The following is a 72,089-nucleotide window of genomic DNA, read 5'->3' as shown; positions in this document are numbered from 1 at the left end:
TAACAATCACAACACTGATAAGTGATACGCTAAATCACTTCCTGGGGACTTAAACTAGAAACTAGAAGTTTCCTTATCGATAAAAAGCGTGGCAATACCCTAAACAACATAAAAAATGGGAAGAACTAGAGTTCCCAATTTTTCCCCAACCAGTAGACCGGTTCTACAACCGGAATTTTGGTTCTGGGAATTCCTGGAAGCCCCATCCGATAGACCGGATGCTGCAGGCTTCACTGAACCGGAATTTCGGTTCAGTGCAGGAGACACTCAAAAATTCATATCTCACTCAATTCGATCCCAAACCATGCAAAACTCTCCAGCCTATTCTAAATACCCCAATAAACATTTTTAAAGCAATAACACAACCCAGAAAACACAGAATCAAAAATAACCATGTGAGCTCCAAGCTTTGAGTTCAAAACTCAAACTTGGCTAAAGCTCACCTACATGCATCACAACCTGATTTAAAATACTTAATCAAGAATATTATAACCTCTGAAAACAGCAGCAAACATCTACAACAAGTACAGCAACAGATTTCATCATTTCACTTTAAAAATCATAGTTTTGAGTAAAAAATTTCAAGCTTGAACCAAAGCAAGTAACATGCATCACAACCAGCTCTTATCTACTCAAATAAACATGATTAAACTTCTGAAATTAACACACAAACACAACAGCAACCACACTCCAAAATTAAGCATGCAAATCATCATCTTTTTCCTTAAAAACTCAAGAAAATACCAAGAACAAGTTAAACAACTTTACCTTAGCTTAGGATCACTACCAACTAGTTGAATTAGCAAGAATAACAAAGCAAAAACCCCAGCCCTAGCGGCCCCAAGCAAACCGAAAGAGAGAGAGAGCTTTGAGAGGAAAAGGCAATTTGCTCTTTTCTTGATTTTTTTGATAAAATAAGGGTTATAAAAATTGATTTATCATAATACCAAGATTAATGAATAAAAACACATAATTAAGATTAATATAACCCACTAAAGGACAAACATCAATGGGGCAAAATGACTATTTTTCCCCTCCACACTTTAATAACATAAAGGGTACTAAAGGGGTATTTTGGGAAATTCTAAATTCCCGACCAATCCCGACATTCCCAATGTCTAATAAACCATCCCACAACACTAACATGCTAAGTTGTGATTCTACTGAGCAAAACACCGAGTTCCATGTTGCCGGGCACCGAAAATGCAAAATTATGAAATTTCACTATATGACATAAAATGCATTCTGAATTCTAAAATAACAGCATAAATAATTATTTAAATATCTATAAATAATTTTCATAATTAAATATAATTAACTGCTAATTTCCAAGTTAAACTAAGCAGTCTTTACAACTATCCCCCCATTAAAAGGATTTCGTCCCCGAAATCTAACCTAAACAACTCTGAATATTGAGCTCTCATATCTGACTCTAGCTCCCAGGTTGCTTCCTCCACCTTGCTGTTTCTCCAGAGTACCTTGACCAATGCTATGGTCTTATTCTGAAGGACTATATCCTTCCTGTCCAGGATCTGCACTGGTTGTTCTTCGTATGTCATGTTTGGCTGCAGCTCAAGGTTCTCATAACTAAGTATATGAGTAGGATCTGAAACGTATTTTCTCAACATAGAAACATGGAATACGTTGTGAACTACAGAAAGAGCTGGAGGCAATGCCAACCGGTATGCCACTTGACCAACCTTCTCGAGAATCTCGAAAGGTCCTGTAAACCTAGGGCATAACTTGCCTCTTTTCCCGAAATGTTTAATCCCCTTCATTGGAGACACCCATAAAAACACATGGTGCCCCACTTGGAACTCAACATCTCTGCGTTTCGGATCTGCATAACTTTTCTGTCTACTCTGAGAGGCAAGCATTCTAGCTTTAATTTTCTCAATTGCCTCATTGGTCCGTTGCACTAACTCTGGACCTAGGTACTTTCTCTCCCCTGTCTCATCCCAATGAATGGGAGATCTACACTTTCTACCGTATAACAGTTCATAGGGAGTCATCCCTATCGTACTCTGGTAACTGTTGCTGTAAGAAAATTCTATCAACGGTAGATATTTACTCCAAGAGCCTTCAAAGTCCATAACACAGGCTCGTAACATGTCCTCCAATGTCTGAATCGTCCTTTCGGACTGCCCATCTGTCTGAGGATGGAATGCTGTACTGAATTTTAGTTTTGTACCAATTGCTCGTTGCAAACTCTGCCAAAACTTGGAGGTGAACTTCGGATCGCTATCCGAAACTGTAGACTTCGGTACCCCGTGAAGTCTTACTATCTCTTTAACGTACAATTCTGCCAATTGGTTTACTTAATAGGTTTTTCTAACAGGCAGAAAATGAGCAGACTTCGTGAATCGATCCACCACAACCCAGATGGAATCGAACAAACCTGTGGTTCTAGGTAACCCAACCACGAAGTCCATTGTGATATCCTCCCACTTCCATTCAGGTAAGGTTAAAGGCTGCAACAACCCAGCTGGTCTCTGATGTTCAGCCTTAATCTGCTGACACGTTAGGCACCTCGATACGAATTCTACCAAATTCTTCTTAATACCGCTCCACCAGAAGTACGGTTTAAGATCCTGGTACATCTTGGTGGTGCCGGGATGCAGGGAATAAGGGGTAGAATGAGCCTCTTCAAAGATTTCATTCTTGAGTTCCACACTATCCGGAACACAAACCCTAGTTTTATACAACAGCATCCCATTGTCCGACAGTGAAAAATCCCTGGCTTGACCAGCCGAAACCTCATCTCTGATTTTTACTAACTCTGGATCAGTCATCTGAGCGACTTTAATTCTTTCTAACTGATCAGATTGCAGCGTCAAGTTGTGAAGCTGGCCTACCACAAACTCAATGCTGGATCTGACCATGTCCTCTGCTAACTGAGGTGAGCTCTAAATCATGCTAGCCACCTGCTTGGGACCCTTCCTGCTCAGGGCATCGGCCTTCCCGGGGTGATAGAGAATCTCACAGTCATAATCTTTCACTAACTTCAACCAACGCCTCTGTCTCATATTCAAATCTTTCTGAGTAAAGAAATATTTGAGACTTTTATTGTCAGTATAGATTTCACACCTTTCTCCGTAAAGGTAATGCCGCCAGATCTTCAAAGCAAAAACCACGGCGGCCAACTCTAGGTCATGAGTCGGGTATCGCTGTTCATAATCTTTTAACTGACGGGAAGCATAAGCGATAACCCTATCGGCTTGCATCAGTACACACCCCAGACCCTGTCTGGATACATCGCAATAAACCACAAACTTCTCTTTGTCTGAAGGCAAAGCTAGCACTGGAGCTGTAATCAACCTCTATTTAAGCTTCTGAAAACTAGCTTCGCATTTATCTGACCACACAAACCGCTGATTCTTCTTCGTAAGTTTGGTTAAGGGTGTTGAGATCTTAGAAAACCCTTCCACGAACCCACGATAATAACCGGCTAAACCCAAAAAGCTTCTAATTTCTGTCACAGTCTTCGGTCTTGGCCAATCCCTGACGGATTCTTGAATTTGGCATAAAGCTTGTGTTCCCGAAGCCGTTGTAGAACCATCTGAAGGTGAAACTTGTGCTCCTCTTCTGATTGAGAGTACACAAGGATGTCGTCGATAAACATAATTACACAGATATCAAGGAAATCCTTGAATACTCTATTCATCAAATCCATAAATGCTACAGGAGCATTGGTTAGTCCAAACAACATAACCAAGAATTCGTAATGTCCATACTTAGTACGGAAAGCCGTCTTTGGAATGTCCTCCTCTTAGATTTTCAACTGATGATAACCGGATCGGAGATTAATCTTGGAGAAGACCGTCTTCCCCTGAAGTTGATCAAAAAGATCATCGATCCTAGGTAGTGGATATTTATTCTTCACTATTAGCTTGTTTAGCTCTCGATAGTCGATACACATTCTCATAGATCCATCTTTCTTCTTGACGAATAATACCGGAGCTCCCCAGGGTGACACACTAGGCCGAATAAACCCTATGTCAAGTAACCCTTGAAGCTGAATCTTTAATTCTTTAAGCTCAGCTGGAGCCATTCTATACTGAGCCTTGGAGACCGGTTCCACTCCGGGTGCCAAATCAATAACAAAATCAATCTCCCGCTGAGATGGTAAACCCGGAAGTTCTTCGGGAAAAACATCTAGCAATTCCCGAACCACCTTGATGTCCTTTGGCCGAATGGTATCTGGCCGAGTGGTGTCCATCACCACGGCCAGAAACCCTAAACAGCCGCCACATAGTAGTTCCCTAGCTGACAGGGCCGAAATCACTGGGATCCGAGATCCCCGAACTGAACCGACAAAAACAAACGGTTCTTCACTTTCCGGTTGGAAGATTACCATCTTCCTCTTGCAATCAATATTTGCTGAGTATTTAGATAGAAAATCCATTCCTAGAATAATATCAAAATCTACTAAGCTCATTTCCATTAGGTTAGCAGTTAACTCTCTACCGTCAATTCTGATCGGCATAGACCTAATCCACCTTTTGGAGATAACTAACTCTCCGCCAGGTAATAGGGTTCCAAACCCTGATTCGTAACTATCATATGGTCTATCCAATTTACTAAAGATTATGGCTGCCACATAAGAATGTGTGGCCCCATAATCAAACAATACTGATTAAAATGAGTTGTTAACTGAGAGTTGACCTGTGACCACTAAAGGGTTGGCTTCTGCATCAGCCTGCGTAATGGCGAACACCCTAGCTGGAGTGGGTCTAGCCGGAGCCCTTGGTGCTTCTATTCTGAGCTGGGGACAATCCCTCTTGTAGTGTCCGGACATGCCACACTGAAAGCACCCCTGACCTCTGCACTCACCCAGATGGTACCTTTTAAAATTGGGGCACTCTGGGTATGAAAAACAGGTCTCAGCACTACCCTGACGACCGCCTCGACTCTGGTTCCCCCAGGAACCTCTTGTTCTGCCCCGAGCCACCAGTTCCAGTGGATGCTTTCCTCTTCTGATCCATGGCAGAGCCACTACCTCCCCTGCTAAAGCCTGATGCAGGAGGGGTAGGAGCCCCGCCACTCACTGGAGTCCTAACTGACTCCGACATACATCCAACTGCGCCCTCAGCTCGTAGTGCTTTTTCCACCATCGAAGCATAGGTGGTCTTGTCGTCTGTAGTAATCATCAGGTCATGCTTGATCTTCACATTTAATCCATCCAAATACTTTTCCTTTTTACTCAAGTCGGTTGGCACGATTCTCGAGGCCAACCTTGCCAACCGATCAAACCGCGTTGTGTATTCTGTCACACTCATGTTTTCCTTTTGGGTGACATGGGTGAACTCTTTCCTCTTAGCACTTCTGACGGCCTCATTGTAGTACTTTGCGTTAAAAAGTTCCTGAAACTTTTCCCAGGTCATCGTAGTGACATCATGTATCTGGGACACCATGTCCCACCAGACCAACGCATCCTCTTGAAATTGAAAGGTGGCACATACCACCCTGTCATTTCCGGTGACACCCATAAAATTCAATATCCTCGTAATCACTGTTAGCCACTGCTCGGCTTTCATGAAATCCAGACCTCCCAGAAAAACCGAAGGTGCCTGCTTGCAAAACCTTTCATACAGGGGTTCCATTCTATTCACCGTTACTACTGGTTCGGCCTGGACAACAGGGGCAGGTGCCCCTGGAACTTCTGGCCTAGACACTGCAGGAGCACCCTGCTGTCTCAATCTCTGAATCTCATTATCTTGCTCCTCTATTCTGGCTTGCATTTCAGCAAACCTAATTTCCCAATTCTGGGCTTCCTGATTGGCTTGGGCAGCCTGTGGCGGGTTAACATCATCCCGACCACGAGCCCTGCCCCTGGGACCTCTACCTCGGCCCCTAACATTTGGGGGAAAATGAGCTCCCTGACCTTGATTTGCCCCACCGAGTTGCCCTGACTACTGGTATTTTGCCTGGCGTCCATCTAGTCTGAACAGCCTGCGAAACCAAGAGTTGGCATATCAGGTCATGATCAACGAGAGCTTACTAATGTAGCTTAATTTGAAAATTAAAAACATGCGCCTATTCTACTATCAGGCTACTAACATGCTTCCTATTAGACTTTTCTTATTTCATAATAATTAAATAAACTACTAAAGCAATAAAAGCTTACTGTACCGTAGAACGAGCTAACTGCTGATGATGATTGTACATGTCGTGACGATCTTCGGAAGACAACCTGACGGCTCTGATACCAAATTGTAACACCCTAACTAGCATAGGCGTATTACGTGATTTTCAAACGTACTGTGCAGCTCGTTGCTAATCAACGAGGTTTATGGAAATCGTGATTAATTAAAAAATTTTGCTTTTAATTAAACTTATATAATAATTCATACAAAATACTTTGGGATCCCATTTATAAAATACTTTATAAAAAGTTTACTGTCTAATTTTAAAATACTTATCGCCCAGCGACTAACTACAAAAGCGCTGTTGTCCCGAGGATCGTACGCTCCAGGCCTAACTGCCCCGACATGTACAATCTTCATCGGCTCGTCCTCATGGTTGCTTAGCCTTGGCCTTGCCCTTACCTACACATAAACATAGCACTGTGAGTCGACAAAACTCAGTAAGAAAAGAATAAATCATAATCATACGTAAATCTCGGGTTATGATCAGACACCTATAACCCTGACCATAACCCTAATTGCTGTGTCCCACACGATACTGAGTCCCGAACGTTCGTACGACGGTACTTTTGACAAAGTAACAGCCTATTTTCGGTACACTGGTCATACTCCAGCTGCTAGTCATACTCTAGCCTTACCGATGTGTTACAATATCAGCCTATACTCGGTACACTGGTCATACTCTAGCCTTACCGATGTGATACGGTCAAACAGTACAGTACCACCAACCATAGTATCAGCCTATACTTGGTACACTGGTGATACTCCAGCTGCTAGTCATACTCTAGCCTTACCGATGTGATACAGTGTCAGCCTATACTCGGTACACTGGTCATACTCCAGCTGCTAGTCATACTCTAGCCTTACCGATGTGACACAGTCGGATGGTACGAAGCCAACATACATATCTAATGTAATCTAACAGGCTTCCTAACATGCACGCTAAACATGTAATACATATGCATACTGTTATACTAATCTTACCTCGATTCTAAATTCAGGTGTGCCAGTCAACCTGAGTGGAACGAACTAAACGGCGATTTGCAGGCTCCTAAACCATAACAATCACAACACTGATATGTGATACACTAAATCCCTTCCCGGGGACTTAATTAGAAACTAGAAGTTTCCCTATTGATAAAAAGCATGGCAATACCCTAAACAACATAAAAAATTGTAAGAACTAGAGTTCAAAATTTTTCCCCAACCGGTAGACCGGTTGTACAACCGGAATTCCGGTTCTGCGAATTCCTGGAAGCCCCATCCGGTAGACCGGATGCTGCAGTCTTCACTGAACCGGAATTCCAGTTTAGTGCAGGAGACACTCAAAAATTCATATCTCACTCAATTCGATCCCAACCCATGCAAAACTCTCCAGACCTATTCTAAATACCCCAATAAACATTTCTAAAGAAATAACACAGCCCAGAAAACATAGAATCAAAAATCACCATGTGAGCTCCATGCTTTGAGTTCAAAACTCAAACTTGGCTAAAGCTCACCTACATGCATCACAACCTGAATTAAACTCTGAAAACAACAGGAAACATCTACAACAAGTACATCAACAGATTTCATCATTTCACTTTAAAAATCACAGTTTTGAGTAAAAAATTTCAAGCTTGAACCAAAGCAAGTAACATGCATCATAACAAGCTCTAATCTACTCAAATAAACATGATTAAACTTCTAAAATTAACACACAAACACAGCAGCAACCACACTCCAAAATTAAGCATGCAAATCATCATCTTTTTCCTTAAAAACTCAAGAAAATACCAAGAACAAGTTCAAGAACCTTACCTTAGCTTAGGATCACTACCAACTAGTTGAATTAGCAAGAATTACAAAACAAAAACCTCAGCCCTAGCAGCCCCAAGCAAACCTAAAGAGAGAGAGAGAGAGAGAGAGAGAGAGAGAGAGAGAGAGAGAGAGAGAGAGAGAGAGAGAGAGAGAGCTTTGAGAGGAAAAAGCAATTTGCTCTATTCTTGATTTTTGATAAAATAAGGGTTATAAAAATTGATTTATCAAAATACCATCAGCCAAGATTAATGAATAAAAACACATAATTAAGATTAATATAACCCACTAAAGGACAAAACCACAATGGGACAAAATGACTATTTTGCCCCTCCACACTAAAATAACATAAAGGGTACTAAAGGGGTATTTTTGGAAATCCTAAATTCCTGACCGATCCCAACATTCTCAATGTCTAATAAACTGTCCCACAACACTAACATGCTAAGTTGTGATTCTACTGAGCCAAACACCGAGTTCCATATTGCCGGGCACCGAAAATGCAAAATTATGAAATTTCACTATATGACATGAAATGCATTCTGAATTCTAAAATAACAACATAAATAATTATTTAAATATCTATAAATAATTTTCATAATTAAGTCATAATTAACTGCTAATTTCCAAATTAAACCAAGCGGTCTTTACAGCTACCATAAATATAGAATCTATAACTTCTATAAGAATTTAGAAGTGAAACGATGATATCCTTCGAGTTTGGCTAAATAGAGAGAAATGGTGGAGATCTCATTTCACTTTGTTGAAATATCATTTATACGGAGCTAAGTGTTTTAAGGATAAAATACATTGAAGGTGTAACGGTAATTTAGTGCCTATTCAATGTAGATCATCTATTAGAGGGTCATTGATCACATTAGGATTATAACAATGGATAACTAATGACCTGTCTACATCATAGAACATATAGAGCGTTCTATATGACTGAGAGTGCAATTCTAAGTTCTTAGTGTGGATTCAATAAGGAATTAATAAGTTAGGGAATTTAGTTGGTAAATTCGGTTCAACTTATTGGAAGCTCGGTTATATAGACCCATGGTCCTCATACTAGTTGAGACCATACTGCTTGTAAGACTCAGTTAATTGATTTTAATTAATTAATTAAAATTCTAAAGTTAGACTATGTCTACTTTATGAATTTTCACTAAGCAAGGGCAAAATTGTAAAGGAAAGAGATTCTAGGTTTATTTATTAATTAAGAGACTTTACATGTCTAAATTAATAAATATATTAAAGGGAAAAAAACAAAAAAATACAAAAAAGGAAAAAAAATTACAAAAATACTTTGGGCCGGCCCATTAAACATTTATACAGTCCACATACAAATATTTACAAAAATACCACATGCACTAAGCCTTCAGCTGTTCAGAGCGAACCATGAAGATGAAAATACGCGCTCGTTTCAAAACCGCAAAGCAACCAAAATGAAACCAAAACGAGAAAAATACAACTATTAATTCTGGCAAAATCAACTGGAAAAGAATACCTGCAATGATCTAAACTGAAAATGACGAAAAAAAAATCAGAAAAACTGTGAAGAAACTGAAATTACACATTTGTTTTCTATTTTATTCGATCAAAATAACTCCCACTAATATCGAAATCTATATTCATGAAATGTAGATCTGTAACAAACAGATCTGGAGCTCCCACTAAATCCAAAACAATGTATGATGTGAAAATTTTTAAAAAAAACCTCATGAATAATACATCTACGTTATATACAGTTGCATTTTGATTCATTTTTTGTTTTGGTTGCCTTATAGTTGCATTATCGTTTTATGATAGTTTATATATTCTGCAAGAATTTAATTTGATGGGGACTAAGAAATAGTAGTTATACATAGTAAGTTTTGTGCAAATAGTTGCATATTAATTTTATAGTGAAATAACATATGCAAGTAGCAAAACTATAATAAAACTACAAAATAACTGTATGCAAGTGCAAATAGTTGCCTTATAGTTGCATTATCGTTTTATGATAGTTTATATATTATGCAAGAATTTAATTTGATGGGGACTAAGAAATAGTAGTTATACATAGTAAGTTTTGTGCAAATAGTTGCATATTAATTTTATAGTGAAATAACATATGCAAGTAACAAAACTATAATAAAACTACAAAACAACTGTATGCAAGTGCAAATAGTTGCCTTATAGTTGCATTATCGTTTTATGATAGTTTATATATTATGCAAGAATTTAATTTGATGGGGACTAAGAAATAGTAGTTATACATAGTAAGTTTTGTGCAAATAGTTGCATATGAATTTTATAGTGAAATAACATATGCAAGTAGCAAAACTATAATAAAACTACAAAACAACTGTATACAAACTAAAATACAGGAAAAACTCTTTGAACATCAACATCCATGATAAATCTCATTGTTACCCATTGATGATATAAACCCCAAATACATATGCAAAGCTCATCATGACCAGGTTATTCATAACACTTAACTAAGCAAAACTAAACCCCAAATACATACAAGTAACTATAGGATAGATAACTATGTTAGCTTTTCGTTGTAGTTATACAAATCTAAGTTAACTCTGTTTAGTTATATGTCAAATGTTGAATAGTCCAACACATCACAATAGAATCACCCTCTTGAGAATCATCTGACACTCTCACATGGTTACTACATTCCCATTCGTATTCCATATTCCTGAGCCACGTGGTATACTTCTCAAAGTTGATCCACATAGTTACATAATTGTATAAATATCTATACATGAAATACTTCTACTATAGCTACTCTAACAAATTAAATTAACTTAGAAAACATATAAACAAATAAACATGAGTTATTATTAGTACCATTAAAGTTTTATTGTTTCCTAAAGTAATAGAATTAACAAACGCTCGATCAATAGAGCTTGCCGCCACGGTCAAAATCCAAGGAGCAGTGTTCTGTACAGTCTGAGCTGAAGGCCCGTCGTTCCCAGCTCCACAAACGACAGTAATCCCTCTGGCCATAGCGTGAAACGACCCCGTTGCGATGCCATCTCGTTCATCCACATCGGAAAACATGGGAATCTTAAACCCAATCGACAGCGACAGCACATCCACTCCGTCGTGTATGGCCTCGTCGAAGGCTTTGAGTATATCCGCCGAAGAACACTGCCCGCCCAGGAAGTTCCAGCACACCTTGTATACGGCCACGCGCGCGTAAGGAACAGTGTCCAACAAAGTTCATACAAAATATGATTATTAAAAAACTGAAAATAAAATTAAAAATAAAAAATTAAAAACTGAAATAAAATTAAAAATAAAAAGAAAAGAAGAAAAAAAGAGAGTGAAATAATGGATTGATTGATAGAAAATGAAAAAAGAGAGGGAAGAGAGTAGGATTTGATTGATGATGGATGGAATGATGAGTAAGTGGTAAATGTGTAATAAAAATAAGTTTGTAAGTATAAATGTAGTAATAGGCGTGTGAAGGTAATTATGTAATAAAGTGTGTAAAAAGGATTTTTCATGTAAAAATTTCTATATTAAATGGCAATATTATTTAATAATTATTTTTAAGTTATTAAATAATTAGAATTGATACTTAAATGGTTAAATTGGAAAATTGACATTTTTGAGAAAATGAGTATGAAAAATAACAAAATGGTAAAATTACAAAGGGAGGCCCAATATCCCTTGTTTGGCCGCCCACTACGCATAGCAATTACCATTTATAGTTTTCATTATTTTAATTACATACAATTCTAACCTAAACCTAGAAGGCATTCTATAAATAGAAAGTATTGGCTTCAGGAAACTCATGACTTTGCACATAGTTTCCTTCACAGCAACCTTTCTACACGCCACTTTCTCTCTCTTTTCCTCTCTGAAATTTCGAAATCTTTGAGTGATAGAGTAGTGCCCGCACACATCATGTAACACCCTAACTAACATAGGCGTATTACGTGATTTTTAAACATGTAGTGCAGCTCGTTGCTAATCAACGAGGTTTATGGAAAACGTGATTAATTAAAATTTTTGCTTTTTAATTAAACTTATAAAATAATATTACAAAAGACTCGGGATCCCGATTACAAAATCATTTACAAAAATTTACTGTTCATGCAAAATAATTGTCGCCTAGCGACTAGTTACAAAATAGCCTTACTGTCCCGAGGATCGTACGCTCCAGGCCTAACCGCCCCGACATGTACAATCTTCATAAGCTCGTTCACGGTCCATCAGCTTTAGCCTTGCCTTTACCTACACATAAACGTAGAACTGTGAGTCGACAGACTCAGTAAGAAAAGCATAATAATATTCATACATAAAACCCGGTCATGATCAGACGCCCATACCCCTGATCATAACCCTAACTGTCGTGTCCAACACGATACTGAGTCCCCCTAACTGCCGTGTCCAACACGGTACTAAGTTCTGAACGTTCATAGGGACGGTACTATTGACAAGTAACAGCCTGATCGGTCGAACCGGTCATACTCCGGCTGCTGGTCATACTCCAGCCTGTACCGACGTGTTACAGTATCCGCCTGATCGGTCGAACCGGTCATACTCCGGCTCCTGGTCATACTCCAGCCTGTACCGACGGGATACGTCAATAGCACGGAACCACCAACCTAAGTGTCAGCCTGATTGGTCGAACCGGTCATACTCCGACTGCTGGTCATACTCCAGCCTGTACCGACGTGACAGGGTTGGATGGTTCGAAGCCAACATACATAACTAATGTAATCTAACAGGCTTCCTACATGCACGCTAAACATGTAATCTTCATATGCATACTGTTATACTAATCTTACCTGGATTCCGAATTGAGGTGTGCCGGTCAACCTGACTGGAACTTAACTGCGCGGCGGATTACAGGCTCCTAAACCATAAAAATCACAACACTATAAGTGACACGCTAAATCACTTCTCGGGGACTTAAACTAGGAACTAAAAGTTTCCCTATCGATAAAAAGCATGGCAATACCCCCAAAAACAAAAAAACGAGGAAAACTAGGGTTTCAGAATTTTCCCCAACCGGCAGACCGGTTGCCCAACCGGAATTCCGGTTCTGGGAAAATTAAGAACCCCATCCGGAATTCCGGATGCACAACCGGAATTCCGGTTCCTCGCAGGCAGCAACATTAAAAATTCATATGTTGCTCAAATCAACTCCAAATCATAGCAAAACTTCCAGACCTGTTCGATATAACCCCTAGAACATTTCTAAAGCAACAAAACCACCCAGAACTCACAGAATCAAAAATCACCATTAAAGCTCAAGCTTTGAGTTCTAAACTTAAACTTGAGTAAACCTAGCTAACATGCAATCAAACCAGCTTGAATCTACTTAATCATGCATAATATAGCCTCTGAAAACAACTAAAAACATCAACAACATCACAGCAACAGAACATAGACATTTCTTTCAAAAATCATATATTTTGCATAGAAAAACCATAGCTTGCTCAACCTAAGAATCATGCTTCAAAAACAACTCAAATAACCTTAATTTAACATGCTCAAATTCCAGAAAATAACAACAAATTCACAGCAGCAACTATATCCAACAACCATGCATGCATTACACCAAACTTTCTTAAAACTCAAGAAAACACAAAGAGGAGTTACAAGTGATCAAACCTTGACTTGGATTACACAAAGAGGTGCTGAAAATCACAAGAATTGAGCAAGAAAACCCAGCCCTAGCAGCTCCAAGCCTTGGCCGAAAAAAGAGAGAGAAGGAGAGCTTTTTTGAAAATTTTCTATTTTTCTTTAACTTAGATTTTTTAAATGAAATGAGAATAAAGTCATTACCCCCCCATATATTCAGCCAACAATAAAGGAAATAAACACATATAATCCATTAATAAACTCACTAGAAGACAAAATACTAATGGGGCAAAAAGACAATTTTGCCCCTCCACACTAAAACCACATAAATAACACTAAAGGGGTATTTTTGGGAAATTCTAAATTCTCGGCCATTCCCGACATTCCCAATGTCTAACAAACCGTCCCAAACTACTAACATACTAAGTTGTGATTTTTACTGAGCCAAACACCGAGTTTCAAAATACCGGGCACCGGAATGCAAAATTATGCAAACTACTACATGACATAAAAATGCATCTCTGAATTCAATAATAATAGTATAATAAATTATTTAAATAGCTATAAATAATTTCATAATTAAACTAGATTAACTGCTAAATTCCAAATTAAACTGAGCGTTTACAACTATCCCCCCTTCAAAGGATTTCGTCCCCAAAATCTAACCTGAATAACTCTGGATATTGAGCTCTCATATCTGACTCTAGCTCCCAGGTGGCTTCCTCCACCTTACTGTTTCTCCAGAGAACTTTGACCAATGTTATGGTCTTATTCCGAAGGACTTTATCCTTTGTATCCAGGATTTGCACTGGCTGTTCTTCATAAGTCATGTCTGGCTGCAGCTCAAGGCTCTCATAACTGAGTATATGAGAGGGATCTGAAACGTATTTTCTCAACATCGAGACATGGAATACATTGTGAACTGCTGATAAAGCTGGAGGCAATGCTAACCGATATGCCACTTGACCTAACTTCTCGAGAATCTCGAAAGGTCCTGTAAATCTAGGGCATAACTTGCCTCTTTTTTCGAAACGTTTGATCCCCTTCATCGGAGATACCCGTAAAAACACATGGTCCCTACTTGGAACTCAACATCTCTGCGTTTCGGATCTGCGTAACTCTTCTGTCTACTCTGTGAGGCAAGCATTCTAGCTTTTATCTTCTCTATTGCCTCAATGGTTCGCTGCACTCACTCTGGACCTAAGTATTTCCTCTCCCCTGTCTCATCCCAGTGGATGGGAGATCTACACTTTCTACCGTATAACAGTTCATAGGGAGCCATCCCTATCGTACTCTGATAACTGTTGTTGTAAGAAATTTCTATCAACGGTAGATACTTATTCCATGAGCCTTCAAAGTCCATAACACAGGCTCTCAACATGTCCTCCAATATCTGAATTGTCCTTTCGGACTGACCATCTGTCTGAGGATGGAATGTTGTACTGAATTTCAGCTTTGTACCCATTGCTCGCTGCAAACTCTGCAAAAATTTGGAGGTGAACTTCGGATCCCTATCCGAAACTATAGACTTCGGCACTCCGTGAAGTCTTACTATCTCTCTGACATACAACTCTGCCAACTAATCCACTGTAAATTTTGTTGTAACCGGCAGAAAATGAGCAGATTTCGTGAATCGATCCACCACTACCCAGATGGAATCAAACAAACCCGTGGTCCTAGGTAACCCGACCACAAAATCCATCGTGATATCTTCCCACTTCCATTCTGGTAGGGTTAGAGGCTGCAACAACCCTGCTGATCTCTGATGTTCAGCCTTAATCTGTTGACAAGTGAGGCATCACGATACGAATTCTACCAAATTCTTCTTCATACCGCTCCACCAGAAGTACGGTTTCAGATCTAGGTACATCTTAGTGGTGCCGGGATGCAGAGAATACGGGGTAGAATGAGCCTCCTCAAAGATCTCATTCCTAAGTTCCACACTATTCGGAACACAAACCCTAGCTTTATACAGAAGCATCCCGTTATCTGACACTGAAAAGTCCTTGGCTTGACCAGCCAACACCTCATCTCTGATCTTCACTAACTCTGGATCCGTCATCTGAGCGACTTTTATTCTTTCAAACAGATCAGATAGCAGCGTTAAGCTGTGAAGCTGACCTACCACAAACTCAATGCTGGATCTAACCATATCCTCTGCTAGCTGAGGTGAGATCTGAACCATACTAGCCACTTGCCCGGGACCCTTTCTGCTCAGGGCATCGGCCACTACATTGGCCTTCCCAGGGTGATAGAGGATCTCCCAGTCGTAATCTTTCACTAATTCCAACCAACATCTCTGTCTCATGTTCAAATCTTTCTGAGTAAAGAAATACTTGAGACTTTTATGGTCGGTATAGATTTCCCACCTTTCTCCGTAAAGGTAATGTCGCCAAATCTTCAATGCAAAAACCACTGCGGCCAACTCTAGATCATGAGTCGGGTATCGCTGTTCATAATCCTTTAACTGTCGGGAAGCATAAGCGATGACCCGATCAGCTTGCATCAACACACACCCCAAACCCTGTTTGGATGCGTCACAATAAACCACAAACTTCTCGCTGTCTGAAGGCAAAGTTAGCACTGGAGCGGTAATCAACCTCTGCTTCAGCTCCTGAAAACTAGCTTCGCACTTGTCTGACCAAACAAATCGCTGATTCTTCTTTGTAAGTTCGGTTAGGGGCATTGAAATTTTTGAAAACCCTTCCACGAACCTACGGTAGTACCCAGCTAAACCCAAGAAGCTTCTGATCTCTGTCACTGTCTTCGGTCTCAGCCAATCCCTGACGGATTCGATCTTCCCGGGATCTACCTTGATCCCATCTTTACTCACGATGTGCCCTAGGAAGGACACCTGAGATAGCCAGAATTCACATTTCTTGAACTTGGCATAAAGCTTGTGTTCCTGAAGCCGTTGCAGTACCATCTGAAGATGTAATTCATGCTCCTCTTCTGATTGAGAGTACACGAGGATGTCGTCGATAAACACAATCACACAAATATCGAGGAAATCCTTGAATACTCTATTCATCAAGTCCATGAATGTCGCAGGAGCATTGGTTAGTCCGAACGACATAACCAGGAATTCGTAATGTCCATACCTAGTGGGGAAAGCCGTCTTCGGAATGTCCTCCTCTCAGATTCTCAACTGATGATAACCCGAACGAAGATCAATCTTAGAAAAGACCGTCTTTCCCTGAAGCTGATCGAACAAATCATCGATCCTAGGTAATGGATATTTATTCTTCACCGTCAGCTTGTTCAATTCTCTGTAGTCGATGCACATCCTCATAGATCCATCTTTCTTCTTGACGAATAAAACCGGGGCTCCCCAAGGTGACACACTGGGCCGAATAAAACCTATGTCAAGCGACCCTTGGAGCTGAATCTTTAACTCCTTAAGTTCAGCTGGAGCCATTCTATATGGGGCTTTGAAAACCAGTTCCACCCCTGGTGCCAAGTCTATCACGAAGTCAATTTCCCGCTGAGGTGGTAACCCTGGAATTTCTTCGGGAAAAACATCCAAAAATTCCCGAACCACCTTGATGTCCTCTGGCTGAATGGTATCTGGCCGAGTGGTGTCCACCACCACGGCCAGAAACCCTAAGCATCCGCCGTGTAACAATTCTCTAGCTGACATGGCCGAAATCACCGGGATCCGAGATCCCTGAACTGAACCAACAAATACAAATGGTTCTTCACTTTCCAGTTGGAAGATCACCATCTTCCTTTTGCAATCAATGCTCGCCGAATATTTAGATAGGAAATCCATTCCTAAAATAATATCAAACTCTACTAAACTCATCTCTATCAAGTCAGCACTTAACTCTCTACCATCTATCCTGATCGGCATAGACCTAATCGTCCTGTTGGAGATAACCAACTCTCCGCCAGGTAATAGGGTTCCAAACCCTGATTCATATACTTCTCTTTCTTGCTGAAGTCGGTTGGCACAATTCTCGAGGCTAATCTCGCCAACCGGTCAAAGTGAGTGGTATACTCGGTCACGCTCATGTTCTCACACTGGGTCAGGTGAGCGAACTCTTTCCTCTTGGCGCTTCTGACCGCCTCATTATAGTACTTGGCGTTGAAGAGTTCCTGAAACCTTTCCCAGGTCATGGTGGTGACATCGTGAATCTGAGACACCATGTCCCACCAGACCAGAGCGTCCTCCTGGAACTGGAAAGTGGCACACACCACTCTATCATTACCGGTGACACCCATGAAGTTCAGGATCTTGGTAATCACCGTCAGCCACTGTTCGTCCTTCATCACGTCTGGACCTCCCAAGAAAACTGGGGGTGCTTGCTTCCGGAACCGTTCATACAAAGGTTCCAATCTATTGGCCGCCACCACTATCTGGGCCTGGGCAGCAGGGGCAGGTGCCACTGGAACTACTGGCACCGGAACTGCAGGAGCACCCTGCTGTCTCAACCTCTAAATCTCGAGGTCTTGCTCTTCTATCCGGGCTTGCATCTCAGCAAACCGAACCTCCCAATTCTGGGCTCCCTGATCGGCTGGGGGTGCCTGGGCAGCCTGTGGCGGGTTCTCATCACCCCGACCACGAGCCCTGCCTCGGGGACCTCTACCTCGGCCCCTAACTGGCGGGGGAAACTGAGCTCCCTGACCTTGATTCGACCCCACTGAGTTGCCCTGACTCCTGGTAGTCCGCCTGGCGTCCATCTAGTTAGAACCGCCTTCGAAACCAAGAGTTGGCATATCAGGTCGTATTCAAGGAGAGCTTACTAATGCCGCTTAATTTGGAAATTAAAAACGAAACATGTGCCTATTCTACTATCAGGCTACTAACATGCTTCCTAACAGGCTTTTCTTTTTCATAACTGAGTAAATAAACTACTAAAGCAATAAAGGCTTACTAAACCGTGAAACGAGCTAACTGCTGATGATGATTGTACATGTCGTGACGATCTTCGGAAGACAACCTGGCTCTGAGACCAAATTGTAACACCCTAACTAACATAGGCATATTACGTGATTTTTAAACATGCAGTGCAGCTCGTTGCTAATCAACGAGGTTTATGGGAAAACGTGATTAATTAAAATTTTTGCTTTTTAATTAAACTTATAAAATAATATTACAAAAGACTCGGGATCCCGATTACAAAATCATTTACAAAAATTTACTGTTCATACAAAATAATTGTCGCCTAGCGACTAGTTACAAAATAGCCTTGCTGTCCCAAGGATCGTACGCTCCAGGCCTAACCGCCCCAACATGTACAATCTTCATAAGCTTGTTCACGGTCCATCAGCTTTAGCCTTGCCTTTACCTACACATAAACGTAGAACTGTGAGTCGACAGACTCAGTAAGAAAAGCATAATAATATTCATACATAAAACCCGGCAATGATCAGAGGCCCATACCCTTGATCATAACCCTAACTGCCGTGTCTAACACGATACTGAGTCCCCCTAACTGCCGTGTCCAACACGGTACTCAGTTCTGAACGTTCATAGGGACGGTACTATTGACAAGTAACAGCCTGATCGGTCGAACCGGTCATACTCCGGCTGTTCGTCATGCCTCCTCGGCTGTCTTAGACGTGTTACGGTATCCGCCCGATCGGTCGAACCGGTCATACTCATTCTGCGGGTCATACTCCAGCCTGTACCGACGGGATACGTCAATAGTACGGAACCACCAACCTAAGTGTCAGCCTGATCGGTCGAACCGGTCATACTCCGGCTGCTGGTCATACTCCAGCCTGTACCGACGTGACAGGGTTGGATGGTTCGAAGCCAACATACATAACTAATGTAATCTAACAGGCTTCCTACATGCACGCTAAACATGTAATCTACATATGCATACTGTTATACTAATCTTACCTGGATTCCGAATTCAGGTGTGCTGGTCAACCTGACTGGAACTTAACTGCGCGGCGGATTACAGGCTCTTAAACCATAAAAATCACAACACTATAAGTGACACGCTAAATCACTTTCCGGGGACTTAAACTAGGAACTAAAAGTTTCCCTATCGATAAAAAGCATGGCAATACCCCCAAAAACATAAAATCGAGGAAATCTAGGGTTTCAGAATTTTCCCCAACCGGCAGACCGGTTGCCCAACCGGAATTCCGGTTCTGGGAAAATTCAGAACCCCATCCGGAATTCCGGATGCACAACCGGAATTCCGGTTCCTCGCAGGCAGCAACATCAAAAATTCATATCTTGCTCAAATCAACACCAAATCATAGCAAAACTTCCAGACCTGTTCTATATAACCCCTAGAACATTTCTAAAGCAACAAAACCACCCAGAACTCACAGAATCAAAAATCACCATTAAAGCTTAAGCTTTGAGTTCTAAACTCAAACTTGAGTAAACCTAGCTAACATGCAATCAAACCATCTTGAATCTACTTAATCATGCATAATATAGCCTCTGAAAACAACTAAAAACATCAACAACATCACAGCAACAGAACATAGACATTTCTTTCAAAAATCATATATTTTGCATAGAAAAACCATAGCTTGCTCAACCTAAGAATCATGCTTCAAAAACAACTCAAATAACCTTAATTTAACATGCTCAAATCCCAGAAAATAACAACAAATTCACAGCAGCAACAATATCCAACAACCATGCATGCATTACACCAAACTTTCTTAAAACTCAAGAAAACACAAAGAGGAGTTACAAGTGATCAAACCTTGACTTGGATTACACAAAGAGGTGCTGAAAATCACAAGAATTGAGCAAGAAAACCCAGCCCTAGCAACTCCAAGCCTTGGCCGAAAAGAGAGAGAGAAGGAGAGCTTTTTTGAAAATTTTCTATTTTTCTTTAACTTAGAATTTTTAAATGAAATGAGAATAAGAGTCATTACCCCCCATATATTCAGCCAACAATAAAGGAAATAAACACATATAATCCATTAATAAACTCACTAGAAGACAAAATACTAATGGGGCAAAAAGACTATTTTGCCCCTCCACACTAAAACCACATAAATAACACTAAAGGGGTACTTTTGGGAAATTATAAATTCCCGGCCATTCCCGACATTCCCAATGTCGAACAAACCGTCCCAAACTACTAACATACTAAGTTGTGATTTTTACTGAGCCAAACACCGAGTTCCAAAATACCGGGCACCGGAATGCAAAATTATGCAAACTACTACATGACATAAAAATGCTTCTCTAAATTCAATAATAATAGTATAATAAATTATTTAAATAGCTATAAATAATTTCATAATTAAACGCGATTAACTGGTAATTTCCAAATTAAACTGAGCGGTCTTTACACATCAAGTGGTACCTCAATCATAGTATGTAAAACTGTGGAAAATCAGCATCAAAGAAGGAGAGAAAGAGATCCAGATTCAGATCTTGATAATGCTCTGCTAAAAAAAGGAATCAAGGGCTAGAGATCTGAATGGAAGGAGTCATTATATTCTGCTGCACCCAATGTAAAGTTTTCTTAAACTCTTATGTGTTTATTTCATTATTTTAGAATTCATATTAGGATGTTAATCAAACATACTTTGTAGTAAATCTAGATCCTGGTAAAAATATTTCCAACAACTGGTACCATAGCCATGGTAATGATTTACTTTCATGTAATATGAATTAAAATGATGTTTTATATGTTTTGTGTTGATTTGGATGACTTCATGTGGTTTATGTGTTATTTGATGAATGTATGTGTTGTACAGATTTTTTTTCCATGAAAAATATTTTTTCTATTTTTTAAAATATTTTATTTGGATTCATTGTGAAAAATTAAGCAATTTTGTTTTTTACGGAACTCGATTCCGATAAATATTGAAAAAGTTATGAATTATGGAAAATCAGGATTCAAGGGTGTTGAGTGAGTGCATCAATTGCGAATTTTGTGGGATTTTTCCCCAAAATCCGAATTTTCATGAGATTGTTTCCCAAAATTCAATTTTTTCAGTTTGAAATATTTTCAATTTTAAATATTTCCCTTTTTTGAAATATTTCTAATTTTAAATATTTCCAATTATGGTAAGATTTAAAAAATTTGTTAATTTCTTTAATATTTATATATTATTTAATTATAAGATTAGATATTTTAATATTTATTATCCCAAAATTGGCACTTTGACGTGGCATCACAAGAATGGTGACACGTGGCATCAACTTAGAGCACCTGGTCGGATCAACATGCCGAGCAGGATGCCTCGCTGGCATGTCCATAAGGGAATACTCAACGAGCCGTGCAGAATGAGCAACACTTAGCCAATTCAGCCAAGCACTCCGTGAGTCACCAGCTTAATCCCTATAACTCAGGGATCAACTTGTGTGGATATGGCATGCACACGATTCCACTATCGGTGTATACGGCCTCAATCCCATGATCCTAGCATTCAGCAATGAACTCACGATCTTTGTGTTTATGCGCTTTGAAACGAGAGAGGAAACTCTTCCTCCTCAAGTTTCCTACCATATAAATAGTGAGAAATGTTCACTGGGCAAAAAAGGAGAAAATATACGCTGAAACGCTATAAGCTAAGGCTATCTAAGAATTATATATTCAGAGATACTATTGTGAGAGCTATAAGAAAAGGAATCTTCTTCCTTATTTTTAAGTCAATACAACTAATGAGGATTAGGCTATTACCGAACTGCTCGGGGTTGAACCTCTATAAAATTTCTGTGTCTTTTTATTATTATTATTTGCTTTATTACGTATTCTATTACGACATATCGTTTATTGCTTATTAAAAGACTCATTGTCGTTGGCTAAAAGCGAAGTCAACAATATTTAACATATTTTAAATTAAAAGATAACCTTGTCTTTTTATTTAAAATATTATATTAAAATTATCTTATATGACAAATTAAATAATTAATAAATTTGAAATTAACATAGATATTTTTATAGATACACTTACCATAATATTTTCAAATTCAAAATTTGTTATTTTGTTAAATATTTAATTATTTATAAATTACAATTTTAAAAATGATATTTTTATATATATATATCATTTTTTCCTTATTGGAAATTTATAAATCATATCTTGAATATTTAAATAACTTAGATATTTTGTAGAAATTTGAATATTGCTTAATTCGAGATATTTTGACATATAATTATGGTAATTATTATTTATTTATTATTTTATTCCTAAAATAATAATTATCTAACCAAATCTATTTAGAAATTGTTTTATTTTATTAAATTATAAGATTTTAAAGTGATATTGAAGATTCTTTCTTTCAAATCATTGATTTTATTTGATATTTAATTTGATTCAAATAAACCTAGATATTTTAAAAATTAGTTTCCTTTATTTTGAGATTTTAAGGTTTGTTTTAACAACCCTAAATTTTAAAAAATTTAGTTGGTTATTTTAAAAATAATAATTTAATTATATTAATATCTTGTTTCACATATGTTACATGGACAATGTTTGTTTATTTATTTATATTGTTTATTCAAAAAAAAAATTAACAAACCTATTATTTATTTGATCTAAATTGCTATGATTAACTTGTTGACAGATCCAATGATCTGATTTTAATCATAGTCCAATTCTCAATAGGTCTTATAAATAATTTGTAACAGGTAAATTTTGTACTTCTTTCATCTGTGTAAACCTAGAAACATGATAGGGCCCATCCAAATCATTTGACCTGTGTGAGCCTATATGTTTGCTATTGGGCTTAGATGCATATAGGAAGCTCATTTAAGTTTTACTAAGTAAATAGACTAGGTTGCTAAAATAAAATTTGACAAAAGTAATTTTATTTAGGTCCAATTAGATTTGGGCTTATTCAATGAATAACAATTGTTTATTTAAAGGTTAAATTCCTCTCTTTTGGACCTTGTGTGAGAGTTGGGGGCCAATAGAAGTGGGTACAACATACTGAACCCAGCTTCCCCTCATATGAACTACCCCAATTGTGAAGGCCTATTTGCCTTATTTAAATAATTGTATTAGGTTAATTATATTAGTCTAACCTAATTAAAATTGAATTAGCAACATAATTAACTTTTAAAATATATGAAATTTATTTTTCATTATAATATTTTAAAGTTAATTTTAGAAAAACACTTAGTTAATGATATATATTCTAGATAGTTATTTCTATACTAGTTATTATTTTTAATATTAAATAGGAAAATATCATTGATTGTGAAATTAATTGTTTAATAATTATTTTTGGTACAATCTAAGTTTAGTATATTTTCTTAGTATTAAACTAGAATGAATGATTAAGTTTCCTCTATATTTAATTATTTATTTCTTAAATTTAATACATTTAATTAAATTGAAAATTTCAATATCTAAGTTTATTTTCATCATGATACTTAAATATTGTTATTTTCATGTTATTTAATTAAAGTTAAATATTATTTTAAGTTTGGATTCTTATTTCAGAATAACTTAAATCTGAATAATTTTAAAAATATATTTTATTTTATTTTATTAATCTATTTCGAAATTGCATTTCTTTAATGCAGAAATTTCGAACTTTATTTGAAAAATAGATTAAAGTTGAAAATTATTTATTTTAATTTTCGACCAACTTAAATCAATGATTTTTTCATTTAATGATTACTCAAAATAAATAAACTAAAATATATTATAATTAGAAATTGAATTAATTAGTCAATGAAAGTCTAGATAGATATTATCTGTTTTGCTTGAAGTATTTTTCTAGTGTATTTAATTAAATAGAAAATTAATATTTAAGTTGATTTTCATCATGATACTTAAATATTGAAATTTTCCTTTAATATTTAATTAAATAGGAAACTTATATTTTTGTTGTAAATTAATTTTTAATTAATTTTGGGCCAACATAAAATTAGAATAATTTTTTCAGGATTTAATTTTATTTTATTTTAAAGCATTTTCGAAAATTGTATTCTTATATACTTCAATTATTTTCGAAATGCAATATATATTTATAGAAAATTAAATTTGAGTTGTAAATTAATTTAAATTAATTTTGAAACAACTTAAATTGCATATTTTTCTAAATATTTATGGAAATTATTACTAAGATGGAAATAATTCACGTTATTTTCGTATCCATCTAAGTATAATTTATAAATATTAAATTAAAATTTAAATTTAGAATTTTTCTTTCTAAATTGGAAATTTTAATTAAATAGATATATATTTAAAATAAAGTGATCAAAATAAATATTAGAAGAAAATACACTTTAAATAATGAGCTTTATTATTAAGACATTCGATCTCCATTGTTGGTTTTATTTAGTTTTTGTTTTAGTGAGTAATCCTCCCTAACGGAGGAACATTCATTAGCAACTTAGCACCGTTTAATCTCGAAAGATAAGTATATTTGTAAGTGTTTTATATGGTATTGATCACCCTAAAGGTGGCGACTGTATTTGACTTAGAAAATATGAATCAATGGTGGAAGCTCATAAGATAGAATATCCTTGACTCTCGCCTAAACGGGACAACGCTGGATTCCAATCTTGATCAAATAAAAGGTTGCTAGAATGTTTATCATTTTAGATGAGCTGACAACTCTATTCAATGGATGGTATCACTGACTCTCGCCTAAACGGGACACTGATATCAGTTTGTTGAAGACCTTGGAAATTATTTAGGATTGTATGTTTTAGTAATTTCACTTGTCATTCCTACTTGCTATATGTTTAATAATTTCTGAATTGTGTATGAATTTATATTGAACCATGTTAATTTCTGTTATTAAATTGTAGTTTAATTTCGAATCTTCATTGTTGGTCTAACTTGGTTTGTTTTTCTAATGAGATAAATCCCTAATGGATTTTCACCATTAGAAAAACATAATAGTGTTCGATCTCGAAAGATAAATATTGTATATGCACCATCTAGCTGTTCATCAATTGATGACACCTTAGACTAGTATTTTACAATATGAAACAAGAAGATTGTATAAATAAGATTACTTTGACTCTCGCTAATCGGAGCATCGTTGGACTCTTATTTAAAACGAAATTATCCTAATTCCTCTTAGCTTATTCATTTCGAATTAGCTCAATGACATATCATTGGATGAATGGTCTATAAATAATATAAAGTCATTCTATATTTTCTCTTAAGAAATTAAATGACGAATATGATTATATTCCCGAAATGATATAAATTCTCGATCTTAAAATCTCCTACTTGTATGGGAAAATAAACTTAGAGTTAAATTAGTAGTGGTGGTCCAAGAAAGAATTACTCATTATACAGTTACACTTTCACATGTGTCTCATAACCATTTTCTATCAATGGATTCAAACTGTATGAGTTTAGTATTCTGTGACCAAAATCCACTTGCACTATTCTAAGAACTTTTTGATGTAACTAAACTTAAGTCATCAAAAGATACAACCACATATTTTATAAATCTATGGCATTTGTATCTTGTTCATAGTTGTTTTGACAAGATCAATCTCTGCAAAGAGTTAATATGCCTACATCCATTGAAAGTATAATCATCTCATTCGTAGATGGATGTACATTCAGGGGTGGATATGAGATTTCATTGTATTCTTAAAACGATCCATCTAGATTTTACTTTATGCAAAAGAAATTTGAAATGTTTGAAAATTTTCATAAATTTCTAGCAATGGTGGAAAACCATTAAGGTAAGTGGTTAAAGATCTTGTGAACTGATAGGGGTGGAGAAAAAGTTAGTAGATATGCAGTTCAAAGATCATTAATTTGATTTTTGAATTATATCCAAACATACCTCCCCAGAAATTCAATTTGCATATTGATAGTTACTTACTAGTCGTTGCCTAAATCCTTCTATGGTAATATAATTTCAGAATGATGGAATGGTTGTATACTTAATGTAAATCATTACTAGATTCATGGATGACCTAATCAAAATCTTAAGAAAAGCTAGAACTGCTAACCCTAATTTGCATGTTTGTTAGCTATTCTAAGTGATTAGGGGTGGACCATCCCATAGTCATTAGATAAGAAAGTGTTTGTTTAAACAAATACTACTTTTCTAAGAAAATGACTAAGTCTGTAAATAAAGTAGCAAATAAAGGAGATAATTTTTTCTTGATTCCATAAGTGTTCTATCATCTTATTCTACATATGATGATCCCACTGCCCCAGTTGTCTTGACACAATCGAAGAGGTTAATACAATTTAGTTTTCTTAGACATAATTCACGGTACCTTGTCGTAGTGGGAAAGTTTCAAGGAACTCACCTTCTTATGACTTGGAAGACACTAGTGATTAAAATCCATTTTGAGTTTAAACAAGTAATGGATTGTCAAGATAAGAAACTAAGAAGAAAGCCAAGAGAACTATGGTTTAATCCATTCACATGGAGTAACCTAAAATTTTCTATTACAAGGACATAAAAGGAAATTTTCGTTTATAAGTCTATTCAATGGATTCAACAAAACTTCCTATTCCTAGTATTATAGGTTTGAGTTTATCTAAACCTATGGCTTGTGGTATACCTGGTAATTACTTACTCTAATGCAAACAACTTACTTTAGTAAGATGCTGAAGCATTTTCTTTCCAAAGGCAATCTATAGAAGCTTCACAACTTCTTAGACATAGATTTTATTTATCTAAGGAAAAGTCTCAACTATTCCAAAAAAGATAAAGCCATGAAAGAATTTCTTAAATCAACAGTGAGAGGTCTCAAATATGCTTAGTATGCCTTAGACCAGACACCTGCTGTTGAGTGGGAGTAATGAGTAGGTATCAGATTAATTCAGGAGAAGAACATTGGAGGATAATCAAGTAAATCTTAAGATTAAGGAGAGGAACTATGTGTTAGTCAATAAGGGTGTATTTAAAACTCTTAGACTACACCACATCAGATTTCGAGACTTGCCTTTGTGCTAAAAAGTCTGCTGATAAAATGGTGATTACTCTGGGGTGGAGTAGTGATTTTGGAGAAGTGTAAAAACCTATCTGAAAACTCTTAGTCTACCAGAGAGAGATTAAATGTTAAAGTTGCAGGAAAGGTACTTATTCAGTCTAAGGAAAGTTCTATACAATTGTGGCACCGTTCCAACTTGTCTTAACTACTAGTGTTATTTCTTGAATAACCAAAAGTAGTTGCCAAAGGTATAAAATCCAGTATTCTAAAAGAGTAGACATATAGAGAGGAATTTCACAATATCAAGGATTTTGTGATTAATGGGAAGTAACGGTGGAGAAAAGGTTGTTGTTAATTCAACCTGTCAGATCCTATTACGAGGAGTTTACTTCTACTACACTTGATTTGTATATCAAGGTGTTAATGATTATTTGATGCACATTTTGTTCTATGTTATTGCAAGTGGGAGTTTGTTGGGTTTTGTGCCCTAAATAAAACCCATTTCAATATAATCAGATTTACTTATTAATAAAGATCAGAAATAACATTTTATGTTGCATGGTTCACATGATTTATTTCATGATTGTATATATAATGTATGAATTCTATTTAAGTCCAGAACATATGAATTTGTTAAAGATTATATTGTTGTCAGCACAGTGGAATATAATCTTAATTATATGTACAAAAGTTTATTGCCTGATTTGTCAGAACACTGGATTTAGACTGACATGGTATAATCAGCGATAGGTATTCTTACACCTTGGAAAAGTGTTATGTCCTTTTTAGGACATTGGCAAAGTTTACCAGTATCGGATGTATGGAGTATACATCGGAAGGGACCGATATTGAACTTTGATTAGATATATTAAAATTTACCGTAATATATATTCAATTCAATATCACCTGTTGATCCTAGATCAAATGATCTTAATCCTGATATGGTTAGGTTCGATCTCAAGAGTACTATATGTTGGAAATATTTTACCAGGATCTAGATTTACTACCAAGTATGTTTGATTAACATCCTAATATGAATTCTAAAACAATGAAATAAACACATAAGAGTTTAAGAAAACCTTACATTGGGTGCAGCGGAATATTATGACTCCTTCCATTCAGATCTCTAGCCCTTGATTCCTTTCTGTAGCAGAGCATTATCAAGATCTGAATCTGCATCTCTTTCCCTCCTTCTTTGATGCTGATTTTCCATAGTCTTACATACTATGATTGAGGTACCACTTGATGTGTGTGGGCACTACTCATTCACTCAAGAGATTTCGAAATTTAGAGAAGAAAAGAGAGAGGAAAGTGGCGCTCAGGAATTCTCTCTGAAAAGAATGAGATGCAATTGTGTGTTGTTTCCTGAAGCCATTACTTTCTATTTGTAGAATGCCCTCTAGGGTTAGGTTAGAATTGTATGGCATTAAAATAATGGAAAAATAAAATGGTAAAGGGCTTTGCATAGTGGGCGGCCATTTAAGGAAACTTTGCAACTTTCCCATTTTGTTATTTCTCATTCCCATTTTCTCAAAAATGCCAATTTTCTAATTTAACCTTTTAAATGTCAATTCTAATTATTTAATAACTTAAACATAATTATTAAATAATATTGCCATTTAATATATTTATTAATTTAGACATATAAAGTATCTTAATTAATAAATAATCCTAGAATCTCTTTTCTTTACAATTTCGCCCTTGCTTAGTGAAAATTCATAAAGTAGACATAGTCTAACTTTTAGAATTATAATTGATTAATTAAAATCAATTAACTGAGTTTTACAAGCAGTATGGTCTCAACTAGTATGGGGACCATGGGTCTATATAACCGAGCTTCCAATAAGTCGAACCGAATTCACCAAGTGAATTCCCTGACTTATTAATTCCTTATTGAATCCACTCTTAGAACTTGGAATTGCATTCTCAGTCATATAGAACGCTTTATATGTTCCACGATATAGATACGCCATTAGTTATCCATTGCTATAATCCTAATTTGATCAATGATCCTCTATATAGATGATTTACACTGTAAAGGGATTAAATTACCGTTACACCCTACAATGTATTTTATCCTTAAAACACTTAACCCTGTATAAATGATATTTCAACTAAGTGAAATGAGTACTCCACCATTTATTTTCGTTTGGTTAAGCTCGAAGGAAATCATCCTTTACTTTCTATTAGCCAGATAGAAGCTATAGATTCCATATTTATGTTAGCGCTCCCACTCAATTGCACTACCGTGTTCCCAAAATGTATATATCACCCTGACCCAAAAGTAAGCTTAACTAACAAATCAAAGAACACGAATAACACTCTTGAGATTGAACCTAACATATCAGGATTAAGATCATTTGATCTATGATCAACAGGTGATATTGAATTGAATAGATATTACGGTAAATTTAATATATCTAATCAAAGTTCAATATCGGTCCCTTCTGATGTATACTCCATACATCCGATACTGGTAAATTTTGCCAATGTCCTGGAAAGGACATAACACTTTTCCAAGGTGTAAGAATACCTATCGCTGATTATACCATGTCAGTCTAAATCCATTGTTCTGACAAATGAGGGAATAAACTTTCGAATATATATTTAAGATTATATTCCACTGTGCTGACAACACTATAATCATTAACAAATTCATATGCTCTGGACTTAAATGAAATTCATACATTATATATATAATCATGAAATAAATCATGTGAACCATGCAACATAAAATATTATTTCTGATCTTTATTAATAAGTAAATCTGATTATATTGAAATGAGTTTTATTTAGGGCACAAAACCCAACAAACTCCCACTTGCACTAATATAAAACAAAATGTGTATTTTAAATAATCTCAACACCTTGATATACAAATCAAGTGTAATAGTAGTAAACTCCTCGTAATAGGATTTGACAGGTTGAATTAAACACAACCTCTTCTCTACTATTACTCTTCCTTAATCACAAAATCCTTGATAATGTGAAATTCCTCTCTATATGTCTACTCTTTTGGGATACTGGATTCTATACTTTTGGCAACTACTTTTTGGTTATTCAGGAAGTAATCCTAGTAGTTAAGGCAAGTTGGAACGGTGCCACAAATGTATAGAACTTTTCTTAGACTGAATAAGTACCTTTCCTGCAACTTTAACATTCAGTCTCTTTCTGGTAGACTAAGAGACTTCAGATAGGTTTTTACACTTCTCCAAAATCACTACTCCACCCCAGAGTAATCACCATTTTATCAGCAGACTTTCTAGCACAAAGGCAAGTCTTGAAATTTGATGTGGTGTAGTCTAAGAGTTTTAAACACACCCTTATTGACTAACATATAGTTCCTCTTCTTAATCTTAAGATTTACTTGATTGTCTTCCAATGTTCCTCTCCTGGATTAATCTGATACCTACTCATTACTCCCACTCAACAGCTGGTGTCTGGTCTAAGGCATACTAAAGCATATCTGAGACCTCTCACTGTTGATTTAAGAAATTCTTTCATGGCTTTATCTTTTCTGGAATAGTTGAGACTTTTCCTTAGATAAATAAAATCTATGCTTAGAAGTTGTGAAGCTTATAGATTGCCATTGGAAAGAAAATGCTTCACCATCTTACTCAAGTAAGTTGCTTGAATTAGAGTAAGTAATTACCAGGTATACCACAAGCCATAGGTTTAGATAAACTCAAACCTATAATACTAGAAACAGAAAGTTTTGTTAAGTCCATTGAATAGACTTATTAACGAAAATTTCCTTTTATGTCCTTGTAGTAGAAAACTTTAGGTTACTCCATGTGAATGGATTAAACCATAGTTCTCTTGGCTTTCTTCTTAGTTTCTTATCTTGACAATCCATTACTTGTTTAAACTCACAATGGATTTTAATCACTAGTGTCTTCCAAGTCATAAGAAGAGTGAGGTTCCTTGAAACTCTCCCACTACGACAAGGTAACGTGAATTATGTCTAAGAAAACTAAATGGTATTGACCTCTTCAGTTGTGTTAAGACAGCAGAGGCAATGGGATCATCTTGTAACGAATAAGATGATAGAACCCTTATGGAATCAAGAAAAAATTATCTCCTTTATTTGCTACTTTATTTTCAGACTTAGTCATTTTCTTATAAAAGTAGTGTTTGTTTAAACAAACACTTTCTTATCTAATGACTATGGGATGGTCCACCCCTAATCACTTAGAATAGCTAACAAACATGCAAACCAGGGTTAGCATTTCTAGCTTTTCTTAAGATTTCGATTAGGTCATCCATGAATCTAGTAATGATTTACATTAAGTATACAACCATTGCATCATTCTGAAATTATATTACTATAGAAAGATTTAGGCAACGACTAGTAACTAATTTTCAATATGCAAATTGAATTTCTGGGGAGGTAAGTTTGGATATAATTCAAAAATTAAATTAATGATCTTTGAACTGCACATCTACTAACTTTTTCTGCACCCCTATCAGTTTGCAAGATCTTTAACCACTTACCTTAATGGTTTATCACCATTGCTAGAAATTCATGAAATTTTTCAAACATTTCAAATTTCTTTTTGCATAAGGTAAAATCTAGAGTGATCGTTTTAAGAATACAACGAAAACTCATATCTACCCCTGAATGTACATCCATCTACGAATGAGATGAACTTAATTTCAGTGGATATAGGCATATTAACTCTTTGCAGAGAATGATCTTGTCAAAACCACTATGAACAAGATACAAATGCCATAGATTTATAAAATATGTGGTTGTATCTTTTGATGACTTAAGTTTAGTTACATCAAAGAGTTCTTAGAATAGTGCAAGTGGATTCTGGTCACAGAATACTAAATCATACAGTTTGAATCCATTGATAGAAAATGGTTATGAAACACTTGTGAAAGTATAACTGTAAAATGAGTAATTCTTTCTTGGACCACCACTACTAATTTAACTCTAAGTTGATTTGCCCGTACAAGTAGGAGATTTTAAGATTGAGAATTTATACCATTTCGGGATAGAATTTCGGGAATATAATCATATTCGTCATTTAATTTCTTAAGAGAAAATATAGAATAACTTTATATGATTTATAGACCATTCATCTAATGATATGTCATTGAGCTAATTCGAAATGAATAAGCTAAGAGGAATTAGGATAATTTCGTTTTAAATAAGAATCCAACGATGCTCCGATTAGCGAGAGTCAAAGTAATCTTATTTATACAATCTTCTTGTTTCATATTGTAAATACTAGTCTAAGGTGTCATCAATTGATGAACAGCTAGATGTTGCATTTACAATACTTATCTTTCGAGATCTAACACTATTATGTTAGTCTAATGGTGAAAATCCATCAGGGATTTATCTCATTAGAAAAACAAACCAAGTTAGACCAACAATGAAGATTCGAAATTAAACTACAATTTAATAACAGAAAATAACATGGTTCAATATAAATTCATACACAATTCAGAAATTATCAAGCATTTAGCAAATAACAAAGACATGTGAAAATACAAAACAGGCACATCTTAAATAATTTCTAAGGTTTCCAACAAACTGATACAGTGTCCCGGTAGGCGATTGTCAAAGTATCATTCATTGAATAGAGTTGTCAGCTCATCCAAAATGCAAACCATTCTAGCAACCTTTTATTCGATCAAAATAAGAATCCAACGTTGTCCCGGTAGGCGAGAGTCAAGGTTATTCTCATTTTATGAGCTTCCACCATTGTTTCATGTTTTATAAGTTTATCTCTAAGTAGTCACCATAGGGGAGAGTCTAATAGAGACGAAAACTTACAAAACACTTATCAAATGAGATCTTACGGTGTTAAATGCGTTCAACGAATAACCATCCATAAGGGGGACGAAGTCTAGCGTCTCGAGGTTATATTGAAAACATTTAACTATTGTAAGACCAACAATGAAGATCGAATATCCTTATAACTAAAAGCTCATTATTTTAAAGAGTTGTATTTTCTTCTAATATTTATTTTAATCAATTTAATTTAAATATATATTTATTTAATTAAAATTTCTAATTTAGAATGAAAAATTCTAAATACAAATTTTAATTTAATATTTATAAATTATACGTAGATGGATATGAAAATAACATGAATTATTTCCATCTTAGTAATAATGTCCAATAAATATTTAGAAAATTATTCAATTTAAGTTGTTTCAAAATTAATTTACAACTCAAATTTAATTTTCTATAAATATATATTGCATTTTGAAAAATTGAAGTATATAAGAATACTACTTTCGAAAAATGCTTTAAAAATAAAATAAAAATAAATCTTGGAAAAATTATTCTAATTTTATGTTGGCCCAAAATTAATAAAATTAATTTACAACAAAAAATATAATTTTCCTATTTAATTAAATATTAAAGAAAAATTTCAAATATTTAAGTATCATGATTAAGAATCAACTTAAATATTAATTTTCTATTTAATTAAATATCACTAGATAAATACTTCAAGCAAAACAGATAATAACTATCTAGACTTTCATTTACTAATTAATTCAATTTCTAATAATGATATATTTTAGTTCATTTATTTTAATTAATCATTAAATGAAAAAATAATTGATTTAAGTTGGTCCAAAATTAAAATAAATAATTTTCAACTTTAATCTATTTTTCAAATAAAATTCGAAATTTCTGCATCAAATTGGTGCAATTTCGAAATTGTGGGAAAGCAATTAATAAAATAAAATAAAATATATTTTGAAAATTATTCAAATTTAAGTTATTCTGAAATAAGATTCCAAATTTAAGATAATTTTCAACTTTAATTAAATAACATGAAAATACAATAAATAAGTATCATGATGAAAATCAACTTAGATATTGAAATTTTCAATTTAATTAAATGTAACTTAATTATTAATTCTAGTTTAATACTAGGAAAATATACTAAACTTAGATTGTACCAAAATTAATTATGAAACAATTAATTTCACAATCAATGATATGTTCCTATTTAATATTAGAAATAATAACTAGTATAGAAATAACTATCTAGAATATATATCATTAACTAAGTGTTTTTCTAAAATTAACTTTAAAATATTAAAATGAAAAATAAATTTCATATATTTTAAAAGTTAATTATGTTGCTAATTCAATTTTAATTAGGTTAGACTAATATAATTAACCTAATACAATTATTTAAATAAGGCAAATGGACCTTCACAATTGGTGTAGTTCATGTGAGGGGGAGCTGGGTTCAGTATGTCGTACCCACTTCTATTGGCCCCCAACTCTCACTCAAGGCCCAAAAGAGAGGAATTTTAACCTTTAAATAAACAATTGTTATTCATTGAATAAGCTCAAATCTAATTGGGCCTAAATAAAATTACTTATGTCAAATTTTATTTTAGCAACCTAATCCATTTACTTAGTAAAACTTAAAGGGCTATTTACAAAAATATTGGAAATAAAGATAAGTTTTGATATATATGGCATAAATACTTAATTACTCTAAATATGGCTTTTTTTTAAAAAAAAAAAAAAACTTAAAAATATGGGAAAAATTCATGAAGAATGCCATAAAAAACTTTAAATTTGTGTTTCTTTTTTTATTTTTTTTTCCTTTTTTAAAAAATAAAATACTAAAATAAATAAAAAATGATCTCAACTGTAGATGCTGTTTTTTTTAAAAAAAAAAAAATTAAACCTGTTTTTTTAATTTAAACTACTGTTTTTTTTTTGGTTGAAAACTAATTATTTTATTAAAAGCAGCAGAAAAAAAAACCAGTTTCATCAACATCATCCTGAAAAAAGAAATAATATAAAAATTATAATCTAAAAATAATACAAACTTTAAAAATCAATTTCAACAACATTACAAGAAACTAATGATTTCATTAAAAGAATAAAAAAAATAGTTTCATGAACAAAACAGTACTAACTTTAAAAACTAGTTTCTTGAACAAAGTCTCATAACTAAACTTTTACAAACGATACTAAATTTAAAAACCAGTTTCGAACATATAAATCTTATATCAATATGTAATATCCAAATTTCTAACTTCATTCTCTATTTTGGTATTTAATTTTTTATTTGCTTGCTCAAAAACCAAAATTGATTTAAGCATACAATATATGCAACAAATATAACAAAGAGAATCATACATTAAAATCAAAGATAAAAAAAAGAAACAAAAAAAATTAAAGAGACAAAAATACAATAAAAACTATAAAAGAATAACAAAAAAACAGTTAATGTGAGAAACTAGTTAGAAAAACAATCAAAATAAAAAACAAACAAATAAAAATCAGTTTCCTGAAATAATCAAATAAAAAAATTGAAACTTAAAACTCAAATTATGAACAACAATAAAAAAAATCAGTTATGAAAATTAGTTACTTAATAAAAACCAGTTATAAAAAATAATAAAATAATATGTGTGTCAGAAACTGATTATTTAAAATAAAACAAAAATTGATGTTCAAATATCATACAACAATAAAACTAATTTCATACAAACTAAAAAATATACAATAGCATAACATCATAAAAATAGAGCAACCCCATTACAGAACAGTTAAAACATGTGAAACCAGTATCGACCCTGTGAAACCAGTTTTTACGCTATAAAAAATCATAAAAATAATAAATGTTAAATAATAGAGTCAACTGAAACGAGTTTCATCAGATTATCAAATGAAAAATGAAAAAAGAAAAACACATATAAAAATACAAAAAAAAATATCAATCACACATATATTCAAAACAACACACAATGCATACCAATAATTTGAAAATAAAATATAAATGTAAGTTTCGGACCTAGAAATAAAATAATAAAAAAGTTACTTGAAATAAAAAAAATTGTATAACATTATAAAATAAAGCAACCTCATTATAGAACTCTCAAAATATGTAAACCAGTTTCGAACAATAATTTAGAAAAAAAAAAATACTAACAAAAATAATCAAAAACAACACATAACAATAATTTAAAAACATAACATAAATGTGAAAACCAGTTTCAAATTTTTTAAAAAAAATAATATAAAGAAACTTAAAATAAAAAAATCATAAAATGAAGCAATCCCATTACAAAACTTTCAAAATCTGTGAAACTAGTTTCGACCCTATAAGAAAATCATATAAAATTTACGAAACTAGTCTTGACCCTATAAAAAAAAAGAAATTTTATCTACACCCCAAAAACTTTTAAAGATTTAATAATTTTTATTGGAGCTAAATTCTGAAATCGGTTGCTATTGTATATGTAGAAAAAAAATATATATACTAAGTGAACACTTGTTAGAACATGCAAAATAAATAGAAACTAATTATTATTGTCGTCATAGTTGTCGTTGTCACCAGAGTTAGAGGTTGGATCCCACTCATACAAAGTGGTTACATTTATCAACTAGTTAAAAATTTCACACAGTGAAACCAATTTTCTAAAATAACAAAAGGAAAATGAAATTTAAACTTCAATTACGTAAAACAACAAACTAGTTTCAAACTTATGGACCCTGTGAAACCAGTTTGGAACCCATGAACCATCATAACTAAATCATGACAAAATATAAATAATAAACGATGATTGAAACAAGTTTCATCAGTCCACAAATATGATCAAAACAGTACACAATGCACAACAAGAATCTAAAAAATATATGTGTGAAAACCAGTTTCGAACCTAGTAAAAAAATAAAAAAAAAACTTAAAATAAAAAATGTACAATGACATCATAAAAAGGAGCAACCTCATTGTAGAATTCTCAAAACTTGTGAAACCAGTTCCGAACTTATGAACCTTGTGAAACTAATTTCGAACCTATGAACTGGTGAACTCTGTGAAACTAGTTTCAACCCTGTAAAAAATCATAACAAAACATAAATAATAAACAATGAAGATAGCTAAAAACAGTTTCATTAGTCAACCAAATAGAAAAAAAAAAGCACACACAAAAATGCAAAAAATAAAAAATGCGTCTCACAAGTATAATCAAAATAACGCACAATGTACAACAATAATCTAAAAATAAAATATAAGTGTGAAAACTAGTTTTGAACCTAGAAACAAAGTAATAAAAAAACTTAAAATAAATATACATTAACATCATAAAATTGAGCAACCTCATTACAAAACCTTCAAAACCCGTGAAACAAGTTTCAAACCTGTGAACCCTGTGAAACCAGTTTTGACCCTATAAAAAATCATAACAAAACTTGTAAAATCATTACAAAACTTGTGAAATCATAACGAAACTAGTTTATGCAATATGAACATAAAAGATTTAAACCACTTAGCATAATACCAAGGACCCTTAGAGCAGCAAAACTTAACCAAAGACAAGCGAACCAAACTAATAAATTTCACACAAGCAAACCAGCCCTCTGAAACACACAAACTAATAAATTTCACAACCAAAAACACAAACTCAATTTCTTTCTATATAACAACATGAACTAACTTGTTCTTGTTGTTCTACAACCACAACTAGGCTATATAGTAAATAACAGATTGATATAAAATTATGATTGATTATATAATTAACACAATCATAGTATACAAGAAAGTTAAAAGCTTGTTCTCTTAATTAGTTTTGCCCTACAAATAAGACCAAATTACAAATTAAAAATGTCATAATAATGACAACAAATTAAAACTAATGTATACACAATTAGTGTCAGGAAAATCTCAAATTTAAATCAATTTTATTCAATTCAACTGTGTTGTCTCCATTTTTGCAGAAAAACTCAAAATTGCAAACCCAATAAAACCCTTAAACATTTGTATTTTAACATTTTCGAGCAACCAAACTATAAATTAAATATAAATTGAAGAACAAGAAAGAAATGCATACTGTACCAATATATCATACCATAAGATCACTGCAATGTATCAGACCCATCCATCTTCGATGAGTCTTCTTTGCAAGAAACTAGTTTTAAAGGATAAAATGAAGAAATACGATACAATCCAAATATGACTTAAGTAGTTATAATAAATCACTATGGATAAAAATATACAGGTTTTTTAACTGTATTTTAGCTGTTAATTATTAAATTATAAAACACTTGAAAACATATGTATCTATAGTATACTTGAATCTTTTCAATATAATATCTAATTATCATGTAAAGACTAAATATTAATATACGAAGTAACACAAACTATTATAATTATATATAAGAATCTACCTAAATAATTTGTGTCTTATATCAACTCTTTTATTACTATACTCAAAGCAAACATCAGCCATGAACTATTTTAGACTGTGGAAACTGTTTAAAGAGAACCATTAAATTAAATCTATATAAACTTGTGGTAAAGCTAAGCTAATAATAAATGTGTAGATAAACACATGCAAATCTATATACTGTGCATAATAGAAGATCAAACCTTACTTTAAAAGGGAGGAGAGGCTCTTTCATTACAAGTACTTGCGAGCCCACCGATTCAATGGTCGTCTAACCTTACAGTTGATTTTTCTCGACGATGAAGATCACAATGTCGAAGGTAATGTCGGAGACACTGTTGTCACAGTTGTACGGAAATTGCTGGATTGTGTGTGAACTAGAGGTGGGTTTAGGTTTAAAGCTTTAGGACAAAGAAGTGTGGTTGAGGTGGGTATGAGCTGGTAAATGGAGATGAGTGCCAATGAAGGTTAGAGAAGGTGGGGCTGGTGAACGGATGTGGGTAAATAGAGCTATTGATGGGGTGGCGTAGCTAGAATTGTTGAATAGAGGGGAAGAAATCAAATCAAGGACACTAAAATTAAATATGGGTTTTAAAAATTAAGTTTACATATATATGGCATAGTAAATACCATAAAAAAACTTAAAAACTAAAATATGCAATAGAAAGTGACCAAACTTAAATCTGCCATATTTTTGTAACAAAATTTTAAAAAAACCATATTAAGTGTAATTTTCACAAACTTAAATGGGCTTCCTATATGCATCTAAGCCCAATAGAAAACATATAGGCACACACAGGTCAAATGATTTGGATGGGCCCTATCATGTTACTAGATTTACACAGATGAAAGAAGTACAAAATTTACCTGTTACAAATTATTTATAAGATCTATTGACAATTGGACTATGATTAAAATCAGATCATTGGATCTGTCAACAAGTTAATCATAGCAATTTAGATCAAATAAATAATAGGTTTGTTAAAAAAAAGTTTTGAATAAACAATATAAATTTAAACAAACATTGTCCATGTAACAGATGTGAAAATAAGATATTAATATAATTAAATTATTATTCTTGAACTAACCAATTAAATTTTGAAAATTTAGGGTTGTTAAAACAAACCCTAAAAATCTCAAAAAAAAAAAAAAGAAACTAATTTTAAAATATCTAGGTTTATTTGAATCAAATTAAATTAAATATCAAATAAGATCAATGATTTGAAGGAAAGAATCTTCAATATCACTTTCAAATCTTATAATTTAATAAAATAAACCAATTTTAAAATAGATTTGGTTAGATCATTATTATTTTAGGAATAAAATAATAAATAAATAATAAGTACCATAATTATATGTCAAAATATCTAAATTAAGCAATATTCAAATTTCTACAAAATATCTAAGTTATTTAAATATTTAAGATATCATTTATAAATTTCCAATAAGTAAAAAAATGATATATATAGAAAAAATATCATTTTTAAACTTAATTTATAAATAATTAAATATTTAACAAAATAAAAAATTTTGAATTTGAAAATATTAAGGTAAGTGTATCTATAAAAATATTTATGTTAATTTCATATAAGATAATTTATTGCTTAATTATTTAATTTGTCATATAAGATAATTTTAATATAATATTTTAAATAAAAAGACAAAGTTATCTTTTAATTTAAAATATGTTAAATATCAAAATATCTAATCTTATAATTAAATAATATATAAATATTAAAGAAGTTAACAAATTTTTAAATCTGACCATAATGGGAAATATTTGAAATTGAAAATATTCCAAATTGAAAATATTTGAAAAAGGGAAATATTTCAAATTGGAAATATTTAAAATTAAAAATATTTCAAATTGGAAAAATCTAAAATTGGAAAAATCGGATTTTGGGAAACAATCCCATAAAAATTTGGATTTTTGGGAAAAAGTTCTACAAAATTCGCAATTGATGCACCCACTCGACAGCCTTGAATCGCGATTTTCCAAAATTCATAACATTTTCAATTTTTCTCGGAATTGAGTTCCGTAAAATTGCTTAAATTTTCACAAGGAATCCAAATAAAATATTTTCAAAAATATAAAAAAAATATTTTTCATGGAAAAAATTCGTACAACACAAACTTTCATCACATAAGCACATAAACCAACATGAAACCATCCAAATCAACACAAAACATATAAAACATCGTTTTAATTCATATTACATGAAAGTAAATCATTACCATGGCTCTGATACCAGTTGTTGGAAATATTTTACCAGGATCTAGATTTACTACCAAGTATGTTTGATTAACATCCTAATATGCATTCTAAAACAATGAAATAAACACATAAGAGTTTAAGAAAACCTTACATTGGGTGCAGCGGAATATTATGACTCCTTCCATTCAGATCTCTAGCCCTTGATTCCTTTCTGTAGCAGAGCATTATCAAGATCTGAATCTGGATCTCTTTCTCTCCTTCTTTGATGCTGATTTTCCATAGTCTTACATACTATGATTAAGGTACCACTTGATGTGTGTGGGCACTACTCATTCACTCAAGAGATTTTGAAATTTAGAGAAGAAAAGAGAGAGGAAAGTGGCGCTCAGGAATTCTCTCTGAAAAGAATGAGATGCAATTGTGTGTTGTTTCCTGAAGCCATTACTTTTTATTTATAGAATGCCGTCTAGGTTTAGGTTAGAATTGTATGGCATTAAAATAATAGAAAAATAAAATGGTAAAGGGCTTTGCATAGTGGGCGTCCATTTAAGGAAATTGGGCCTCACTTTGCAACTTTCTCATTTTGTTATTTCTCATTCCCATTTTCTCAAAAATGTCAATTTTCCAATTTAACCTTTTAAATGCCAATTCTAATTATTTAATAACTTAAAAATAATTATTAAATAATATTGCCATTTAATATATTTATTAATTTAGACATATAAAGTATCTTAATTAATAAATAATCCTAGAATCTCTTTTCTTTACAATTTCGCCCTTGCTTAGTGAAAATTCATAAAGTAGACATAGTCTAACTTTTAGAATTATAATTGATTAATTAAAATGAATTAACTGAGTCTTACAAGTAGTATGGTCTCAACTAGTATGAGGACCATGGGTCTATATAACCGAGCTTCCAATAAATCGAACCGAATTCACCAAGTAAATTCCCTAACTTATTAATTCCTTATTGAATCCACTTTTAGAACTTGGAATTGCACACTCAGTCATATAGAACGCTCTATATGTTCCATGATATAGACACGTCATTAGTTATCCATTGTTATAATCCTAGTGTGATCAATGACCCTCTAATAGATGATCTACATTGAATAGGCACTAAATTACCGTTACACCTTCAATGTATTTTATCCTTAAAACACTTAGCTCCGTATAAATGATATTTCAACAAAGTGAAATGAGATCTCCACCATTTATCTCTGTTTAGCCAAGCTCGAAGGATATCATCGTTTCACTTCTAAATTCCTATAGAAGTTATAGATTCCATATTTATGTTAGCGCTCCCACTCAATTGCACTACCGTGTTCCCAAAATGTACGTATCACCCTGACCCAAATGATCCTATAGAAGTTATAGATTCCTATAGAAGTTATAGATTCCATATCTATTCAATTCAATATCACTCGTTGATAGAGATGGAAATTAGGCGGTTAATGTACGGGGAATGCAATCCCCGCCTCCATCCCCGCTACCTATTTATACCCCATCCCCGCCCCATCCCCGTCTAATAACCAACGGATTCGGGGTAGGGGAATACCCATCGGTTATGGGGAATCCATCGAGTATCCATTAAGGTAAAATGAAAAAAAATTAATTTAAAATAATTGAAAAAAATAAATTGAACCAATGTTCTCACAAATATTTATTGTGCACTCATAATTCATAGAAGATAAAAGATAAACCTACCTAAAAAAAGCATAACCTAGTAGAAAATAAAAACTAAATATGTCTCAAAGTTTGAAAAAAAAAACAAAAAAATCATAACCCAAGTAAAAGATCATAGTCTCATACCTCTCTAGCCTCCCAACAAATTAAAAAGTAAACAAAGATGAAATTAAGAATCGAGAAGAAAATATCTTTACACATGTAATCCACAATGATCATCAGTTCACTATCGTCATTAGATCTTCATAATTTAAGCATATGATATATAATTTTGATTATGGATGATAATCAAAATAATTTTGATTATCAATCATATATATACTATATATATATGTTAAGAATAAAAATGAAATTATATATATATCTATATCGGGGTTGGATATGGTGCGGATAGTATTATCCCCGCCCCCGCCCCATCCCCGTTTCGGGTATTAAAATTGTCACCCACCACCGCCCCATTAACCACCAAGACGGGGAATCCCCACCCCATTAGGGGCGGGTCCCCGCGGTATAAATTTCCATCTCTACTCGTTGATCCTCTATATAGATGATTTACACTGTAAAGGGATTAAATTACTGTTACACCCTACAGTGTATTTTATCCTTAAAACACTTAACTCTGTATAAATGATATTTCAGCTAAGTGAAATGAGTACTCCACCATTTATTTTCGCTTGGTTAAGCTCGAAGGAAATCATCCTTTACTTTCTATTAGCTAGATAGAAGCTATAGATTCCATATTTATGTTAGCGCTCCCACTCAATTGCACTACCGTGTTCCCAAAATGTACGTATCACCCTGACCCAAAAATAGGCTTAACTAACAAATCAAAGAACATGTATAGTACTCTTGAGATCGAACCTAACCATATCAAGATTAAGATCATTTGATCTAGGATCAACGAGTGATATTGAATTGAATAGATATGGAATCTATAACTTCTATAGGATCATTTGGGTCAGGGTGATACGTACATTTTGGGAACATGATAGTATAATTGAGTGGAGCGCTACCATAAATATGGAATCTATAACTTCTATAAGAATTTAGAAGTGAAACGATGATATCCTTCGAGCTTGGCTAAACAAAGATAAATGGTGGAGATCTCATTTCACTTTGTTGAAATATTATTTATACGGAGCTAAGTGTTTTAAGGATAAAATACATTGAAGGTGTAACGGTAATTTAGAGCCTATTCAATGTAGATCATCTATTAGAGGTTCATTGATCACATTAGGATTATAACAATGGATAACTAATGACGTGTCTATATCATGGAACATATAGAGCGTTCTATATGACTGAAAGTGCAATTCTAAGTTCTAAGTGTGGATTCAATAAGGAATTAATAAGTTAGGGAATTTACTTGGTAAATTCGGTTCAACTTATTGGAAGCTCGGTTATATTGACCCATGGTCCCCATACTAGTTGAGACCATACTGCTTGTAAGACTCAGTTAATTGATTTTAGTTAATCAATTAAAATTCTAAAGTTAGACTATGTCTACTTTATGAATTTTCACTAAGCAAGGGTAAAATTGTAAAGAAAAGAGATTCTAGGTTTATTTATTAATTAAGAGACTTTACATGTCTAAATTAATAAATATATTAAATGGCAATATTATTTGATAATTACTTTTAAGTTATTAAATAATTAAAATTGGCATTTAAATGGTTAAATTGGAAAATTTACATTTTTGAGAAAATGGGTATGAAAAATAACAAAATGGTAAAATTACAAAGTGAGGCATAATATCCCTTGTTTGGCCGCCCACTATGCATAGCAATTACCATTTATAGTTTTCATTATTTTAATGCCATACAATTCTAACCTAAAACTAGAAGGCATTCTATAAATAGAAAGTATTGGCTTCAGGAAACTCATGACTTTGCACATTGTTTCCTTCAGAGCAAACTATCTACACACCACTTTCTCTCTCTTTTCCTCTCTACAATTTCAAAATCTTTGAGTGATAGAGTAGTGCCCACACACATCAAGTGGTACCTCAATCATAGTATGTAATACTGTGGAAAATCAGCATCAAAGAAGGAGAGAAAGAGATCCATATTCAGAACTTGATAATGCTCTGCTACAGAAAGGAATCAAGGGCTAGAGATCTGAATGGAAGGAGTCATTATATTCCGCTGCACCCAATGTAAGGTTTTCTGAAACTCTTATGTGTTTATTTCATTGTTTTAGAATTCATATTAGGATGTTAATCAAACATACTTGGTAGTAAATCTAGATCCTCGTAAAAATAGTTCCAACAAGGTGAGTGATACGCTAAATCACTTTCTATGGACTTAGACTTGAAACTAAAAGTTTCCCTATCGATAAATAACATGGCAATACCCTAAATATCTCAAAAATGGGAAAAACTAAGGTTCCCAAAACTGCCCCAACTGGTAGACCGGTTCCCCAACCGGAATTCCGGTTTTGTGGGGTTTCCTGAGAGCCAACCGGAATTCCGGTTCAATGCAGGAAAGGCTAAAAATTCTACCATCTTAAATCAACATTAAACAACATATCTAACATCCAGAAAATATCCTCAAACCCTATCAGCAACTACATAACTCAAAATCACAACATGGACAAGTTCACTTCCATAAACTTCAAAAACTAAAGAGAGGATTGATGGAAGCTTACCAACAACTTGAAATCACTAAACTTTGCTGAGAAATTACTTGAATTGATGAAGAAATGCAGAACCCTAGTTGCTTCTAGGTGAATTCGAAAGAGAGAGAGAAGGAGAGAGTGAAAATGAGATTTTTCCTTAATTTTTGTAAAATGAATTAACTTAATCCTTTTCTTTCTTTTTTTTTAAAAAAAAAATAATACTCAGCCAACATAATACCAATAAATCAATTTAACATAACCCAACTCAATTCACTAAAGACAAAAGCATATGGGGCAAAATGACCATTTTGCCCCTCCCACACTAAAAGGGTTTAAAAGTCACTAAAGGGTATTTTGGGAAATTCTAAATTCCCAACTATTCCTAACATTCTCAATGTCTAACTATACCGCCCCGCTAAATTAAAATACTAAGATGTGATTCAACTAAGCCATACACCGCGTTCCAATGTTGACGAGCACTAAATATGCAAAATTATGAAATTTCTATATATGACATATAAAATGCATTCTGAATTCAAATAAATCATCATAAATAAATAATTTAGAATTAATAACTAATTTTCATAATTAAACCCTAATTATCCACTAATTTCCAAATTTAAGCTAAGCGGTCTTTACAACTATTCCCCCCTTAAAAGGATTTCGTCCTCGAAATCTAACCTGAATAACTCTGTATATTGGGCTCTCATGTCTGATTCTAACTCCCAGGTGGCTTCCTCCACCTTGCTGTTTCTCCAGAGTACTTTGACCAAAGCTATGGTCTTATTCCAAAGGACTCTATCCTTTCTATCGAGGATCTGAACTTGCTGTTCTTCATAAGACATATCTGGTTGCAGCTCAAGATTCTCATAACTAAGTATATGAGCAGGGTCTGAAACGTATTTTATCAGCATAAAGACATGAAATATGTTGTGAACTGCCGAAAGAGCTGGAGGCAAAGCTAATCGATACGCCACTTGTCTAACCTTCTCGAGAATCTCGAAAGGTCCTGTAAATCTTGGGCATAACTTGCCTCTTTTCCCGAAACTTTTAATCCCCTTCATCGGAGATACTCGCAAAACACGTGATCCCCTACTTGGAACTCAACATCTCTGCGTTTCGAATCTGCATAGCTCTTTTTCCTACTCTGAGAGGCAAGCATTCTAGCTTTAATCTTCTCAATCGCCTCATTGGTCCGCTGTACTAATTTTGGACCTAGATATTCCCTCTCCTCGGTCTCATCCCAATGAATGGGAGATCTACAATTTCTTCCATACAACATTTCATAGGGAGCCATCCCTATCGTACTCTGATAACTGTTATTATAAGAGAACTCTATCAATGGTAGATACTTGCTCTAGGAGCCCTCAAAATCCATAACACAGGCTCGTAATAAATCTTCTAGTATCTGAATCGTCCTTTCGGACTGTCCATCAGTCTGAGGATGGAAAGTTGTACTGAATTTTAGTTTCGTACCCATAGCCCGTTGCAAACTTTGCCAAAACTTAGAGGTAAACTTCAGATCTCTATCCGAAACTATAGACTTTGGCACACCATGCAGTCTTACTATTTCCTTGACATACAAATCTGCTAACTGAGCCACTGATTAGGTTGTTTTAACTGGTAGGAAATGAGCAGACTTCGTGAATCAATCTACCACAACCCAAATAGAATGAAACAAACCCGTGGTTCTAGTTAACCTGACCAAAAAATCCATCGTCATGTCCTCCCATTTCCATTCATGTAGGGTCAAAGGCTGTAGCACCCTACCCGTCTCTGATGTTCAGCCTTAATCTGCTAACAGGTTAAGCATCTCGATACGAATTCTACCACATTCTTCTTCATTCTGCTCCACCAGAAGTAAGGTTTAAGATCCTGATACATCTTGGTGGTGAATGTAGGGAATATGGAGTGGTATGAGCCTCCTCGAGAATTTTGTTTCTAAGTTCCACACTATTTGGAACACAAACCCTGGCTTTAAACAATAACATCCCACTGTCTAACACGGTAAAATCTCTGGCTTGACCAGCTGAAACCTCTTCTCTGATTTTTACTAACTCTGGATCAGTCATTTGAACGACTTTAATTCGCGTTCTAACAAATCACATTGCAGCTTCAAGTTGTGAAGCTTGCCTACAACAAACGTAATGCTAGATCTGACCATGTCCTCTGCTAACTGAGGTGAAATCTAAACCATACTAGCTATCTGCCCGGGACCTTTCCTGCTCAGGGCATCGGCCACTACATTGGCCTTCCCAGGATGATAAAGGATCTCACAATCGTAATCCTTGACTAACTCCAACCAACGCCTCTGACTCATGTTCAAATCTTTATGAGTAAAGAAATATTTGAGACTTTTATGGTCTGTATAAATTTCACATTTTTCTCCATAAAGATAATGCCGCTAAATTTTCAAAGCAAACACTACTGCGGCCAATTCTAGGTCATGAGTCGGATATCGTTGCTCATAATATTTCAAGTGACGGGAGGCATAAGCGATAACTCGATCGACTTGCATCAGCACGCATCCCAGACCCTGTCTGGATGCATCGCAATAAACCACGAACTTTTCTTTGTTAGATGGCAAAGCTAACACTGGAGCTGTAATCAACCTCTGCTTCAGCTCCTGAAAACTAGCTTCACACTTGTCTGACCATATAAAATGCTGATTCTTTTTGGTAAGCTCGATTAAGGGTGTTGAGAATTTAGAAAACCCTTCTACAAACTGACGATAATAACCGGCTAGACCCAAGAAGCTTCTGACTTCTGTCACTGTTTTCGGTCTCGGCCAATCCCTGACGGATTCTATCTTTCCTGGATCCACCTTGATCCCATCCTTGCTAACAATATGCCCTAAAAGGACACCTGAGATTACCAAAATTCACATTTATTGAATTTGGCATAAAGCTTTGTTGGGTTTTATGCCCTAAATAAAACTCTTTACAATCTGATTAGTTATCAATATAAGAATTTGAAGTGATTAATGTTTGCATGAATTTTACATGCTAATGGTTTAATATGTTTATTACAATTACACACACAAAATCAGTTAAATCCAGATCATATGTTTATTCACAATTATAGTATCGTCAACACAGTGGAATGTGATTGTGATCATATGAATCAAAAGACTTGGTCCCTGTTTCATCAGTGTTATTGGGTTTACACTAATGTGATAATCAGCGATGATGTGTACTTACACTTGGAGTAAGTGTTATGTTCTTTCCAGGACATTAGTAAAGTATACTAGTTTCGAATGTATGGAGTATACATTGGACTGGACCAATATTGCAACTAAGTTAAGATATTACAAACTTACCGTTATATATATCTTTCCAAGTCAATATTAGTAGTTGATCTTAAGATTAAAAGAATCTAAATCCTGATATGCTTAGGCTCAACTCAGGAGTGTTATTCATGTTCTTTGATTTATTAGTTAAGCCTACTTTTAGGTCAGGGTGATACGTATATTTTGGGAACATGATAGTATGATTGAGTGGGAGTGCTGAACATAAATATGGAATCTATAGCTTCTACTGGTGTATAGAAGTCAAGTGATGATTCCCTTCGAGCTTAGCAAATAGAAGTAAATGGATGAGCTCTTGTTTAACTGACTAATTATTAGATCGCTAAACACCATTTACAGGTAGCTAAGTGTTTTAAGGGGCAAAATACATTGAGGGGTGAGAACGGTAAAGAAATCCCATCTCGATGTAGATCATCTATATAGAGGATCTTTAAATCACAATAAGATTATAACAATGGTTAAATGAGATAGCATATTGATATCGTGGAACATACAATATGCTCTATATAAGTCTGAGAGTGCAATTCTAAGTTCTAAGAGTGGATTCAACGAAGAATTAATAAGTAGGAATTTACTTGGTAAATTTGGTTCACTTATTGGAAGCTCAGCACATAGATCCATGGTCCCCATTCTAGTTGAGAATATTCTGCTTGTAAGACTCATTAATTGATTCGTGATTGATCAATTATAATTCTAAAGTTAGACTATGTCTAATTTTATGAATTTTCACTAAGCAGGGGTGAAATTGTAAAGAAAAGAGTTTCTAGGTTTATTTATTTATTAATGGACTTTATATGTCTAATTAATAATTAAATTAAATGACAATATTATTTAATAATCTATTTTAGTTATTAAATAATTAGTTTTGGCATTTAAAAGGTTAGAATTGGAAAATTTGCGTTTTTGAGAAAATAGAAATAAAATTTGATAAAACTGCAAAATCAAGTGGGGCCCACTACAACACCATGGCCGACCACTAATTGAGGTTTTCCAAATTAATATTTTCATTATTTTAATGCCAAATAATTCCTAACCTAAACCTAGTAGTTGCCTATAAATAGAAAGTGATTGCTCAGTCAAATCATAAGTTTTCACAAGCCTTTCTGACAGACTTTTCTCTCTTCAGAAAAACTGAGCCTTCCCCACTTTCTATACCTGGCCGAAACCCTCTCTCTTCTTTTCTCTTCATCAATTTTGAACCCTAGTGAAAGAGTAAGTGCCCTCACACAGCAAGCAGTAACTCAATCATAGATTGGAAGACTGTTGAAGAAGAAGGACATTCGGGCTCAGATCTTGATTATACTCTACTACAGAAAGGATTCGAGGGTTACAGATCTGAGTGGAAGGAGACATTAATTCCGCTGCATCAATGTAAGGTTTTCTTAACTTTATATGTGTTTAATTTATCGTTTTAGAAAGTTCATATTTAGGGTGTTTAAACAACATACTTGTGAGTAGATCTAAGATCCTGGTAAAATAAATATCCAACAACTGGCCTCAGAGCCATGGTAATTGATTTACTTGCATGAAATTTGGACTGTAAAATGATTGTTTGTTTGTTTTTTGGATGGTATCATGTTGTATTGAGTGTTATTTGATGATTGATTGGTGTTTGTGAATTTTTCGTTAAAAATAATTGAATATCTGTTTCTGAAATTATTTTTATTGGATAGTATGGAAACAATTAAGCAAGTTACTTTTTTACAGAACTCAATTTCGATTTAATTTGAATTAGTTATGATTTTTTGAAGATTCGAAAAAATCGGAGTTGTGCTAAAATTTTCCTGCGATCGCGAAAACTGTCCGTACAGCTCGCAATTTTTTCGTTTTTCTTCGATTTTTCATGCTTTTTCATGGAATTAACTTCCGATTTTTTGTGTAGTTCTATATTTACTATTCCTAATTCAATTCTAATTATCATTATGAATTAATTTAATATTTTTTAAATTTAAGTCAAGATATTAGTGTAATTTGAATTTAAAAATAGTTAGTATCTATCTTTTTGCTTAATTATCTATCTTATTTTTAAATTTGATTATATCTTATCTTATTTTTAAATTTGATTATATCTTATCTTATTTTTAAATTTAAGGTCAGATTTTAACTATTTTAAAATTAATTTTTTTTTTAAATATTTTGACCTTATTTAAATTTAAAATAAGATAATTATAATCATGTAATTTTAAATAGATGTAATATATTTTGCTAACTTTTAAATTTTGTTATTTTATTTATTTAAATTAAATTTAAAATCTGAAAAAGATATTTATTTATCTTTTCTAATTTTTTATTTAATTTTATTTATAAAATAACATTTAATTTTTAAAAGTAGTTAGCAAATTTTGAAATGATATTTAGGTTAGTTGAAACCTAATTTTTCAAAATTGTAGGTTTAATTTTAAATAAATTTTTTTTAATAATTTCGAAAATTTAAATTAATAAAATTTTCTTTTATTTTCGAAAATAAATTTTATTTTATTTTTTAAAATTAAATATTTTTTTTTATTTATTTATTTAATTTAATTATTTTCGAAATTTATTTATTTAAAATTAAATAAATCCTACTTCCAACTAACCTTGTTGCAGGAGTATGTGGTTTTAGCTTGTGTGTAAGTTTTCAAAACCTATTATTACTTGATTGCAAATAGACATGGTTACTTTTTGCCAGATCTAATGATCTGATGGCTCCCTTGGTCAAGTTAATAATTTGTAACAGGTAAATTTTACAATCTTCTTTCATCTGTGTATGACTTAGAAACATGATAGGATCCATCCAAGTGTGTACCTGTGTGAGCCTATGTGTTTATTTTATTATATAGATGCATATAGGTTGTTGCTAAATAAAATGTCACACCATGATAGATTTTATTTAGGTCCATTTAGTTATTGGACCTATTCAATTAATAACAGTTATTTATTTTATGGTTAAATTCCTCTATTTTGGGCCTTGTGTGAGAGTTGGGAGCCATAGAAGTGGGTACGACATACTGAACCCAGCATCCCCTCACATGAACTACCCCAATTGTGAAGGCCCATTTTCGTGATTTAAGTAACTGTACTAGGTTAATTATATTAGTTTGACCTAATAAAATTGAATTAGCAACATAATTAACTTTTAAAATATATGAAATTTATTTTCATTTTAATACTTTTAAAGTTAATTTTAAGAAAAACACTTTTAGTTTAGATATTATTTCTAGACAAACTATTTGTATTTTTCTTGTATTTAATTAAATATAGAATTTTAACTAACTAGATTCTTTCTGGAGCTTATTTAATTAAATATTCCTATTTAAGTTATAAATTAGTTGTAACAACTGATTTTTCTTATCTAACTTAAATTTGAATATTTGATTTAAATTTTAAATCAAGTTGAGGAATCCTAGGCATTAGTTATTAAAGATTCTTAAGATATTTTTTAAGTTAATATCTTTTCGAATATTAACTTAAAATAGAATATTTTAGATATTTTTTTAGGTTAATATCTTTTCGAATATTAACTTAAAAATGTATCTTCAAATTAAGTGGTTACAACTTAATTTTTGATATTTAATTAAATCTAAATTTGAAATTATTTAAGTTTTAGATTTTTTCTATATAACTTAAATTAGATATTTTTCAAATTATTGTTGAAAAGATACTTAGTCAAATAAGATATTTTCTAGATAGTAATTTCTAGACTACTTATTATTTCTAATATTTAAATAGGAAAATATTATATTTTGTGAAATTAATTATTTAAATAATTAATTTTGGTACAATTTTATTAAGTATATTTTTCCTAGTATTAAACTAGAAATTAATAATTAAGCCTTCTCTACACTTAATTATTATTTCTTGAATTTAATACATTTAATTAACTTAAAAATTTAAATATCTAAGTTGATTTTCATCATAATACTTAAATATTTATTTATTTTTCATGACACTTAATTAATAAAAAATTATTTTTAGGTTGAAATTTAATTTTTCAACTTAAATTCATATAATTTTCAAAATATATATTTTTCTTTATTTTATTAATCAATTTCGAAATTTGCATTTTAATTATGCAATATTTTCGAATTTTTTTTTATCTTGAAAAATAGATTGAGTTGTAAATTAATTATTTATTTTAATTAATTCTTGGGCCAACTTCAATCAATGATTTTTTCATTTAATTGATTAATTTAAAATAAATGAATTTAAAATATATATATATATATATTATTAGAAATTGAATTAATTAGTCAAAAGAAAATCTAGATAGGTGATATTTTTGCTTGAAGTATTTCTTTTCTAATTTTTATTATTTTTCGAAATTTGTATATTTCTTTTATATACTTTAAATTTTTGAACTCAATAAATATATTCTCAAAGGAAATTTTTAAGTTGCTAATTATTTAATTTAATTCAACTTAAATTAATTTCCTTAATATTTATATTTAAGATTATTACTAAGATGGAAATAATTAATTTTATTTCAGTCACCATCTAAGTATACTTTTATAAATATTATATTAAATTCTTCCTTTAGAATTTCAATTCTAAATTTCGAATTTAATGAGAATTTATTTATTAGAATAATAAAGAAAATACATTTTAAAGAATGAGCTTTATTATTATTAAGATATTCGATCTCCATTGTGGGTTTTACACCGCGTTTGTTTTAGTGAGTAATCCTCCCTAATGGAGGAACGTTCATTAGCAATTTCGCACCGTTTAATCTCGAAAGATAAGTAGTTTGTAAGTATTTTATATGGTATAGATCACCCTAATGGTGGCGACCATATTTGACTTGCAAATTGTGAAACAATGGTAGTAGCTCATAAGATAGAATAGCCTTGACTCTCGCCTAAACGGGACAACGCTGGATTCCAATCTTGATCGAATAAAAGGTTGCTAGAATGTTTAACATTTTAGATGAGCTGACAACTATATTCAATGGATGGTAGCTTTGACTCTCGCCTAAATGGGACACTGATATCAGTTTGTTGAAAAACCTTGGAAATTATTTAGGATTGAATTTTTTAAGTATTTTCTCATATCATTCCTACTTGCTATGTGCTTATAATTTCTGAATTGATTTTGTGTTAAACCATTATTTATTTCTATTTGTTGATTTCTATTATTTTGTAGTATCCTGTATTAGCAAAATGAATCCCATGTTATCACTGTTGACTGAAAACAAGCTGAATGGATCTAACTTTAATAAGTGGAATGAGAACATTAATATTGCTCTCATAGGAGAAAGTGCCTTGTTTGTTTTAACTGAGCCGTCACCTGAAGTGCATGGGGACAATGCTTCCAAAGCTGTGAAAGAAAAGTATGAGCGTTGGCAGAAAGCAAATGACAAAGCTCTATACTTTATGCTTTCTAGCATGGTTGACACCCTCAAAACTCGGTTTTCTAAAACCGAGAAGGCTGCTGAAGTTATGACGAAGTTAAATGAGCTATTCGGTAAGGCATTACTTCAGTCACGCTTTGACGCGACTAAGAAGTACATCAATGCACGGATGGAACCTCATCAAAACGTGCGTGACCATGTTCTCCTCATGTCTAGTTATTTCCAAGAAGCCCAGGATCATGGTGCTGAAATGGACAGTGCTACTCAAGTAAGCCTTATCTTGAATAGCCTGACTCCAGCATTTCTACCATACACTTCAAATTATGTCATGAATAAGAAGGAAATTGACTTTCATGAATTAGTCAATGACCTTCAAACTTATGAAAATTTGATTGGAGGACCCAAAAAAAAAGGGAGTAAACCTCATAATTTTGGGAATGGTAATGGGACGATGAAACCTGAAGCAAATGTTGCCTTTGCTTCGAAGCCCAAATCGAAGAAGAAGTGGAAGAACACCAAGAAGCGAACAAAAGCCATGAAAAAGGCTGCTCCAAGGGTGAAATCGTCCAGATGAAGATGAAGCTCTTCAATTTATTTTTGAATTAATTGTTTTAGTTTAAAGACAATTTGGATTTCAAATTTTAGTTAGGGATATTTATCCCTGTTTTTCTTATATTGTTGCAATACATTTTTTTTTATTAATAAAGTTTCTTTTATTTTCGAAATCACCATTGCAATTTATGAGATTGAGCTTCATTTATTTTATCTTCATCAACTATTACCACATTATATTTATATGTTTGAATGTGTAAGAGTTTTTATTATTGAAGCAAATCCTATAATATTTACAACTCTTCATCGAGTTATATTAAATAAACACTAGAAATTATTTCTATGTTTATTAATAATTGTTGATTCTAATACAATTATTAAGAATGTTTTGATAAAAGGATCTTTTGATCTGATAGGGGTGGAGAAAAGTTAAGAAAACTATGCAGTTCAACGATCTTTTATATCTAATGAACTCTGGATAGTATTCAACTCCACATAAAATCTATCACACTTAGAGAATAATGATCTTTACAACCTTTAGGGGTGGATCATAATCTCTATATATTTAGGGGTGGAGGTTATCCACAAGTACCCTATATGTATATTCTTAGGGGTGGAGTCCATTCCACAATTCCCTATGTAACACATATCTTCTTTAAACATGGAAGTAATATAATGAGTTAGCTGTTATCAATATAAATTCTTGATCTTGATTGTATGTTCCATTTCGATTTTACTGTTGCAAGTAAAAGTTTGATACCTTTGAAAGTTTTTTGTTAAAGTTTCACACTACCTTAATTGAGTGGGAGAATTTTAAAATTCTATACCCATCTTCATTAGGTTGATAATTGTGATAGGTTCTTAAGAACACTACTGAAAAGCAAATCTAACCATTCACATGGATAGGTATAGCTTATCAGAATTATGAGAATAAGATAAAGAACTCTAGTTCAGTCCATTCGAATGACTTGAACCTAGAATTCTTAATCCTCATAAAATTTGATGGTATCTTAATTTTGATTACTTTATCTCTGGCATGTATTTTTCACTTCAAATACTAGTCTGCTATGTTGATGACTTAGTCTTAACTTAAAGTTTTAAGACTAATACAAAAGTCACAACTAGGTAACTCTCTAAACAATCAGAGGTTAAAAATATTATTTAACCAGACATCTGCTATTGAGTGGGAGCTATCTGAGATTTAATCAAATAGGGAACATTAGAAGATATTCAAGAAAGATTTATGAAAGTGATCTATATGTTAGATATTAAGGAACTGTGTATCAGTTGTCCTCGTATCTCACCAACTCATTTCGATTTCTGTGAGATGGTGCTTACTTTGGGGGTGGAGGAATTATTGAATAATAATTCAAGCTCTACCAGAGAAGAATTATAACTTGGTCTATTCGAAAATACCAGAAAGTTATATCACTGAAGAAAAGTCTACACTGTATTATCTCAATTACATATTTTAAAATATGAGAGATATGTCTTCTGTTTATTCAGATGTACTTTTAAAACAGTAAAAGATTTCAGTATCCCTTGATGAGTAAAGCATATAGTAAAGGATGTTTCATAAGAGTATTTATGAACTAGTTCCAAAAGTTTGGGTGGATTCAAATATACTACACTTGATCTGAAGATCAAGACATCAGATTCACCTATTTGCGCAGTTTGTTTTATATTAGTGCAAGTGGGAATTTGTTGGGTTTTATGCCCTAAATAAAACTCTTTACAATCTGATTAGTTATCAATATAAGAAATTTGAAGTGATTAATGTTTGCATGAATTTTACATGCTAATGGTTGAATATGTTTATTACAATTACACACACAAAATCAGTTAAATCCAGATCATATGTTTATTCACAATTATAGTATCGTCAACACAGTGAAATGTGATTGTGATCATATGAATCAAAAGACTTGGTCCCTGTTTCATCAGTGTTATTGGGTTTACACTAATGTGATAATCAGCGATGATGTGTACTTACACTTGGAGTAAGTGTTATGTTCTTTCCAGGACATTAGTAAAGTATACTAGTTTCGAATGTATGGAGTATACATTGGACTGGACCGATATTGCAACTAAGTTAAGATATTACAAACTTACCGTTATATATATCTTTCCAAGTCAATATCAGTAGTTGATCTTAAGATTAAAAGAATCTAAATCCTGATATGCTTAGGCTCAACTTAGGATTGCTATTCATGTTCTTTGATTTATTAGTTAAGCCTACTTTTAGGTCAGGGTGATACGTATATTTTGGGAACATGATAGTATGATTGAGTGGGAGTGCTGAACATAAATATGGAATCTATAGCTTCTACTGGTGTATAGAAGTCAAGTGATGATTCCCTTCGAGCTTAGCAAATAGAAATAAATGGATGAGCTCTTGTTTAACTGACTAATTATTAGATCACTAAACACCATTTACAGGTAGCTAAGTGTTTTAAGGGGCAAAATACATTGAGGGGTGAGAACGGTAAAGAAATCACATCTCGATGTAGATCATCCATATAGAGGATCTTTAAATCACAATAAGATTATAACAATGGTTAAATGAGATAGCATATTGATATCGTGGAACATACAATATGCTCTATATAAGTCTGAGAGTGCAATTCTAAGTTCTAGGAGTGGATTCAACGAAGAATTAATAAGTAGGAATTTACTTGGTAAATTTGGTTCACTTATTGGAAGCTCAGCATATAGATCCATGGTCCCCATTCTAGTTGAGAACATTCTGCTTGTAAGACTCATTAATTGATTCGTGATTGATCAATTATAATTCTGAAGTTAGACTATGTCTAATTTTATGAATTTTCACTAAGCAGGGGTGAAATTGTAAAGAAAAGAGTTTCTAGGTTTATTTATTTATTAATGGACTTTATATGTCTAATTAATAATTAAATTAAATGACAATATTATTTAATAATCTATTTTAGTTAATAAATAATTAGTTTTGGCATTTAAAAGGTTAGAATTGGAAAATTAGCGTTTTTGAGAAAATAGAAATAAAATTTGATAAAACTGCAAAACCAAGTGGGGCCCACTACAACACCATGGCCGGCCACTAATTGAGGTTTTTTAAATTAATATTTTCATTATTTTAATGCCAAATAATTCCTAACCTAAACCTAGTAGTTCCCTATAGATAGAAAGTGATGGCTCAGTCAAATCATAAGTTTTCACAAGCCTTTCTGACAAAAATTTCTCTCTTCAGAAAAACTGAGCCTTCCCCACTTTCTATACCTGGCCGAAACCCTCTCTCTTCTTTTCTCTTCATCAATTTCGAACCCTAGTGAAAGAGTAAGTGCCCACACACAGCAAGCAGTAACTCAATCATAGATTGGAAGACTGTTGAAGAAGAAGGACATTCGGGCTCAGATCTTGATTATACTCTGCTACAGAAAGGATTTGAGGGTTAGAGATCTGAGTGGAAGGAGACATTAATTCCGCTGCATCAATGTAAGGTTTTCTTAACTTTATATGTGTTTAATTTATCGTTTTAGAAAGTTCATATTTAGGGTGTTTAAACAACATACTTGTGAGTAGATCTAAGATCCTGGTAAAATAAATATCCAACAAGCTTGTGTTCCCGAAGCCGTTACAGAACCATGCGGAGGTGTAACTCATGCTCCTCTTCTGATCAAGAATATACAAGGATGTCGTCGATAAACATAATAACACAGATATCGAGGAAATCCCTGAATACCCTATTCATCAGGTCCATGAAAGCTGCGGGAGCATTGGATAGTCCAAACAACATAACTAGGAATTCGTAATGTCCATACCTAGTACAGAAAGCCGTCTTTGGAATGTCCTCCTCTCGGATTCTCAACTGATGATAGCCCAATGGGAGATCAATTTTTGAAAAGACCGTCTTCCCCTGAAGTTGATCAAAAAGATCATCGATCCTGGGTAAAGGATATTTATTCTTGATTGTTAGCTTATTCAACTCCCGATAGTCGATGCACATTCTTAGAGCTCCATCTTTCTTCTTAACAAACAATACTGGAGCTCCCCAGGGTGACACACTAGGCCGAGTAAACCCTATGTCAAGCAACCCTTGGAGTTGAATTTTCAATTCCTTAACCTCAGCTGGAGCCATTCTATAAGGGGCTTTAGAAATCGGTTCTGCTCTAGGTGCCAAATCAATTGCAAAATCAATTTCCCGCTGAGGTTGTAAACCCAGAAGTTCATCAGGAAAAATATCTAAAAATTCTCGAACCACCTTGATGTCTTCTGGCCGAACAGAGTTAGGCCGAGTGGTATCCCATACCACGGCCAAAAACCCTAGACATTCATCACACAACAATTCTTTGGCGGGTAAGGCCGAAATCACCGGGATTCGAGATCCCTGAACCGAACCGACAAAAACAAACGGTTCTTCACCTTCTGGTTGGAAGATTACCATCTTCCTCTTACAGTCAATACTGGCTGAATATTTGGACAAGAAATCCATTTCCAGTATAATATCAAAATCTGCCAAGCTCATTTCTATTAGGTCAACACTTAACTCCCTATCATCAATCCTGATCGGCATAGACCTAATCCACCTTTTGGAGATAACTAACTCTCCGCCAGGTAATAGGGTTCCAAACCTTGATTCATAACTATCGTACGGTCTATCCAATTTACTAAAGATTATGGCTGCCACATAAGAATGTGTGGCCCCAGAATCAAACAGTACAGAGAAGTAAGTGTTGTTGACCTAGAGCTGACCTGTCACCACTAAAGGGTTGGCTTCTACATTAGCCTGAGTTATGGCGAATACCCTTGTTGGAGTGGGTTTTGCTGGACTCTTCGGTGCTTCAGATCAAAGTTGGGGACAGTCTCTCTTGTAGTGCCCTGGCATGCCACACTGAAAGCACCCTTCCCCTTCACACTCCCTCAGATGGTGTCTTTTACAGCTGGGACACTCTGGGTAAGTGTATCGAGTTTCAGTGCCACTCTGACGATTGCTTCGACCCTGGTTCCCCCGGAACCTCTTGTTCTGACCCGAGCCACTAGTTGCAGTGGATGCCTTTCTTTTCTGGTCCATGACCGAACCACTACCTCCCCTGTTAAAACCTGATGCAGGAGGGCTAGGAGCCCCGCCAACAGCAGGAGTCCCACCAGACTCTATCATGCATCCCACTGCGCCCTTAGCTCGCAGTGCCTTATCCACCATTTCAGCATAGGTGGTTCTGTCATCAGTAGTAATCATCAAATCATGTCGAATCTTTGCATTTAACCCATCCAGGTATTTTTCCTTTTTACTGAAATTGGTTGGCACAATTCCCGAGCCCAACCTCGCCAAGCGATCAAACTAGGTCGTATACTCTGTAACACTCATGTTTTCCTTCTGGGTCAAATGAGTAAATTCTTTTCTCTTGGCACTTCTGATTGCCTCATTATAATACTTCGCATTGAAAAGTTCTGGAACTTTTCCCAGGACATCGTCGTGACATCGTGAATCATGGACACCATGTCCCACCATACCAATGTGTCTTCTTGAAATTGGAAGGTGGCACAGATAACCCTATCATTACCAATGACGCCCATAAAATTCAAGATTCTAGTAAACTGTTAGCCATTGCTAGGCTTTCATAACATCCAGACCTCCCAGAAAAACTGGAGGTGCTAGCTTGCAGAACCTTTCATACAGAGGTTCCATCCGATTCACTGCAACCATTGGTTCGGCCTGGACAGCACGGGCAGGTGCCACTGGAATTTCTGGAGCAGGCACTGCAGGAGCACCCTGCTGTCTCAATCGTTGGATTTCATTATCCTGTTCCTCGATTCTGGCTTGCATTGCTGCAAACCTATTTTCCCAATTTTGGGCATCTTGAGCAACTTGGGCAGCCTGGGCAACCTGTGGCGGGTTAGCATCACCCCGACCACGTGCCCTGCCCCTGCGACCTCTACCTCAGCTTCGAGCATTTGGGGGAAACTAAGCTCCTTGACCTTCATTTGATCCAACTGAGTTGCCCTGGCTCCTGGTATTTCGCCTGGCGTCCATCTAGTCTGAACAGTCTGCGTAACCAAGAGCTACTCTGGTCAGATCATGATCAAAGAGAACTTACTAATGTCGCTTATTTGGAAATTAAAAACATGCGCCTATTCTACTATCAGGCTACTAACATGCTTCCTAACAGGCTTTTCTTTAATCATACTATTAAAGAAAACTACTAAAGCAATAAAAGCTTACTAAACCGTGGAACGAGCTAACTGCTGATGATGATTCTACATGTCGTGACGATCTTCGGAAGACAACCTGGCGGCTCTGATACAAAATTGTAGCACCCTAACTAGCATAGGCGTGTTAACGTGATTTTTAACGTACTGTGCAGCTCGTTGCTAATCAACGAGGTTATTGGAAAAACGTGAATCATTAAAATTTTGCTTTTTAATTAAAACGTAGCATATTATACTTAAAATATTCCGGGATCCCATTTACAAAATACAATTACAAAAGTTTGCTATTCATTTACAAAAGATTTGTCGCCCAGCAACTAAACAACAGAAGCCTTGATGTCTCGAGGATCGTACGCTCCAGGCCTAACCGCCTCGACATGTACAATCTTCACCTGCTTGCTCTCACGGCTCCTCAGCTTTAGCCTTGCCCTTACCTACACATAGCAATAGCACTGTGAGTCGACAGACTCAGTAAGATAAGCATAACATAATAAACATACTAAATCCCGGGTTATAATCAGGCGCCCATACACCTAACCATAACCCTAACTGAATCAGGAACATTCTTGACAAAGTATGATTAACCGCGAATCCAGCCTATACTCAGTACTCTAATCGTACTGATGTGGTAGCAGTTAATTCATACTGTCTGATAGCCTAGCATATATATGATGGCATCTCGGTGCAACTCTATGTACACCTCACTGTTACCCTGATATGATAATCTAATGGCTATATAAAATTTGCCTAACATATATCTAATATGCTATTCTGACGGCAACTAACACGTATGCTAAACATGTATAAGCATATGCACAACATTATACTAATCTTACCTCAATTCCGAATTCAGGTGTGCCGGCCAACCTGAGTGGAACAACTGCTCGGTGAATTACAGGCTCCTAAATCACATCAATCATACATAGGTGAGTGATACGCGAAATCACTTTCTGGGGCTTAAACTTGAAGCTAAAAGTTTCCTTATCGATAAATAACATTGAAATACCCTAAATATCTCAAAAATGGGAAAAACTAGGGTTCCCAAAACTGCCCTAACCGGTAGACCGGTTCCCCAACCGGAATTCTGGTTCCTACAGGTCCATCTGAACCGGAATTCCGATTCAGTGTAGGAAAGGTTAAAAATTCTATAACTCAACCAAATCAAACCCAATCCACATGAAACTCTCCAAACCTGCTCCACACATCCCAAAGAACATTTTAAAAGCAATAAAACATCACAACATGCTAAGAAACAAAAACCACCATGGAAGCTCCAAGTTTGAGCTTCAAAGCTCAAAGCTTAGCTAACACAACAAATAGCCACCACTACAATCTTAAATCAACATTAAACAACATATCTAACATCCAGAAAATATCCTCAAACCCTATCAGCAACTACATAACTCAGAATCACAACATGCACAAATTCACTTCCATAAACTTCAAAAACTAAAGAGAGGATTGATGGAAGCTTACCAACAACTTGAAATCACTAAAATTTGCTGAGAAATTACTTGAATTGATGAAGAAATGCAGAACCCTAGCTGCCTCTAGGTGAATTCGAAAGAGAGAGAGAAGGAGAGAGTGAAAATGAGATTTTTCCTTAATTTTTGTAAAATGAATTAACTTAATCCTTTTCTTTCTTTTTCTTTTTTAAATTAATACTCAGCCAACATAATTCCAATAAATCAATTTAAAATAACCCAACTCAACTCACTAAAGACAAAAGCATATGGGGCAAAATGGTCATTTTGCCCCTACCACACTAAAAGGGTTTAAAAGGCACTAAAGGGTATTTTGGGAAATTCTAAATTCCCAACTATTCCTGACATTCCCAATGTCTAACTATATCGCCCCGCTAAATTAAAATACTAAGATGTGATTCAACTAAGCCATACACCGCGTGCCAATGTTGTCGGGCACTGAACATGCAAAATTATGAAATTTCTATATATGACATATAAAATGCATTCTGAATTCAAATAAATCATAATAAATTAATAATTTAGAATTAATAACTAATTTTAATAATTAAACCCTAATTATCCACTAATTTCCAAATTTAAGCTAAGCGGTCTTTACATAATGTCTCCTTCCACTCACATCTCTAACCCTTGTATCTTTTCTGTAACAGAGTATCACCAAGATCTGAGCCCAAATTTCCTTCTCTTGAATCTGGATTCTTCACAGCCATACATACTATGATTAAGATACCACTTGATGTGTGTGGGCACTCACCCACTCACTATACGGATGGTATGCAGTGCATACCATCCGCGCGCGCATCCTAGCCTTCAGACAAGATCAGCACGTTCAGACCGAGATTTCTCAGACATGTGCGTGTCTGATGCGACTGCACCCGAGAAATCTCAAGCATCCGCGTGCACACGTGGGGTGACACCACCCCTCTTTTTTCAAAACTTCAAAAAATCATAACTAATTCAAATAAAATCGAAATCAAGTTCTGTAAAAGAGTGAATTGTTTAACTTTTTCCAAATATCCAACAAAATTAATTCCAGAAACGAATATTCAATTATTTTTTCATAAAATCTCACAAGCATCAATTAATCATCAAATAACACACAGATCAACATGAAACCATCTAAATCACACACAAATTGTTTTAAGTCCAAATTTCTTAAAAGTAAATCAATTACCATGGCTCTAAGGCCAGTTGTTGGAATTATTTTACCAAGATCTTAGGTTTACTAACAAGTATGTTATTTAACATCCTAAATATGAACTTCTAAAACGATATGAAATAAACACATATAAAGTATAAGATACCTTACAGTGGTTGCAACGGAATATAATGTCTCCTTCTACTCAGATCTCTAACCCTGGTATCCTTTCTGTAGCAGAGTATCACCAAGATTTGAGCCCGAATGTCCTTCTCTTGAATCTGGATTCTTCACAGCCTTACACACTATGATTGAGATACCACTTGATGTGTGTGGGCACTCACTCACTCACTATAGGGTTCGGTTTTCAGAAGAGAGGAAGAGAGAAAGGTGGCAGCTAGGTATAGGAAGAAGGCTTTGAGTTTTTCTCTGAAGGAATGAGATGCATCATCTTTTTCTTGAAGTAATCACTACCTATTTACAGTAAACCACCTAGGGTAAGGTTAGATTTTTTTTGGATTTTGTGCCCTAAATAAAACCCATTTCAATATAATCAGATTTACTAATTAGTAAAGATTTGAAATCATTTTATGTTGCATGGTTCACATGATTTATTTCATGATTATAAATTCTATTAAGTCTAGAACATATATATTTGTTAATGATTATAGTGTTGTCAGCATAGTGGAATATAATCTTGATTATATGTTCGAAAGTTTAATTCTCTGATTTGACAGTTCACTGGATTTAGACTGGCATGATAATCAGCGATAGGTATACTTACACCTTGGATAAGTGTTATGTCCTTTTCAGGGCATTGGCAAAGTTTACCAGTATCAAATGTCTGAAGTATACATTGGAAGGGACCAATATTGAACTTTGATTAGATATGTTAAATTTACCGTAATATCTATTCAATTCAATATCACCTAGTTGATCCTAGATCAAATGATCTTAATCCTGATATGGTTAGGTTCGATCTCAAGAGTGTTATACATGTTCTTTGATTTGTTAGCTAAGCCTACTTTTGGGTCAGGGTGATACGTACATTTTGGGAACACGGTAGTACAATTGAGTGGGAGCGTTAATCATAGATATGGAATCTATAGCTTCTATAGGTATTTAGAAGTGAAACGATGATTTCCTTCGAGCTTGCTAAATAGAGACAAATGGTTGATGTAACACCCTAACTAACATAGGCGTATTACGTGATTTTTAAACATACTGTGCAGCTCGTTGCTAATCAACGAGGTTTATGGAAAAACGTGATTAATTAAAATTTTGCTTTTTAATTAAACTTATAAAACAATATTACAAAAGACTCGGGATCCCGATTATAAAATCATTTACAAAAAGATTTAACTGTTTAATTGATACATAAAATAACTAAATGTCGCCTAGCGACCAGTTACAAAAATCAGCCTTGCTGTCCCGATGATCGTACGCTCCAGGCCTAACCGCCCCGACATGTACAATCTTCACAAGCTCGCTCACGGCCCATCAGCTTTAGCCTTGCCTTTACCTACACATAAACGTAAAACTGTGAGTCGACAGACTCAATAAGAAAAGCATAATAATACTCATACATAATCCCGGTTATGATCAGACGCCCATACCCCTGATCATAACCCTAACTGCCGTGTCCAACACGATACTGAGTCCCGCTACTGCCGTGTCCAACACGGTACTGAGCCACTACTGCCATGTCCAACATGGTACTGAGTTTTGAACGTTCACAGGGACGGTACTATTGACAGGTATCCTCCTGATCGGTCGAACCGGTCATACTCCGGCTGCTGGTCATACTCCAGCCTGTACCGACGGGATAGGTCAATAGTACGGAACCACCAACCAAATGTCAGCCTGATCGGTCGAACCGGTCATACTCCGGCTGCTGGTCATACTCCAGCCTGTACCGACGTGACAGGGTTGGATGGTTCGAAGCCAACATACATAACTAATGTAATCTAACAGGCTTCCTACATGCACGCTAAACATGTAATCTACATATGCATACTGTTATACTAATCTTACCTGGATTCCGAATTCAGGTGTGCCGGTCAACCTGACTGGAACTTTAGCTGAGCGGCGGATTACAGGCTCCTAAACCATAAAAATCACAACACTATAAGTGACACGCTAAATCACTTCCCGGGGACTTAAACTAGGAACTAAAAGTTTCCCTATCGATAAAAAGCATGGCAATACCCCCTAAAACATAAAAACGAGGAAAAACACGGGGAATCGAAAATTCCCCAACCGGCAGACCGGTTGCCCAACCGGAATTCCGGTTCTGGGAATTACTGGACCCTCATCCGGAATTCCGGTTGCACAACCGGAATTCCGGTTCCTCGCAGGAATTTTTTTAAAAAATTCCTAACTCAACCAAATCAAACCCAATTCATACCAAACCTTCCAGACCTGCTCTAAATACCCCAAAGAACATTTTCAAAGCATTAAAATAGCCCAGAAACCACAGATACAAAATTTGCCATTAGAGCTCAAGCTTTGAGTTCTAAACTCAATCTTGAGCAAATCCCACAAACATGCATTCAAACCTGCTTAATTCTACTTAATTAAGCCTAATTAAGCCTCTGAAAACAATTAAAAACAATAACAATAACACAGAAACAGATTCACTACATTTCCATCAAAATCACATATTTTTGCATAAAAAACCATAACCTTAAATAACCTAACAATCAAGTACTATAAGAAGCTTCATTAACATCTAAAAACATGCTTTAAACCTCTGAAAATATCCACAACATACAGCAGCAACAACAACTAAAAACATCATGCATGCATCACCATTTTCATCATTTTTTTCAAGAAATTAAAGAAGGAAGAACAAGAGCTAACCTAGCTTGCAATGGACCTTAAGAAGAGATGAATTATCAAGCAAATATCAATGGAGAAATCAGCTCCTTGCTGCTCCAAGGCTTGGCGGAAATGAGAGGAAAGAAAGAGAGAGAGTGTTTGAAAATTCTATTTTTCTAACTTGTATTTTTTGTAAAAATGAATAAATGGAACCAAAGCCACATATAATATTCCACTTCAGCCAATTAATTAAACAAACAACACTTATTTTTCAAATAATCAAGTCACTAAAAGACAAAAAGTCATTGGGGCAAAAAGACCATTTTGCCCCTCCACACTAAAATCACATAAAAATCACTAAAGGGGTATTTTTGGGAAATTCTAAATTCCCGGCCATTCCCGACATTCCCAATGTCTAAAACCAATCCCAAATTACTAACATACTAAATTGTGATTTCTACTGAGCCAAACGCCGAGTTCCAAAATACCGGGCACCGGAAATGCAAAATATGAAAACTACTGAATAACATAACCATGCATTTCTGAATTCCATAAATAACAGTATAATAAATTATTTAAATAGCTATAAATAATTTCATAAATAATCATGATTAACTACTAATTTCCAAATTAACTAAGCGGGCTTTACAACTATTCCCCCCTTAAAAGGATTTCGTCCCCGAAATCTAACCTGAATAACTCTGGATATTGAGCTCTCATATCTGACTCTAGCTCCCAGGTGGCTTCTTCCACCTTACTGTTTCTCCAGAGAACCTTGACCAATGTTATGGTCTTATTCCGAAGGACTTTATCCTCTCTATCTAGGATCTGCACTGGCTGTTCCTCATAAGTCATGTCCGTCGTAGCTCAAGACTCTCATAACTGAGTATATGAGAGGGATCTGAAACGTATTTTCTCAACATCGAGACATGGAATACGTTGTGAACTGCTGATAAGGCTGGAGGCAATGCTAACCGATATGCCACTTGACCTATCTTCTCGAAAATCTCGAAAGGTCCTGTAAATCTAGGGCATAACTTGCCTCTTTTCCCGAAACGTTTAATCCCCTTCATCGGAGATACCTGTAAAAACACATGGTCCCCTACTTGGAACTCAACATCTCTGCGTTTCGGATCTGCGTAACTCTTCTGTCTGCTCTGTGAGGCAAGCATTCTAGCTTTTATCTTCTCTATTGCCTCATTGGTCCGCTGCACAGACTCTGGACCTAGATATTTCCTCTCCCCTGTCTCATCCCAGTGGATAGGGGATCTACATTTCCTACCGTATAACAGTTCATAGGGAGCCATCCCTATCGTACTCTGATAACTGTTGTTGTACGAAAATTCTATCAACGGTAGATACTTATTCCATGAGCAAAATCCATAACACAGGCTCTCAACATGTCCTCCAATATCTGAATTGTCCTTTCGGACTGACCATCTGTCTGAGGATGGAATGTTGTACTAAATTTCAGCTTTGTACCCATTGCCCGTTGCAAACTTTGCCAAAATTTGGAGGTGAACTTCGGATCCCTGTCCGAAACTATAGACTTTGGTACCCCGTGAAGTCTTACTATCTCTCTGACATACAGTTCTGCCAACTGATCCACTGAAAATGTTGTTCTAACCGGCAGAAAATGAGCAGATTTCGTAAATCGATCCACCACTACCCAAATAGAATCAAATAAACCCGTGGTCCTAGGTAACCCGACAACAAAATCCATCGTAATATCTTCCCATTTCCATTCTGGTAGGGTTAGAGGCTGCAACAACCCTGCTGGTCTCTGATGTTCAGCCTTAATCTGCTGACACGTGAGGCATCTCGATACGAATTCTACCAAATTCTTCTTCATACCGCTCCACCAGAAGTACGGTTTCAAATCTTGGTACATCTTAGTGGTGCCGGGATGCAGAGAATACGGGGTAGAATGAGCCTCCTCAAAGATCTCATTTCTAAGTTCCACACTATTCGGAACACAAACCCTGGCTTTATACAAAAGCATCCCACTGTCTGACACTGAAAAGTCCTTGGCTTGACCAGCCAACACCTCATCTCGGATCTTCACTAACTCTGGATCCGTCATCTGCGCGACTTTTATTCTTTCCAACAGATCAGATTGCAGCGTTAAGTTGTGAAGCTGACCTACCACAAACTCAATGCTGGATCTAACCATATCCTCTGCTAGCTGAGGTGAGATCTGAACCATACTAGCTATTTGCCCGGGACCCTTTCTGCTCAGGGCATCGGCCACTACATTGGCTTTTCCGGGATGGTAGAGGATCTCACAATCGTAATCCTTCACTAATTCCAACCAACGCCTTTGTCTCATATTCAAATCCTTCTGAGTAAAGATATACTTGAGACTTTTATGGTCGGTATAGATCTCACACTTTTCCCCGTAAAGGTAATGCCGCCAAATCTTCAATGCGAACACCACCGCGGCTAACTCTAGGTCATGAGTCGGGTATCGCTGTTCATAATCCTTTAACTGACGGGAGGCATAAGCGATGACCCGATCGGCTTGCATCAATACACACCCCAAACCCTGTTTGGATGCGTCGCAATATACTACGAACTTTTCCTTGTCCGAAGGCAAAGCTAGTACGGGAGCGGTAATCAACCTCTGTTTTAGCTCCTGAAAACTAGCTTCGCACTTATCTGACCAAATAAATCGCTGATTCTTCTTTGTAAGCTCGGTTAGGGGCATTGAAATTTTAGAGAACCCTTCGACGAACCTACGGTAGTACCCAGCTAAACCCAAGAAACTTCTGATCTCTGTCACTGTCTTCGGTCTCGGCCAATCCCTGACAGATTCGATCTTCCCGGGATCCACCTTGATCCCATCTTTGCTCACAATGTGCCCTAGGAAGGACACCTGAGATAGCCAGAACTCACATTTCTTGAACTTGGCATAAAGCTTATGTTCTCGAAGCCGTTGCAATACCATCTGAAGATGTAACTCATGCTCCTCTTCTTATTGAGAGTACACGAGGATGTCGTCGATAAACACAATCACACAGATATCGAGGAAATCCTTGAATACTCTATTCATCAGGTCCATGAATGCTGCAGGAGCATTGGTTAGTCCGAATGACATAACCAGAAACTCATAATGTCCATACCTAGTGCGGAAAGCCGTCTTCGAAATGTCCTCCTCTCGGATTCTCAACTGATGATAACCCGAACGGAGATCAATCTTAGAAAAGACCGTCTTCCCCTGAAGCTGATCGAACAAATCATCGATCCTAGGTAATGGATATTTATTCTTCACCGTCAGCTTGTTCAATTCTCTGTAGTCGATGCACATCCTCATAGATCCATCCTTCTTCTTGACGAATAAAACCGGGGCTCCCCAGGGTGACACACTGGGCCGAATGAACCCTATGTCAAGCAACCCTTGGAGCTGAATCTTTAATTCCTTAAGTTCAGCTGGAGCCATTCTATATGGGGCTTTGGAAACCGGTTCCACCCCTGGTGCCAAGTCTATCACGAAATCAATCTCCCGCTGAGGTGGTAACCCTGGAAGTTCTTCGGGAAAAACATCCAAAAATTCCTGAACTACTTTAATGTTCTTTGGCCGGATGGTATCTGGCCGAGTGGTGTCCACCACCACGGCCAGAAACCCTAAGCAACCGCCGTGCAACAATTCTCTAGCTGACATAGCCGAGATCACCGGGATCCGAGATCCCTGAACTGAACCAACAAACACAAATGGTTCCTCACTTTCCGGTTGGAAGACCACCATCTTCCTTTTACAATCAATGCTCGCCGAATATTTAAATAGGAAATCCATTCCTAAAATAATATCGAATTCGACTAAACTCATCTCTATCAGATCAGCACTTAACTCTCTACCATCTATCCTGATCGGCATAGACCTAATCCACCTATTGGAGATAACCAATTCTCCGCCAGGTAACAGGGTTCCAAACCCTGATTCATATCTATCATACGGTCTACCCAATTTACTAAAGACTCTGGCCGCCACATAAGAATGTGTAGCCCCAGAATCAAACAGCACTGAATATAGCGAGTTGTTAATAGAAAGCTGACCTGTGACAACTGATGGGCTGGCATCTGCATCAGCCTGAGTGATGGCGAATACCCTGGCTGGAGTGGGTATCGCTGGAGCTCTCGGTGCCTCTAATTGGAGCTGGGGACAGTCCCTCTTGAAGTGTCCGGGCATGCCACAATGAAAGCATCCCTGACCTTTGCACTCACCTCGATGGTGCCTCTTGCAGCTAGGGCACTCGGGATAGGAGAATCGGGTCTCAGTACCACCAGGACGACTCCCTCTGTTCTGGTTCCCCCGGAACCTCTTGTTCTGACTCGAGCCACCGGAAGCAGTGGGTGCTCTCTTCCTCTGATCAATGGCCGAACCACTACTCCCCCTGCTATAGCCTGATGCAGGAGGGGTAGGAGCTCCGCCACTCACCGGAGTACTGGCTGACTCTTACATGCACCCAACTGCGCCCTCAGCACGCAGTGCCTTCACCACCATCTGAGCATAGGTGGTGCTGTCGTCCGTGGTAATCATCAAGTCATGCCTGATCTTGGCATTCAACCCGTCAAGATACTTCTCCTTCTTGCTGAAGTCGGTCGGCACAATTCCCGAGGCTAACCTCGCCAACCGATCAAACTGAGTAGTATACTCAGTGACGCTCATGTTCTCTCGCTGAGTCAGGTGAGCAAACTCTTTCCTCTTGGCGCTTCTGACCGCCTCGTTGTAGTACTTTGCATTAAAGAGTTCCTAGAACCTTTCCCAGGTCATGGTGGTGACGTCATGGATCTGAGACACCATGTCCCACCAGACCAAAGCGTCCTCCTGGAACTGGAATGTGGCGCACACCACTCTGTCGTTACCGGTGACACCCATGAAGTTCAGAATCTTGGTGATCACCGTCAGCCACTGCTCGGCTTTCATCACGTCCGGACCTCCCAGGAAAACCGGAGGTGCTTGCTTCCGGAACCGCTCATACAGAGGTTCCAATCTATGGGCCGCCACCACTATCTCGGCCTGGGCAGCAGGGGCAGGTGCCACTGGAACTATGGGCACTGGAACTGCAGGAGCACCCTGCTGTCTCAACCTCTGAATCTCGAGGTCTTGCTCTTCGATCCGGGCTTGCATCTCCGCAAACCGTAACTCCCAATTCTGGGCTCCCTGATCGGCTGGGGGAGCCTGGGCAGCCTGTGGTGGGTTCTCATCACCCCGACCACGAGCCCTGCCTCGGGGACCTCTACCTCGGCCCCTAACAGGTGGGGGAAACTGAGCTCCCTGTCCTTGGTTCGACCCTACGGAGTTGCCCTGACTCCTGGTAGTCCGCCTGGCGTCCATCTGATTAGAACCGCCTGCGAAACCAAGAGTTGGCATATCAGGTCGTATTCAAGGAGAGCTTACTAATGCCGCTTAATTTGGAAATTAAAAACGAAACATGTGCCTATTCTACTATCAGGCTACTAACATGCTTCCTAACAGGCTTTTCTTTTTCATAACTGAATAAAATAAACTACTAAAGCAATAAAGGCTTACTGAGCCGTGAAACGAGCTAACTGCTGATGATGATTGTACATGTCGTGACGATCTTCGGAAAGACAACCTGGCGGCTCTGATACCAAATTGTAACACCCTAACTAACATAGGCGTATTACGTGATTTTTAAACATACTGTGCAGCTCGTTGCTAATCAACGAGGTTTATGGAAAAACGTGATTAATTAAAATTTTGCTTTTTAATTAAACTTATAAAACTATATTACAAAAGACTCGGGATCCCGATTATAAAATCATTTACAAAAAGATTTAACTATTTAATTGATACATAAAATAACTAAATGTCGCCTAGCGACCAGTTACAAAAATCAGCCTTGCTGTTCCGATGATCGTACGCTCCAGGCCTAACCGCCCCGACATGTACAATCTTCACAAGCTCGCTCACGGCCCATCAGCTTTAGCCTTGCCTTTACCTACACATAAACGTAAAACTGTGAGTCGACAGACTCAGTAAGAAAAGCATAATAATACTCATACATAATCCCGGTTATGATCAGACGCCCATACCCCTGATCATAACCCTAACTGTCGTGTCCAACACGATACTGAGTCCCGCTACTGCCGTGTCCAACACGGTACTGAGCCACTACTGCCATGTCCAACATGGTACTGAGTTTTGAACGTTCACAGGGACGGTACTATTGACAGGTATCCTCCTGATCGGTCGAACCGGTCATACTTCGGCTGCTGGTCA

At 35.1% G+C, this 72,089-nt stretch overlaps 1 long non-coding RNA gene across 1 annotated transcript; it reads right to left on the bottom strand.

The window, feature by feature from the left end:
• Positions 1-36,880: 36,880 nt before the first annotated feature.
• LOC133037860 (uncharacterized) lies at positions 36,881-39,250 on the bottom strand. The gene is made up of 2 exons (XR_009687840.1): positions 38,727-39,250; positions 36,881-37,186 (listed from the first exon to the last, which is right to left on the bottom strand). It is a non-coding gene; the product is annotated as an uncharacterized LOC133037860 (long non-coding RNA).
• Positions 39,251-72,089: the final 32,839 nt, after the last annotated feature.

This window comes from Cannabis sativa, chromosome 5, assembly GCF_029168945.1.
Source record: "Cannabis sativa cultivar Pink pepper isolate KNU-18-1 chromosome 5, ASM2916894v1, whole genome shotgun sequence".
NCBI lineage: Eukaryota > Viridiplantae > Streptophyta > Magnoliopsida > Rosales > Cannabaceae > Cannabis > Cannabis sativa.
This window is presented reverse-complemented; position numbering and strand designations above follow the sequence as displayed.